This window comes from Calliphora vicina, chromosome 1 (assembly GCF_958450345.1).
Source record: "Calliphora vicina chromosome 1, idCalVici1.1, whole genome shotgun sequence".
NCBI classification, from domain to species: domain Eukaryota; kingdom Metazoa; phylum Arthropoda; class Insecta; order Diptera; family Calliphoridae; genus Calliphora; species Calliphora vicina.
The window spans coordinates 166,822,220-166,881,777 of record NC_088780.1 but is presented as its reverse complement, the minus strand read 5'-3'; the positions used below and the strand labels follow the sequence as shown (position 1 = coordinate 166,881,777).

The window sequence follows — 59,558 nt, the reverse complement described above, 5'->3', positions numbered from 1 at the left end:
AAATCGTCTTTATTTTTGAAAACTTCCTTCGAAAGCCTTATCTTTAATTCACTCCACAAGTTTTCTATTGGGTTTAAATCAGGGGATTGGCTGGGCCAGCTTAAAACAGGTACGTTATTCTCCAAGAACCAGTTTTTAACTAATCTTGAACTATGTTTTGGGTCGTTGTCCTGCTGGAATGTCCATATTAATGGCATATTTTCCGATGCATATGGAAGCATTACGTTTTCCAATATGTCTCTATACCCACTAGCATTCATGGTATCTTCTATTCGGAATATCGGACCAACACCATTCCATGAAAAGCAACCCCAAACCATTATGTTTCCCCCGCCATGTTTTACCGTCTTTTTTGTAAATTTAACGTGGAATTCTTTTCCTTTTGGTCGGCGTACATTTCTTTGGCAGTCGTTTCCAAACAAATTTATTTTTTTTTCGTCGCTCCATAAAATATTTCTCCATTTTTTTTCGCCTTCACACCCGGACCATTGTAAGTGCTCTTTAGCAAATTCTAATCTTGTCTTGATATTTTTTTGGCGCATTAGTGGCACTTTTCTGGCAATTCTTCCCGGCAATTTAGCTTGTAAAAGACGACGACGAACTGTTTGTGGACTGATTTCGTTACATAGCTCCGCAGAAATAGCTTTCGATGATATGAAAGGGTCTTTTTTAACCATAAGGACGATCCGCCTATCTGTTTCTGGACTGGTTTTCTTTGGTCTACCGCGAGTTTCTCTTTTTTGTTTTTTAGATAAAGCATTTTGGACAAAATGTAAAGATCTTCCTATGCTCTTTGCTATTTCCCGTAATGATTTTCCTTGATTTCTCATCGTTTGAACAATTTTTTTCTCATCTTCGGTACAATGATGATTTCGTCCCATTTTCTTCAAAAGAGTCCTATTTTTTATAAAATTGTTGCTAAAATTTAAATTATACTTACTGTTTCACGTAAATAGGAACAAAAAATTGCACAAAAATAAAATTGTATATAAACAAATTACAAATTACTGATGTGTATCTATTTTTATGAGCAAATAATTTTTTGTAATTCAAATAAATTCGTTTTTAAAAATCAACATGAAAGCAAATAGTTGCCAGATTTTTGACTGACATGACATTGCCAGATAGAAATTTTAATAATATGATGTATTCTTAACGCTTGCGAGGAAATTTTCAATGTTACCGCCATTTAAATTTTTTCCATTTAGGTGTATCTATTATTTTGAGCAGATGTGTATATTATTTCTATCACACTACAATTAATTTGAATTAAAGCTCATCACCTAAAGCTAAACGGAGTATATAACTTCAACTTACCCTCTGTTACAACTGAAAGATCAGTATCAGATTATCCTGTATGCATTACAAATAAATCAGTAGCAGGCATTTCTTCTGGTTGTTGCTCTCTTGGTTGAAGATTCACTGATAATTCCTGATCAACACACGCTATAGACATATTTCCTTCGGTTGTATAAATAACATCGCCTTCGTTGTCCAACTCGTTTTCGTGAGTGTCGTCATCTGTGTCATTGGGAACTTCATAAACTGCTACTTTTAGGGATTCACTACCAGAATGTAATGATTGTGTGGGGTTGTTGGCAACTGGGACCGTTGTGGTTGTTTCTATTGCCAAACCACTGGTGTGCTTGACGAAATCATAATTATCTTCTAAGATCGACTGCTAACAACGTGTTGGTAGCACAACATCCGACGGATCACTTGCTACATTATCAGTTTGTATTGAAACTGATTTTACAACTATTTCTGTTTTTGTTTGAATTTGCGGTTAGGTTTGAACCTCAGGCAAATGTTCAAAAGAAACAATTTCCATGGTAACAGGATTTATAATTGGTTTTGCGTGTTTTCGTTGTTTTGTGTTTGTACTGTGTTCAGTATTTGATGAAACTCCCACTCCTAATCCAACTGCTTGCATATTTAATGGCGCGGATGAAGGTGATCCGGTTGGTATTCCTCCGCTTATGTGAGTATACGCTTGTAGAGTTGGCGGTTGTCCCATTCCATTACCTGATGGAATTGGTGTAATCAGCAGTATGGTGGGGGAACATAAGCCACACTTCTGTGTGTAGTATTTTGGAGTTGTGTAGGCTCATAACCACCGCTTACCGCTGCCACAGCATGTTGGGGACCAGCATTTGTGAGGAGACGCTGATGGGATGCGGGTGCTATCATATTTCTTATTTGAGAATGCTGCTGCGATGGATGATGCAGGTGATGTGGCGGCAAAGGAACTTCTTTTGTAAAATAGTGCAATGGGTGTTCAGCATTGTGTAATCCGACTTGCTGTTGTTTGGGATGCGGCTGTGATTGTGGTTGATGTGAATCCTGAAAGAGGACATGTCCAGCTTGTCCGCCGCCAACACTAACACCATTACCACCTGCATTGCCATGAGTTGCTGACGTAACGTTACAGATTGGATATGTAAGAAATATAACAGGTCTTTGATGATGCTCATAATGCGGCTGTGTGTGTGTAAGCGAATGAGGTATGGGTTATTATGACGAACTGATGCATTTATTTGATTTTGTAACGTCTGCTGCTGCTGTGTATTCCCACCCCCACACATATTTACGTACATAGGAGCATCTTCCGAAGACCTTTTGTTATTATTAGAAAACCGAAAATTAGACCGAGATAAAAAAAGAAATAAATTATTAATTTATTGGATAAATATGATCTCATAAAATATTAAATAAGCAACAAGTCCAATTGAATCGCAAAACAATTAATTATTTTCTGTAACAAATTTGTTATCTTTATTTGATGTTAAAGAATAGTTAGTAACCAAACATGATATGATTGTGAACACTAAATCCTTTCATAAAGATTTTCTTATATGTAGATGTAAACAAAATCATTTTTTTAGCTTACCTCTTCCATTGATGGTTTTTCTGCTCGGGAAACATTATTGTTGCCGTTTTATTTACTTATTTATTTATAAATTAAGAAATTTTCTTGAGATTTGATATTTATTTAATATTTTTCAATTTCACTTTTTTATTTGTTTGTCAGTTTCAAATATTTTTTTTTCATTTGAAAGAAAATGCAAAGCCTACCGTATGAAAATTTTTCGCTTACACTAGTTTGTTTTACTCTTTAAATTGTAACTATAACTCTTTAAGGGCCATTATTACAACTTGCCTTTAAGTTCCAAATAGTAAAAGTTAACTTTAAGCAATAGAAAAAGGTGCGTTAAAGTTAACTTTTACTATTTGGAAGTTAATGTCAAGTTGTAATAATGACCCTAACTGTAGTAATGTAATGTAAATGTAATTATTTTTAGTCCTTTCTCAATGCGTTTTTTTGCATGCGTAATATTTTTTTACTTCCTCCTTATTTTTGCACTAATATTTTTCACAAAACCACAAACTTGAAAATGTTTCTCGATTTCTTGATATTTGCACAATTTGAACATTGAACATTTATTTTATTTTTTCCATTTTCATTTGAAATATGTAAATTTTTCGCTTACACTAGTTTTTTTCTCTTTAACTTGTAACTTTTTTAACTTGTCTTTAACTGTAGTAATGTAATTATTTTATAAGACAAACTCTATAAAAAACTAAAACCGTCTGTAACTTTGTAAATACTACGTTTATTGAGAAAATAAGATTAAACCAAAACTATAACTTTGAGCTTACTGCGATTTTTGAGATAATAAGATTAATCTATATTCCAGACCAACAATTTTTATGATATTTTATAACTGAATAATTTTAAATGTTTAAAATAATAAATTTCGATTTTTTATTGAATAAAAAAATTTGATTGCAATTTTCCTAAATTATTACAAATTAAAGACGATTTTATTTTATTTTTTTTTTTGTGGGTTTTTATGATTTCTTTCACTTTTATTGTTTATCATATTCCAACTAAGTGGAGAAAGTCTGTTTTTTTCTTAGCACCTAACACTTTAAAAGTAATTTTTTGTTTATTTTATTTTGAAATTTGACTGGAGACTTATGTAAGTATAAAATAAATTTAATTATTTAAAGATTTTTACAAAAAATCTGTTTTTGTTTTTATTATGTTTAGTTTTTCTTTTTTCATTCTAAATTTATGTTTTATATATTAAAAGCCTAGATGTTTGTTTTGTTTTTCTTTTTAATATAAATATATAATACATATTTCTGTAATACTAAGTCTAAAAAAACATCGTTTTTCTAGTTATATTTCTTTCACAAGTTAAATTAAATACAAGACAAATTAATTTAATTTTTTTTAATTTTTTTTTTGCATTTTTCAACAATTATAACTAATATAAAAGCGACTGCGTTAAAATAATAGAAAATGTAGTGATTGAATGAATGAATGAATAAATCTGTATAGGTATGTGGTTTTGTACTAAAAGGTTTTAATACTAAATAATAAAAAACTTTTAATACATATTTATTTTAAATGTATATAAAAAAATAAAAAAAACAATAATCTTAAATAAATTCCAAACTGGTTGTTTAAGTGAAAAAAAAAGTTAAATTTTGTTTAAGGAACTTGGTATGTGTGTTTTGTAGGACAGAATTTCTTAAGAAAACTCTTGAAATAATGAAAATAGGTATAAAGTATGTATTTTTAAATATTTTTTATTCTATTTTTTTTTTGTAATATTAGATTTTTACGAATTTTGTTTCCATGTTTATTTTAGTTCGCTGGAATGTTTTTTTTTTGCAATTAAATTTTCTGATTTGCCAAGATCAAAGATTTTGAAATGAAAAATTAGAGTTTTATTTTTATAAATGAAATCACAGATATTTATTAATATAAATTCAATTAGAAAACCTATATTCCTATAATTGTTGAAGCTTTACAAAATAATGTTGTAAGAAGTTTTACGGAAAATATATAATATTTTTGTTAGCTCAAACATTTTCTTAAGGATTCTGAGTTTAATTTTTGTTTTATAAAATAGTTGTGTGTTGTGTGGATCCTAACAATAAAAAACAAATAAGAGAATAAACTTAAAATAAAAATAAGTTGCAGCCAATAAACAATTTGTTGGTTTGCATTTTTTGAGTTTATTGTGGATTTTTGTTAAAATCAATATCGCCGCCATCAGCATCATGTTTACTTTGTTAGAGTAGCTTCTGCATGTAGGCCTCTAAATGAGCACTTAAGGGCGGCTGTTTTATTTGATTCGTTGAATTCACTACATGTTTCTGGTGGTCTTGCTGATGCTGCTGGCGTTGTTTATACCACTTTTCAAATGATTCTTTTGCTATTACCTCACAGTCGTAAAGTATATCAAAAATGCCACAAATTAATTCATTGGCGGTGTTTGTGTCGTACTCTTCCTGTATGGCATCCAAAACCGAGTCGAGACAAGTCAGCTCATGGTCTTCGTGGCCATCGAGGCATAGTCGTAGTAGCGGTAAACAAGTTTTACGAAATGCATTGACATTCAATTGGGGTTTCTTTGTGTTGTTACTATTACTAGGTAAATCTGTGGTTTTCGTACTACTGCTGGTGCTGGTGTTGCTGCAGGTACTACTGTTTTTACTTGTGGTAGCGCTACTTGTCCGAGACGAGCCTGGCACTGCCACTATCGTCTTAGTCGTGGTGGCATAATCACAGCAAAGTAATCGTGTTAGGTTTTTTACAAAATTATTATTTATATTTACATTAGTGTTGATATAGTCTAAGGCTAAATTCGAGTCATTGGGAGAACTTAGAAGTACTTCTAAACGCTGCACATGTTGATTCACTATTGTTGAACTATTATTATTGTTATTAGTGTTGGCATTTTTGGGTGTGATTTCAGGCTTTGCCTTACAGTCGTAGAGGAATTGTAATTTGTTGTGCGCAACAAATTGCCGCCAATGTTGTTGATCACTCATGAACAGTTGGCCTCTATCGAGTTTAAATTCATTGTGCCACAAGTCTCTCATGTAGTTGGCGCCAAACTCTTTGGTAAAGTAAACCACAAAAGCGTTAACAAAGCGTTCGGTAAATAGCTGATCACTGCGCCAGTTTGTGTGCCAGATATCTCTGAAATTTATTAAGCGTTCATGTAGAATGGGCCCCAAGAATTCAAACACGTACATGCAGCCATTGGGCACATCCATTAACAAGTCGGGAAATTCTTGGGCAAATGGTTCGTAAACTTGTTTAAATGTGGTCTTATTAAATGCATTACAAGACATGAGATACACGAAAATGTTTGCGCAGGCATTTCTTTCTAAACGTTTTACGGCAGCTAAATGCAAATAGTCTAATAAAATGTGATATACTAAACATATTTGCTGCTTATTGCTAGTATTTTTCCAAGTTTTGAGTACTTCTTCGCGCCACCTGTTGTTCCGGGATGGCAGACAATCTAAATATTCTTCCATGAGGTGATTAAGTAGTTTCTGATTGTCCTTGTTAGAGCAAGATGTCAGTATTGCTTTTATGTCTGAATTTGAATTTTGGTTTTTAGCACTCCAATATTGGGCCGGCTGTTGCTGTTTTTGTTGCAATTGGTGCGTGCTGTTATTTAATTGTAAAGATGTGGGTGAAGTTCGACCGCTTTGCTGTGAATCACTGGCTTGGTATGTTTGTCGTCCAGCTGTAGTACGCCACATGTATATCGAACTATTTCCTAACTTGGTAGTTGCTTGTGAAGACTCGTCGCCCCGGGAGAAATTCAACTTTTTCAAATCAATACTATGCTGTTCTCGTTGAGCCGGATATTGTGATTTTGGTGGTTTTTGTATGAAATAGTTACCACCACCACTTCCGCTACCACCGGAGTCTTTCGTGCGTGTTTGGTTATGTCGGTTATTATTGCCAAAGGACATGCGTTGCGAAGAACCTCTATCGTAGCTATTTAAGGAAGCGGACGATAAGTTACTGTTTCTATCCTCTGGTTGTCGTCTACGCAGTGCAATATGGCTACTATGAGGATTAGTTGATTGACCCCAATTTCTAGATCTTAAATCTATCAAGTCTTGCATCATGAAACGTACGCGGCTACATATTTTGATTTTCTTGTTGCCAGGTTCCCTAGCCTCCTTGACAATAGTTTGTATTTTTGCAAAAATTTTATTCATTCTTAGATTATTACCGAAAGACTCTGCATCATTGCTCTCCAGAAGGTTGCCCACAGTCGTCAATAACTTACACATGTATTCCAATTTCTCTTCATTGCCATGTTCTAGTAATGACTCCACGCATTGCAGCACACGATCAGCAGTCAGAGAATGTAATTTATACATTTCACCAATAAAACGCACGGTGCCCCACGCACGACGTCGAAATTGATACTCCTGATGTTCCAATTCTGCTTGCAATTCATTTTTTTCCTGCTGATCCGTTGTTTCATTTAATTTATCAATAATTTGTTGCAATTTTCGCTCCTTTGCATCCGCGTTGTTTACATTTAATTCAAATTCAGTCTGCAATCTTTTTATTAAAAGGGCATTGAATACTTTTTTGCTTTCTGCTTTGACTTCTTCGAATAAAACTTTTGAAAATTTCGCATAAGTAGGAGCGAAATTTGGCTCGCTAACTGTTTTTTCGAATATTAATAGCATTACCTGAAAATAGAATAATTTGATATTTATATTTGATTAAATATAATAATGCCATGCAATTGAGAAGAGTCTTAAGAATTTTGAAAACTCGGGCATGCAGCTTTTTTTAAATAAGTGAAAATTAAGTTCTAGAGATAGGGGTCATAAAACAATTGTAGTTCTGAATAAATGATATTACTACATATATTATTCTCACATCTATTATTCTGTAAAGAGATGCTTTTAGAATATTAAATAGTAGTCACCAAAACGATAGTAGTCAAGAACTTTTGAATATTATTTAAATGATAATAAAACATTAATAAACACACGCAAAATATTGTGTATTTTAAGTCAATTATAGTTGCATTTAAAGCATATTATAAAATATTAAATTAGATGAAGCTTGTTACTTACTTTTTGCATTTTTTCTTGCGTATTAATTGTGATGCTAGTCATTTCTTTTAATAAAACGTCAAAGTTTTCTGATGTCAGTTTGTTGAGAATTCCCCGCACTTTTTTCAAGACATCTTCAATATCGTCATCATCATCTTTAACCTGTTCTGTTGTAGGTGAATTATTATTCGAATTATTGGATAAAAATTTTGGCTGCCAAGCATTTTCGCACTTCGACAGTTTTATTTCTTCATTCAAGGACAAGTTAATGCGTATAACCTGCATTTTTTTCTGCATTTGTTGCGTATTGCCACCAACACCAACTGATCCTGGGGCTACTGATAGACCGGCAACATTAATATTACCAGTAGAGGCAGCATTATTGTGATGATCATGGTGTTTTCTTGGTATGACACCACCAGTAGCAGCTACACGTCGTTTGCCTGTTACAAATTCAATGGATTCATTGAAATTCATTTGATGGTACGATTGTTGCACTTGATGTTGCAGATTAATTGTATTTAAATTTTGTCCAACTTGTTGCGTTAAATGATGATGATGATGTTGCTGGCGAGCAACAAATAGCTGCGAAATACAGTCTCCCTTTTGGCAGGGTACAACTGGCGTTTTACGCGATTCGGGTGATTTGGCAAAAGCTTTAAGCTCCTCCAAAGAGTAACGAATAAATGTATGTTGGGGTTCTTCTTCGGATTCGTCTGTAAATGTTAATAATGCAAATGTTAAAACATAAGTTTAATAATAAAATCAAATTATATTTCTTACTTTTCAATTCGCTAGTTTTATTACCAGAGCCAATAGTCTTTGAAATAGTAGTAGTGCAATTTTCATCATGCTGTGTGGATGCTACAGGAATATACGATTTGTTATTATATTTTCTTATAAATTTATTATCGAATTTAAATTCTTACTACTGATGGATTTGTTTTGCTGCTGCTTTAATTTCTTTTGGAATTTTTCTTTGCGTTTCGCTTTTTTATTTTTACGACCACCTCCTCCTCCTCCTATTGTCAAAAATACTTCTTATTACAATTATTAATACTTTGTTTAATACAAAACCCAAAAAAGCTATTTACACCAATATTTCAAATTAAAAATATAAATGTAAAATTCATTTTGTACTTACTTTTTGGCTCGCTGGCAACAAAAGAAGAAACTGAAGGCTGCAAGTCTTGTTGAATTTCTTTGGTTTGCACTTCATCTTTTCTTTCTAAGGAAGTTGGTACCGATATTGTGCAAGGTTCATCTTTTGATTTGACTAGGAAATGTAATTGTATGTTTAAAGGAACTTTAGCTTAAAAATAAATTTTAGTTTGTACTAAAATTTAAAAATGTTTTTAATTTACAAATGAAGCAATATACATATTTGTAACCTTAGATTTTAGATTAGAAATTATTTCTTTGCTAGTTTTTAACTGAAAACTAAATTCAAAGCACACACAACAATCTGTTTGAATTAAAAAATCATCACCTAAAGCTAAACTGAATATGTAACTACAACTTACCCTCTGTTTCAACTGAAAGATCAGTATCAGATTCTCCTGTATGCATTACAAATAAATCGGTAGCAGGCATTTCTTCGGGCTGTTGCTCTATTGGTTGAAGACTCACTGGTAATTCCTGATCAAAACACGCTATAGACATATTTCCATCGGTTGTATCAATAACATCGTCTTCGTTGTCCAACTCGTGTTCGTTAGTGTCGGCATCTGTGTCATTGGGATCTTCGTAAACTACTACTTTTAGGGATTCACTACCAGAATGCAATGATTGTGTGGGGGTGTTAGCTACAGGGACCGTTGTGGTTGTTTCTATTGCCAAATCACTGGTGTGCTTGACTACATCATAATTATCTTCTTCAGATTGCAATTGATGTTCGATTTTATCAGTGTCTGTTGCAGAGATCGACTGCGAACAACGTGTTGGTAGCACAACATCCGACGGATCACTTGCTACCGAGGCAGTTAAAGACTTGTCATTGTCAGTTTGTATTGAAACTGATTCTACAATTATTTCACTTTTTGTTTGAATTTGCGGTTGGGTTTGAACCTCAGCCAAATGTTCAAATGTAACAATTTCCATGGTATCAGGATTTATAATTGGTATTGCATGTTTTCGTTGTTTTGTGTTCGTACTGTGTTCAGTGTTTGATGAAACTCCCACTCCCACTCCTAATCCAACAGCTTGCATATTTAATGGTGCGGATGAAGGTGATCCGGTTGGTATTCCTCCGCTCATGTGGCCGTACGCTTGTAGAGTTGGCGGTTGTCCCATTCCATTACCTGCTGTTAACATAGGTGCTGGTTGTGGCGTAACGGGCGTTGGTGCAGCACCCAACAGTAGTGGTGGCGTGCAGTATGGTGGGGGAACATACGCCGTTGGTCCACTAGGAGCTACACTTCTGGGCGTAGTATTTTGGAGTTGTGTTGGTACAGAACCACCACTGGCCGCTGCCACAGCATGTTGAGGAGCAGCATTTGTGAGGAGAGGTGCACGCGTTTGTTGTGGCAATATAGCATGTGATAAAGTAAAATAGTTGGGGGATACCACAAATGGCTGACGCTGATGGGATGCGGCTGCTATCATATTTCTTATTTGAGAATGCTGCTGCGATGGATGATGCAGGTGATGTGGCGGCAAAGGAACACTTTTTGTAAAATAGTGCAATGGGTGTTCAGCATTGTGTAATCCGACCTGCTGTTGTGCGGGATGTGGCTGTGATTGTGGTTGATGTGAAGCCTGAAAGAGGACATGTCCAGCTTGTCCGCCGCCAACACTAACACCATTACCACCTGCATTGCCATGAGGTGCTGAAGTAACATTACAGATTGGATATGTAAGAAATGTAACAGGTCCTTGGTGATGCTCATAATGCGGCTGTTGTTGTTGTTGTGTGTGGGTAATCGAATGTTGGTATGGGTTATTATGACGAACTGATGCGTTTGTTTGATTTTGTAACGGCTGCTGCTGCTGCGTCTTCCCACCCCCACCCGTATTAACGTACATAGGAGGATCTTTCGAAGACCTTTTGCAAAAAAAAACACGTTGGGCAATTGATTTTTACGATGTTATTTTTAGATTTATTATACAAAAACCGAAAATTAGATAGAAATTTGATAAAATAAATAAATTATTGATTCAATATTCTCAATTCACATTGATCAATTATAATTCAATTACAAAACAATAAATTGTTGATATTAAAGAATAGTAAACAAGCTTGATATGTATGGAAAAACTTAATATAGTGCTTTGAAACTTTGACAAACAATGGTACAAGTTGGGGGATTCACATTTTTTTATGTTGTACATACATAAGTTTTTCGATTACTAAAAAAGTTAAATTCCTAGTTTATAAAAGTAGATTGTTTTATTTTTAATGATGTAAAGATTTTATAAATTCGACTAGGTATTATTAATTTCAAAACGTCGAAAGTTGAAAAGTGCATTTTTTAAAATCGAAAAAAGTAGAAAAGTCAACCTTTTCAAAATCGAAAGTTCGACTTTTTAATTCCACTATATAACCCTATTTATACAGTACATAATAAAATGGGAATCCCCGTTTTATAAATAAATAAACCGATCGTAATAGTTGCCATGGCCCCTACCATTCAAAGAAATTATTTATTATTGAATCGGTATCTGGAGAACTATTATAGTAAATATCTTGATATGAAGGGATCATGCACACAGTTTTAGCCCCTCTTAATTTTTGGTTTATAATTCCCTCCAATTCAAACTTAATTTGAGGGGTTAAAGGTATATACAAAACATATATTAATTACGTTGATTAAAAAATATATATTTGGGAATTTCCACGGTCCCGAACGCGACATTTAACAAATAAAGAAATCTGAAGAAAAATTGTTCACTATGTTTTCTGCAAAAATTTAATTTATCGATTAGCAATAAACATGATATCCCGAACGAAACAAAAACAAAGAATTCGTTTTCGGCTGCCTCTAGAAAAATGCAAAAATCTGCGAATGCGAACTTTCGATTAATTAGAAATTTTTTAAAATTAAAACGGAATAATATAGTTAACAATTGAATCTGTTGAAATATTAGCATTAATTTTTGATTTACAATGTTTAGTATGATTTGATACGCGACATATTTTTTTGTTAATCGGTATTAAAGCAAAGTGAGTAAAATTATATTTTAAAATTATTTTTTTGGAATTAGCTGTTCTATAGCTTATTTTATACACCTTTCTGTTAAAATGCCCTAATCTAAAAAATCGCTACAGACTGGGATATCATAAGGTTCATAAAGTTGTGAAAACGTAAGAAATTATAGCGAAGCGAACGAATCCCGGGATATTTTTTCACTATCGATTATTCATATCTATTATATTTATTAATAAATTTATTTTAATAAATACATACATAGGAAGTCAGGAAATACATTTAAATCAAATTAAAGATATTCTTATAGATGTGAAAAAAATATTTTGTTAACTTACCGCTTCCTTTGATGGTTTTTCTGCTTGGGAAACGTTATTGTTGCCGTTTTGCCAAGGATTGAATGCAGAAGATATCAACAAAGTTGAGTTGAATCAATAATTTATTTTTATAAAAATGATCCTATTAACCAACGATAAAATCCAGGATTATTTATGCCGTCAAAACAGGCGTTGTTTTTTTTGCAGACTGTATGTATGAGAAAGGACGTTTGTAAGTATAGAAATGCACTATAAAAAGAAAAAAACAAAATGTAAACAAAAATACTATGTTAAAGAAAATTTGCAAAATGTGACAATTCATTCATATTAACAAAGAAATAATAAAATGGTTACGCTTTAAGTTAAGTTAAATATTTTAAAGTTTCATGCACGCACAATAAATCATTAAAATGATTAGAAAATAAACAATTAGGTGCAATAATAAGACAAATTTTATGCATTTTATTAGAAAACGGAAAACAACAAAAAAAAAACTTAAAAATAAAATGAGAGAAGAGAAAAAAATAGATACGAGAAGTTGTAGTATTGTTTTTGTAATTTCTCTGAAAGTCAGTGGTGCAAACTTTTACAGCTCAAAAGCGCTAAATATTATCGACAAAGAATGTAATAGCTGGCTTAAATTAAAGGCCCCCAACAATACTATACTTTTGCGAAATGTCCTTCCTAAATTACCCATTCGAGAACAAATCATACATATAAATAAATTATCGTGATCAGATAGGACAATTTTCCTAAGGGTGGTCCTATTGGGGATACAAGATTATTTTAAACAAAATTAGTGGGTACTTGGTACCACCAAACATTTTTCAGTTGCGTTGATTTTAATAAGACATACTACAGTGACCATATTCATATTATCTGAAAAATATTTAATAAAAAAATTAGCGGTGGCTGATATTTTCGAAGTTACGGACACTCAAATTTGCAATAAGTTCTATGTATTATCTGAAATATTTTTACTAAATTTGGACAAGGTATGTGTCATTGAACTGCCTATAATAATGCCTTTTAATGGACATAGGTATGTATATTTATTTGGAATTTATTATATCACTGAGAGCAAAAAAAAATATTTTGATTTTATTTGTCCATTGTTGCATTTGGAATAATTTTAATTATTGTTGCCTGCTCTTTCTTAGTTTAGGAGTTATAGTAATTTAAAGTGAATATAGGTATATAATGCATACAGCCCAATTATGAAAAAAGAATTCCTCGGGAGATTTTTTCCCATTTCTTTTTTTTAACATAGAATTTGAACTGTTACTGAGATCTTGATTTGTTCATTGCATTTCAAATACAGACTTCGCTTACTGAATATTCCTAACATTGCACTCCTGTCTGGAAGGAAGGATTTTGTCATCTATTATATTTCCAACAATTGATTTTCCCATTACAGAGTTTAAAAAAATATCAGCGTATTTTGTTGCTGTTAACTGTTGCTAAAAAAAACAGTTATGTCTTTCATTATGTTTCAATTGGTATATATGTATTTATCTTCGATTTCTAAAAAAATTTTGAGTAGTGATTTATTGAACGCATGCTACACGTTCAATAAATGTCGCGATACTGGATCGCCGTCAATATATTGAACGTGTAGCCAGTAGTGTCCAAAAATCGGGCAAATTTAAAAAACCGGTTTCCGGTTTAACCGAAAAAGTGTGTTATTGAAAAAACCGGTTTTGATTTTTATCTTTTAAAAAAACCCATTATCCGGTTTCGGTTTTTGTCTTCAAAACTCAGTTTATGCTAAAGCATTGGTTAAAAATATACCACTACCAATTTTCTACAAAATTTTAAACGATGTGTTACGAGATGCAGTGGAAAAAAATGTCCAAACAATTCATAAGAATTTTGGTTTGAAGGAACCTTCTTAATATTTTAACAACTAATTTGATCAGGTATTGGCCAATTAGTTTAATATGAAGTTTCGTGTTTGTGAATATTTCAAGAAAAATTATATTTGGGGATATTTTTAATTTTGGTTGGGGACAGCCATAAAAAGTACCTGGCAACCCTGTGTGTAGCAGTGACCTAAAGTAAAATTCTATTGCTTTTTCATCAATTGGGGGAATCCCAAAATTAAAAAAAAATGATTTGGTATAGGTAATTTGTTTGGTGTTGACAGCTCTCTTAAGCGCACCATACACTATCAAAATACTCATCAAGCACTATGGTAGTATTAGTGAAAATGTGTTTGTATGTGTGACACCGACAACGCTTGATGGAAAATCAAAAACATTTTGATTTTTAGCATGCTTGATGTCACTTTTTGATAGTGTATGGTGTTTTTTCATCAATCACGAAGTCATTTACAAAAATATTTCAAGGCGTTAGGTTGATGAGCGTGTCGGATGAAGAGAATAATTTTTTATATTACATATTTCGCTTATTATTTTTGATTTTTTCTTTATTCTCAACATGTTCTCGTTATTGCAATTAAAGTTGCATCCGATATTGACATTTTTAAATACATTTTGTGCAAATAAAAATTAAATATAATTCCCGCTATTGGTGTTAACACCACAAAATCAAAAATAAAATGCAGATTGACGAGTCATCAATCAAGTGTACATCAAAGCATCAAATTACACGTACACGAAAGTGACATCAAGCATTTTGATAGTGTATGGTGCCCTTTATAATTAAGCACACAAAATTTTTATTTGAGCTTAGTTGAAACGGGACTGGGTTTTACAAATCCCGGGATTCGGGATTTTAGAAATGTAAATCCCGGGATTTTTCGGGATTTTAGTTAAACGTCAAAAATATCAAATTCAACAATAAAAACTATTGATTTCATTAATATATTTAAGTAAAAATATAACAAATCAAAAACTAATGCATTAAATTAAAATAAATGGTCCATGATTTCCCCTAGCTCCATACAATTGTCCCCCGGAGTACTGTTTGAGCAGTCATAAATATCTTGATTATACGGCAATCCTTACAAAATTTTGCACAAAATAAGTTGTAAGTACTCTGAAATTATACTGTAAAGTACTGCGGAAATCGGACTACATTTGCCCCTTCAATGGAAGGGAGACGTGCTGCTTCCTGATTCAAATGAAAAAATCTGGCAGCGTTTGGATTTGAAGCGAGATTATTATAAATATGCTGAAATTTAGCTTTCTAAGTATTTTGGGTGCTTCAAAAATCTTCCTAAATTATCAAAAATCTCATAATATTTCGGGATTTCTTAATCCCGAAAAATCCCGGGATTCTTTTTCACAAATCCCGGGATTCGGGAAATCCCGATCCCGAAAAATCCCGGGATTTTCGGGATCGGGATTGGCATCCCTAGTTGAAACAGACAATGATTATCTTTAACCCAAAACTGACTCTTAAAATAAAATTATATTCTGTTTTTTTATAAATTGGGAATTCCCAAAATTGCAAAAATAAGTTGTTTACTATTTAAACTGAGTTTTCACATTAAAAGATAGGGTGGATTCCAAAATGTATGTAAGTAATGCAGTCATATCTTTATCAAGACAAAGCATGCAAACGCGTAGTTGAAATTTAAAAAATCTTATCATACTGCCTGTTTTTCTACATTTTCATACATTTTGCGATATGAAACATCAAAATTTACATGGTTGCGTTGGTTGCGCTCGACTTTTTAAGGTTGCATTGCATATATATTTTGGAATTCACCCATAATTGTTCACTTTTCACATAGACTACATAAAGCTGGTTAAAATTACACATTATTGGCAACACTGGTCTTAACATCCCTAAAAGCTCCTAATTAAGTTTTTCATCACTAAAAACTTACAAAAAAAAAAAAAAACCATTCCGAATATGTCGACAGAAAAAAAGAAAAGCATTTTTAAATATAAAAACCTAATATTTTCAAACTAAAGCATAAAGCACCAAACTAGCATTACATTTTTAAATCGTTTTTCTTTTATGTCAAATTCTTCTATTATGGCTTACAACTTTTATTCAAGTATATGGATTTTATTTTTTGAGGAAATGATCACTTTTCTCAATTATTTTTTTTTTATTATTGGAAAACTTAACATTCATTAACTTGTTTCCGATATAAATTCACACCTTTTATTATTTCAGTATGTTAATTTTTCGTTTACACTAGTTTTCTTTTCTCTTTAACTTTTTTAACTCTTTAACTGTAGTAATGTAATGTAAATGTAATTATTTTTAGTCCTTTATCGATGCGTTTTTTTTTTTTGCATGCGTAATATTCTTGTACTTCCTTCCTCCTTATTTTTGCACTAATATTTTTCACAAAGTCACAAACTTGAGAAAGTTTCTCGATTTCTTGATATTTGCACAATTGCCTTGAATATAATAAATGTATTTGTTTATTTAATATTTTTTAGTTTTAAATATTTTACTCGGATTGAAAAATTATTTTATTTTTTTCCATTTTCATTAGAAAGAAATGCAAAGCCTACCAGTGATGGTAATTTAGCAATTGCTAGTCAAAGCGATTTTGATACCAATTTAGCGCAGAAAATAGTAATTAAGCTTTGGCGATTTCTTGTTGCTATTTTAAAGCAATGCAGCGGATTTTATTAAAAGCTTTATGAAACATTATTAATTTATTGTATTTCAACAAATAATTTTATAGATTTGAAAATGATTTAAAATTTTAATAATAAACATTTGTTTTAATTGTCAATTGCATAAAATTACTACACAGGTTTCGGAACGCTTTATACAGAGGATCACTCTCCGCCCAAAAATGGACCTATAGACGTAAACTAGAAAAAACGAAAAATTTTAAAAATTTCCTCATAAAAGTGAAAATATTTAATTTCCTGTCGATTCTTCGAATATAATTTGCCGATATGTATATAAATTTGCAATAAAAACCAAGTTTAACTACTTTTTTAGCTTTAGTTGGCACACATTTAGCGGACATTGCTTAAAATAAGTTATCACCACTGAAGTTTACTAGACTACAGAAACAGCAACAAAAGAGAACTGGCAACAAAAAGCTTTTTTTGACATGTAACAGTGCTGCCATTTGAAGCTTATGTTATCGTATAGTTATCGTTTTTGGGGCAAACAAACAATTGGTGCTGCCATTTGATGAGCACGATGTTTTGTTATTGTTACTGTGGTGCAACTGCAATAATTTTTTTGTTTAAACGACATTTTATTATGCGATATATTTTGAATACATAAATACATTTTAATATATTTGTACATGTAAATTAATATTTATTTTGGCAGTTAGTAATTAAATCCGTCTTTTTTTCACAGAGATACATTTAGTACATATTTGTTGTTTTGACCTAGTAATAAGAGTGGGCTCGCTGTAAACGTGATAGTACAAATTTGATAATCCGGAAATACGGACCATAACTCCATGTGTATAATCCGGAAGCAATTTTTATTTACATATTTTATTTCCTAAAAAAATACAGTTAGATTCCGAGTTGCACATTTAGCGATTTTTTTGTTACTTGTAGGAACATTTTCCTTTACTTTTATCCAAAACAAAATTCAGGTGATAAATCAATATATCTGTCGGACTCTAAATGTACATCCAGCTAAAGCTGCCCATACACGAGTGATTTGTTAATGTGATTTGTTCGTGTTCGACTTGTGCGCGCTGTGCGCGCACAAAATCACAATTATCACAAATCAGGCGAACAAATTATTCCGTGTCTACTTGGCGTATTTGCTTATTATCAAAATTTGTAGTTCATACAAATTTAGCTCACAGCACTCCGTTAACACTAGGGATGCCAAACGGGACTGGGTTTTACAAATCCCGGGATTCGGGATTTTAGAAATGTAAATCCCGGGATCCCGGGATTTTTCGGGACCCCGGGATTTTAGTTAAACGTCAAAAACATCAAATTCAACAATAAAAACTATTGATTCATTAATATATTTACGTAAAAATATAACAAATCAAAAACTAATGCATTAAATTAAAATAAATGGTCCATGATTTCCCCTAGCTCCATACAATTGTCCCCCGGAGTACTGTTTGAGCAGTCATAAATATCATGATTATGCGGCAATCCTTATAAAATTTTGCACAAAATAAGTTGTAAGTACTCTGAAATTATACTGTTGGGTACTGCGGAAATCGGACTACATTTGCCCCTTCAGAAAATAACTTGAACATAAATTTCGTAAAAGTGTAAATTGTGTAAAAGCCTGTCAAAGCAAGGGAGACGTGCTGCTCCCTGATTCAAATGAAAAAATCTGGCTGCGTTTGGATTTGAAGAAGAGATTAGTATTATAAATATGCTGAAATTTAGCTTTCTAAGTATTTTAGGATTTGTTAATTCCGAAAAATCCCAGGATTCTTTTTCACAAATCCCGGGATTCGGGAAATCCCGATCCCGAAAAATCCCGGGATTGGGATTTCGGCATTGGCATCCCTAGTTAACACAGTTTCTCCATTCACAATATTTACGACAAAAATAAAAATTATGGTCGACCAAAGTAGATGAAATTCCGAAAGCTTAAATAATGTCTTCAAACACTGTACGAAGCGCAAATTGGGTTTAAATGCGTCAAAATTACAGATATTAAAGCACACTATATTAACTAAATTAATTGCATTATTACAATGTATAGTTATGTTTTAACCTAAAGTTAATCTGACAGTTTTCATGCAAAAATTATTTTAACCTAAAGTTTAACTATAAGTTAACACAGAACCAAAAAAATGTGTTAATGGGGGTTAATCAATGAAAATATAAATCATGCGATGAAACAATCGCCTGCACGTTCAACAAACCTTAATGCTATGGAGAACATAAGGGGAAAGGATTCTTATCTGAACAAGTGTTTTCCACAATAGTAACAATCTATACTATTTGTATTTTTGGATAAACAGAACGAAAAGTAGGTGTATATAAGAATCAGGATCAAAATGCCATAATCTCAAATAAGAAAATTAATCACCCCTATCGCGAATAAATATTTCACATGAAATATTTTCCCTTTTCCTTTTTTCGTTCATCAACTTTGTTCACGTGAAAAAATTCCCCTTGTTGTGAAATTTTTAGATGGAATTTTGTAAACAATAAACAGCTGTTACAAACAAAATCAACTATTGTGAATGTAAAGTTCATCGTGATATTCCCGATAGCAATTTTCCCTTCGAGGGAAATGAATATTTCATGGGAACAAAATTTCACATGTTATTGCCGATAGGGGTGAATATCAATTTAAATCGATATCGAATACGGTAGACATGAGTCTCGACACTTTTCTGGAAAGGCCATGTTTTTCGTTGGTACTGCTTACCTGTTATTGACTAGCAAATTTTTTTTTTTTTTATTTTATTAGAATTATATAATACAATAAATATTATTATATAACAAGATAAATAAAAGAGTATGAGCAACTGAGGCCTTCGACTCTGAGACTAGCAAATTTATAAGGACTGTATTGAGCAAATTAAAAACAATGATTTGAAACAAAATGTAAAAAAATATTTATTAATAATAGAAAAATAATCATTTTAAATACTTCCTTAGTTGTTACAAAATAGTTATACTTCTTCATATATCATATACATATATAATTATTCAAGTACATTAATTCCCGCTTAAATGTTCCCTTAAGATATTTTTAAACCAAATTATTTAATCAGGTATTTGAATTTTGAAATGTTTTGGTTGGTAATAGCCACAACTTTGTTTGTCTATCAGTTGCTTTAATTAATTTAATTTGCAATATTTTCAATACTGAGAGCAACTATTTTTATTCCCAATGAAAAGAACATATTTAAGCGGTTATATACCTATTTGTATATACAAAATATTAACATATAATTAAATATTGGCAAAGGCCTATGTTTGAGCTTTTTTTTATAAAAAAATATTACACAAATACTTAAATAAATACACAATATTTTGATTCTTTTTAGAAAATTAAGGCAGTTTAGTTTCTTAATTTAGAATTTCTTAAATTTTTTGATTGATTAATGTGGTGATGTTGTTACTAAGTAGTTAGTAGTTGCTATTGCTGTGTTTTTTTTTTTTGTTTGTTTAAATATTTAAAAATTCATGTCCACACAAATTTTTGAATTGCGATTCTGTTTTTGACTAATTTCCAATACTTGGAACATTTCCTGCAAAGCATCGTTGGTTTGAGTCTTACGACGATTACGTCTCAGCGTAACACGACCAGATTTCAATTCACGTACTAAAGCGTCAAGACCTAAACAAAGAAAAGAGAAAATAATTAGTAATACAATTAATTAAACTGAATTCAAATTAACGTATATTAACACAACACAACAGGAACATAATAAAACCATGCATTGTTTAAAGAAAAAACATTTTGGAGTAGTACACAATTTGTTTCTTAAACACTAAAATATAACAGAATTATTTAATATAATTATAAAATAATATAAAATACAAACAAAGACAAAGACAAAAACATAGATTTTAATTAAAAAATTTTAATGCATTTCAGAATCAGAGTTAATATTTTTAGACCCAATAACAATTAATAAAAATATTAATCTTGTTAATTAATTTATTTTGCTAAACCTTTGATTTCGGCATTTTTATTTCAAATTATGTTGCCACAACTAAAAAATTGTATTGCCATAACCAAACATCTTTCATTTATTAAATAGTAAGTCAAATTAGATTGTTAATTATTAATTATTAATTAATGTTATTAGTTTGCAAATAAATTAAATTCAATCTATAAAATAATGACAAGTAAGTGTCAAATTAAAGCTGAAAGCAACTATGAATAATGCAATATATTCATATTGACTTGTGTCAATTTTCATTGTCACCCCAACATTTTTGTAAAAAGGATTAGGAATACAATTTATTGATATATACATATTTATGTCAACTGTTTTATGTCATCACACGTGATCTTAAAGAAAAACAAATTGTATGGAGAAATAATCAACCCGTATGTAATACCAAATACAGACACACTACTAAATAGGGTGTGCTGAAATAAATGCCCCAGAGTTAATCTATTTTGTTGAAGCAAATTGAATTGCAAAATTAATTAAAATAATGAGTACGTAAATACGTAGGTTCATTACGGTCCATTATACGAGTTTTATTTTAATTGAATAAGTTTATATTTTTTTTATTATTCGAGTAATTCATTAATTTTTACAATTTCCTTGATTATTCGATTCGATTTATACGATTAACGAATAAAAAATATTATTCTAATAATAAATAAAATATATGTATTTAAAACCAGAAAATTTTTCTAATAAAAGTTTCGATTATTCTTGTATCATTCGAGTTTTGTTTTATATTTTAACTTGAAAATAAATTTATTCCACTGTTCGATTAATCGACAATTATAGACCGAAGGTGAAGAGTGCCTCAGGGCATTGTTGCTGGTTTAGGTGTAAAAACAATAATTATGACACGATTTTATTGAAAAACTAATGAAAATTATATTTCGAATAGATCGTTTTACTAAAAGTTAGTAAAACTTTGATTTTTTAAAAAAAGACACAAAATTTCACGTGCTAAAATTATGACATCACTCACAAAACAAAATTATTTGAATAATCGAATAATTTTTATTCGATTATTCAAATAAAACCTTAATATATACATCAATACAAATAACAGTTAGTAGCTTTAAATTCTATCTCGATGTCAATAATTATACGATATTTATTTTCGGAAGTGGGCCTTATATGGGTGGGAGCTATACACAATTATTTACCGATATACACAAAATCCAATAGTATGATTTTTGCATTTCTATAACTGATCTACGTTAAATTTGTGTACGATGTCGATATTTATAAGATAATGTGTTTTTCGGAAATGGTTCTTTTAATTTGTTACGGCGATTTTATAATACTTTATATATGAGCATAATTTATGTCGATTTTCAACCTGATAACGATATTTATGATTTTCGGAATAGGACTTTAAATGTAGGCTATGCTGAAATATGGAGCGATCCTCAAAAAATATGTCATTCCGTTTGTAATTTTCACAATATAATTTTCCGACCCTATAAAGTATATATATTCTGGATCATTATAAATAGCGAAGTCGATTAAGCCATTTCCGTCCGTCTGTCTGTCTGTTGAAATCAACTTTCCGAAGCCCCCAAATAATTTATATACACGATTCATACATCAACATCTCCGGAATTCTTCCGGGCGGTTGCTATTTAAAATCGAGAAAATCGTTCCACAAATGGCTGAGATATAAGGATCTGGATTACTAAGTCAATAATATAGACAATATGGATATCTAATGATAGATATTTCAAATTGGAAAAAATAATTTTTAAACCGATTTTTTTTAACAAGTTATTTTTAGCTAAATATTAAAAAAAAATTCAAAAAACTAAAAAAAATTAAAATTAAAACATTTTAAAAAACAATTCCAAAAATTTTTTTTCAAAAAAATTAAAAAAAACTTGAAAAAAATTAATTTTATTTACCTAAAAATATTTAAAAATTTTTATTTTGAAGTATAATTTGGTGAAGGTTATATAAGATTCGGCACAGCCGAATATAGCACTCTTACTTGTTTTTAATATAAAACTAATTTTTGCTGAATTTTGAATAAATACAGATAATATATAGGCACTAGGATCGACCGGTGGCCGAAATTCGACCACTTTTAAAACGCTTTGTGGAAAGAATTTTGAAAGTTTTTTATATTGTGCATATCTAGAGAAAATAAGCTTTTAAACCATATATATTTCGTCAATATTGGTGAACAATAACATACTTAAAAGTGTACCACAAAAAAACGTGTAGCCGATTTATATATAAGATCATATTTCGGACAGAAATTTGTATGAAAGCTAGCAGAAATTATAGAACGATTCTTACAATTTTCACAAGAGTTTGTCTTTTTATTGTAGGAATTATGCATGTACATTTACAAAAAAGGTTTTCTCATTTTTTGGATCATAATTCTGTTTTTAATGGACCGATTTTACTGATTTTCAATACCAAACTGCTATGGAAAACGATAACATTTTTGGCCAGTATAGAAAATGGCTGAAATATCATTTCGTTGTCTAAACAAACCCAAACACAAAAGAGAAAAACAAAGAATGTTGTCAGATGTAACAAATATTTTGAACTTTTTCAGAATACCTTGATGTAATCGTTTCTCCTACTAGTACGTATGAGTGATGTAACAAACATTCATATAACGTATACGCCGCATTAACCTAAGACGACTTGTATTTGATTTTACTTCAAGTACATAAATAGATAGAAACTATATTTAAATAAATAAATCTATATTATATTATAGGCAATGACAATTACACCCTGTATATGTTCGTGTCACATCAAAACGTCAGAGTAGAGTAAATGAAAACATCAACATTAAGTACAAATAAGTCATGATTAATCGCTCAAAGAAATCACCACCATCAAATTGAAATCCAAAACTATGTTAATGTCTACTAGACAGACGACTACATATATTTATTCGTACACGACTGCTTCGTTAAATAAACTGCCACTGTTTTATTACATTCTAAGAAGCTGGGAAGTAAAAAAAAATTGAAGCAAGGAAATTACCAAGAATAAAACCCAAAACAAAATGTGTACAGCAAAATAATAAAAAAAAAACACCAAGAAACTCGAGGCATTGAAAACATAGACAAAATAAGAAATACCCAATGAGGAATTTAGTGCAGAATACAATATTGAAAATTAAACTGAACCATTTATTACAGCTAATAAAGTGGTTCATTAAGTACTTTTTCAATAACCATAAACCAAATTTGATAGGAAATTGTTTAAATAAAAAATATATAGAAATATAATCAGTTGCTTGCAGTTAAGAATGACACAAATTGTTAAATACTTTTAACAAAATGTTAAAATTTATTTTAGAAAAGAACGCATTTCGATTTGAACTTAAAAATACGTTTCAGAGAACTACTACATTTGATTTTTCTATTATTCTCTTTTTTTGCTCATTTTGTTCTCCTAAAATAATAGTTTCTATTTATTTGTATCATTTGATGTTAGGTGTAAAAAGGAAAGGATGTCACCAGTTTATTGCCAGATTATTTTCATTAAATCGCTTAAAATGAATAAAAAAAAAAACAAAATAGTAGACTTACTTCTTTCATATGAAAATTGCATTTACGGAATGCTTAGTGTGCAAAGGTGCTAAGTCCACTTTTAATGAAAATATAGATTTTAACCCTCTAACCCGCAAACTTTAAAAAGCTTAAAAAAAAGTTGTCGAATAATTTGTTTTTGTGTAATTATGACCCAATAAACTCAGAACAGCCATCAGAAACTAATTTGCAAATTATGTTTAGGAAACAGGTGCAAAAAGGTGAAGAGTGCCTCAGGGCATTGTTGCCGGTTTAGGTGTAAAAAACAATAATTATGATCAGAGATCGAAAATAACTCGTCCATATACGAAAAAACCCAAATTGTAATTTATATTTTTGTGATAAAAATAAATCACTGAAAATAACAGTTATAAAATGATTTCTATTTAAATGGTTTGGTATGACCATTATTCGTTTTTATTGTTTTTAATGGTTTGGTGTGAGATAAACGATTCATTTGTTCTTGTTCTTAATAACTGTTACTTTCTCTTTTATTTACATAGAATAACATATTATTATTAATTGTTAACCAATTATTGAAATAATATGATAAATATGAAGTATTGAAGTCTGAGTAACAGAAATGAGAATTTTTTAAATTGTTATTAATCTTTTGATAAATTTTGTATATTTAAGCGTTGATTTGCATCACATGCATTTTTGCTATTTTTTTTTCATGTTGGCAAATAAAAGTCACAAGCTACCTTTAAAAATAAATTATAAATCACTCATCCAGATTATTTGTGTTTGTTTCTTTTCTGTTTCTCTCAACCCCAAACCTAAAATTTTCTCGAATAAATCACTCTCTCAGTGATATATCACAAAAAAATATTTTTTAAATGGCTGCGAATGAGAATTACCATTGAAATGAAAATGAACCCTTTATTTTCGGTCTCTGATTATGACACGATTTTATTGAAAAACTAATGAAAAAGAACTAGTAAAAACTATTTCGCATAGATCGGGCGACTAAAAGTTAGTAAAACTTTGATTTAAAAAAAGATGACACACAAAATTTCACGTGCTAAAACTATGACATCACTCAAGCAACCAAACTTTTGTTACCCCTTCTAAAATTTTGTAGCCAGAACTGTAAAATTCGGTCACTAAGCTAGAATCATTCGATTGGCAACAAATTCAGTTGCTATCACGAATCTGTTATCTCTGTGCAAGAAAAGTAATGAGAATGAAGTGGTTGGGAAGTTTTGTCTCACACACTATGCAGAAACAAACTACAATTTGTTTCGATCGATGCCGAACGCTCTCACTGGGATACGCTTCACTTTGAAACAGAATATTGGCTTGATTCGTTCTTGGACTCAAAAGATGAGCAGTTCTTTTGGGTCTTAATCCATATATTGCCAGAAAGATGGGAAAAGGTCATAGCTAGCAATGAACAATACTCCGAATAAATTAAAGGGACACGTTTGCACACTAAGCTAACGATTTGTATTCTAAAATATGGAATAAAATTTAAACATTTGCTTAAAGAACATTTACAAAAATTAAATCTTAAACAAATTTTAGATTTTTGTTTTGCTATGAAAAGTTAATTCAATGAAAGTCTCTGGCTTACCATTAAGTAATCACTTAAGATGTCCATATCAATTTGGTAGTTTATCATCAAAAAAAAAACTATAAAAAGTATATAAAATTGTCTACGAATAGATACAAATCTACAAAATGTCGATAAAACGGCACATCTGGCAATAGTGTTTTAAAAAACAACAACAAGTACAAACGAGTGTTGAGCTGGGAAAACAATGAATGAAACTTGATGTGGGTGTTTTGTTGTTGTTATTGTTGCTCTTGCTACTGTCGTCGTTTTTTATTGTTGCTCTTGATGCTGGCCAATAATGTAGTTTGTTGTTGTATTTTTTTTGTTGTTTTTATTTGTTTCTTCTATTTGATGTTTGACAATGAAAATACGAGAGTTTAAGTGAGAATTTTTCTACGGTTCTTAGGTTGTTGTTATTATCGTTTTCATGCTCGTAAACAGCTTTTGTTTACAAGTGTGAGTGTCGTTCGTGTTTTGTTGTTGTGGTTGTGTATATACATATGTTGATGTATTTGTATGTGTTTCCTTCCATCGAGTAAATAGTATTTTTGTTTTGATGAGTTAAAGGAGGCTGGCGTAAAAGTCCTTTTAAAACACATGAAGTGCTAATTATGTATTGGGTGTATGACTTAAATATGCGGGATTTACAATAGATGGCGTATCTTTCGAAACCGGTTATTGTTTTTAAAAACTTATATGTCATTTTGAAGGGTACATAGCTACCATTTATTCTTACTTATTGAACATTATAGTGTAAACAACAAAGCGTCATATGCGGGAAGTTTTGCATTACTTCTTTAATTAAAAAAAGTTGGCCTGATTGGTGCTTGGCCTCAAAGGATGAGCATTTATTTTGGCTCGTAATCCATATGTTGTTAGAAAGATGGGAAAAGTTCATGGCCAATACTTTGAATAAATTTATATTGTACAAATGTTTCAAAATAAAAGCTAAAAATTTAAAAAAATCCCGCAAAATTTGAAAATAAGCAGAAATAGGTACATTTTAAATTCACTATTTTATCAACAAGTCTGAAGTTTTGCTAAAAATGTGTTAATGCCATCTTAAACTTTGGAAGGACTGTAAAGATAGCCCTCGTCTATATATATATATCGTTGTATTTATATGATTTTATTTAGTCGTTGTTGTTGTTGATGTTTTTATTTTTATTTTTTGTTCATTGTGTAGACAACTACCAGGCTTCTGGTTACAACAAGTTGAAAGCATAAACGAATGAACGTACTATAAACATTCAACACTTTGTTTGTGTAAATACAGAAGAACATGGCACTGAGTGCGAATACTGTTGACTTCCTTGCCTGCCAGGCAGCCAGCCTGCCTCACTGGATTGCTGGCTGGCTGGGTGTTGTAAAAACGATTGTTGTTGTTGCCGCGTCATCTGAACTTTGTTTAGCTTTTTAAAGTATTTCGCTTCATTTATTGCGCGCCTTTCGAACGTAAAGCACATGTAATTTTCAAGTCGTTTGATTTGTTTGATTTTCATTTTATTTAAAAAAACGTAACGTATAAAAAGTGAAAAGAAATACAATATATATGCCTCACTGGATTGCTGGCTGGCTGGGTGTTGTAAAAACGATTGTTGTTGTTGCCGCGTCATCTGAACTTTGTTTAGCTTTTTAAAGTATTTCGCTTCATTTATTGCGCGCCTTTCGAACGTAAAGCACATGTAATTTTCAAGTCGTTTGATTTGTTTGATTTTCATTTTATTTAAAAAAACGTAACGTATAAAAAGTGAAAAGAAATACAATATATAGTGGAAAAAATATGAAAAAATAATACATACATAAAGTAAAGTTAATAAATGTTTGTAAAAAAAAAAAATTATTTAAAAAAAAGAAAATCATAGGAAATAAAATGAAACAAAACAAATAATTCATACATGTGAAAAAAATGTGAAACTAACAGAATAAAAATAAAAAAAAAAATTGGTTTAAAAAAAGTCATATAAATTAAGGTTTTTTATAAAAATAATTAAATTAATTAATTTAAAAAAAAATATATATATAAATTGACGTATTTTTGAAAATAAAAATGTTGCATTTGTTTAACTAATAAAAAACAAAAAATTAAAAAACACGGTAAGTTGTTTTTCGCTTTCAAGCTAAAAAATTTAACATTTGAATACCTGCATTACTGACCTACAAAAACACATACATCCAGCCATACATATATATTTAAATAAACAACAACAACAAAATTCCCTCAGTGACATCGCCATTATCATTATTATCAAAATGGAAGAGTGTATGAAAGTATATATCGTCACCTAAAATGCAAAACAACGTATCATCAAAAAATTCGAAATTGATTTTATTATTGATTACGATTCACTACATCATATTACCTATGTGTATAAAATTTTAAACTGTTGCTATCAAAGATAACCAAGTTATAAACAAAATTTAAAACAAAGTGTCTTCACGTGCATAATTTTTTTTAAACAAAATAACGTATACGTTATAGGGCCCATACACAACACCATTTAATTGTGCAATCAAGTGATTGTGCCAGCTGATTGACCGTGTATGAGCTTGTGGTGTGATTGTACCAGCTGCTGATGCTTTATCAAAAATATTTTGATATTTTTTTGATTGTATCTGCATGATTGAATCGTGTGTTGTAAAATTAGCTCATAAAATTTAAATCCTCATGGCATAAACATCAAAAAAATAAAAAATTTAAATATGAATGCAAAAGAAAAAATATTTTGGGGAGCATTTCTCAAACGAAAACAATGTCTTGCCTATGGAAAGTTAAAAGTACGGAATGGTAGAACAATTAAAAGAGGTGGACCAAGAAGCAAATAGAGAAAAAGTGTCAAAAAGAACAAATTTCGAACAAATTTCAAGTTTTTCGATAAAAAAAGTGAAAAATCTGCTGCAGGATCAGTAATGTTCCAGAGAAGGAAAATGTACCATCATCATCTTCTGCGTTGATTGTCAATTCTTTTAGAAGTTTAGTATGTTCTAGTTCCCCTTTGTTTTCTATTCATTTCTTCATCCAAACACGATTTTTTTTGCTCATTTTTCGTTTTAGGTTAATAGCAATAATAAGTGCACCACAAATTTTATCATTATTGATAATAACCGTACCAGCATGCTGGTGTATTGTGTGCTTCAAGCTTAATTGCACAATCACTTGATTGCTCAATAACGATGGTGTTGTGTATGGGCCCTATTATTTAAAAAAATTATTTTTTTTTATAAAATATATTTCTAGTTTCATTGTAAGTCAGATTTGAAATTTTGTTGCAATATCTGAAATAGTTTTCATTTTATATCGTTTTTTGCTTCTCCTATAAACATATGAAAAGCGATGTTGTTACGTTATTTTGCATTTTAGGTAACGATATGTGAGTGTATAATGTATGTAGTGTAGGCATGTGTTTAACATTGATTTAATTGACTGTTAAGAGACAGAGAACCTACAAAAGAGATACTTGATGGATGTTTGTATTGTTTTATTTTATTCTTCTTTTCATCATCACACATGCACATGCAGTGGGATGAGAGAACGATAATAATTTTGTTTAAAGGACATAATATCTTGTACGAAATAATTATAAACAAAGAAAACTGGCTGGATAGTTGGTTATTCTTATAAGTGTGTGGCATTTAAACTTACAAAAGTAGGTTCAAAATTTATTTTCTAAATAATATGAGCTAATTAAAACCAGGCCAGTTCACTGATTGTTCATATTTGCGAATGCATCTAATTCCCATATACAGCTAGGGAAATCCCCAAATTATTATGCAGTTGAATTAGAATTTAACCACTACCCTGTAGATTTAGATTTGAACTCTGTGTAGATACACAGAAAAAATTATATTTCAATTCAAACATTTATCCCATATTGAACTGGTTTCAATTATTTCATAAATATATCAAGTATTCATTTGCTCAAAAACAAAATTTCTTGATATTTTCTATTGAATTTTGAGTTTTGAATTTGATAATTTTGACAATTGAATATACAATTTTTGTTATTGATTGAACCATAGGGTAACATAGAGACGAGACGTAATTGTCAAAAACCTAAGTCTGTTGTCAAAAACCTATCTCTGGCAACAACAAAATACATGCTAGTCAATGTATTTTGTTGTTGCATCAGACATATGATTCGTTGTATTTTTGTTTGACAAGTCGGAGTGTCTCGTCTCTATTTATTATTCTCTATGGGTTGAACTTTAAATACAAAAATTATTGAATAGATAATTTTCGTATTTGAAACACACAAAAAATAACAAAAATGTGTTTTCAATTACGAAAATTATATATTCAATAATTTTTGTATTTAAAGTTCAACCAATAACGAAAATTGTATATTCAATTGTCAAAATAATCAAATTCAAAACTCAAAATTCAATAGAAAATATCAAGAAATTTAGATTTTGAGCAAATGAATACTTGATTTAATTATGAAATAATTGAAACCAGTTCAATATGTGACAAATATTTGAATTGAAACGGTTTAAGAAATAGTTTTTTCTGTGTAGATAAAATACTTAAAAAAAACAAAAAATAAGCTGTTCATATTTTAAAGCTTTTGCACACTAAGTTCATATTTTAGAGTAGCCAATGGTAGTAAAAAGTGTTCATATTTTGGGGTATTCATATTATCGCGAGTGCACTGTATTTTGATTTAATCTACTTAATAAAAGTGCATATAGGTATTTGAGAAAAAATCTTGCAGTTTTTGAAGATAATTTAAACATTTATTAAAGACTTTTCGCATTTTCCTCGCATAAACATTTCATTTGTTAGCCAGTCTCACAAACATGTGAAAATACACCATGCAGGAGTATTTGTAGCTCAATTCGACATGAAACTAGTATAAATCATTTATTTACTCTTACTCTCATACAAGTGAGTATATAACACAGTGGATCGATTGCATTTTAAATGATAATAAATATAAATCTTGTGAATTATTGCTCTTAAAGCATACACAACTCTAACTCTAATAAATAAAATAATGTGGTGGGTAACGACCACTCATTATAAAATAATGTATGTGGTAACTAGTTGTCATTCACAAAATTTTTGCTGGGTCAGTGTGATCAAATATTGCTTTCAGAATATGCAGAGAAGTAACATGTTAAGTAAAGAGTGACAAGCTATTGATATTTATTACAGATCGTAGAAAACTACTTCATTACTAATAACCTTTTCTACAGTCCTACAGTGCATGAGAATGAACTAGAGACCGCATTAGAAGGAAATTGTTTATACATACATACGTTTGTAGTTTGTATTAGGGGGGCCCAACAAAATAGTTAATAAAAAATTCAGCCAAGTTTGCAATTAATTATATAAAGTTGTTGTTATAGCAAATATGACATTTCGAATATTTTTTTTTAAATTATTTTTGTTTCCAATTTTCTATGAAAAACTGAGAGATTTTCATATAAATTTTTAAAATAAATTTGTTGTATGTGTTTCTGAATCAAGCCTCTTTAGTTTTTCTGAATAAGTTAATAATCGATTCCAATTTCTATGACATGGTATATAATTTTATTATACACTAAATTTTATCTGTCAAAAAATATTAGTAATAAATAAAAACAAGTAAGAGAGCTATATTCGGCTGTGCCGAATCTTATATACCCTTCACCAAATTATACTTTAAAATAAATTTTTTTAAATATTTTTAGGTAAACAAAATTTAATTTTTTTTTAATTGTTTTTCAAAATTGTTTTTTAAAAAAAAGTTTTTTTTTTCAAATTTTTTTAAAACAAAAAAATTTTTTTGATGAAAAAAAAATTCGGGTCAAAAAATATTTCTACATCGTTGCAATGGACTTTGAAATATCTATCATTAGATATCCATATTGTCTATATTAATGACTTAGTAATCCATATACATATATGTAGATCTAAAATAGGTCAAAAATCGAGGTTGTCCCGGTTTTTTGCTCATATCTCCGTTATTTATGGACGGATTTTGCTGATTTTAAATAGCAAACTTCTCGAAAGCATGTCTGACAGAAGATTTGGATCCGGAAGATATCTGGGGTCTTCAGAAAATTGATTTCAACTAACAGCCGGACAGACAGCAGACAGACAGACGGACATGGCTTAATCGACTCCGCTATCTATAAGGATCCAGAATATATACACTTTATAGGGTCGGAAATGAAAAATGTAGAAATTACAAACGGAATGACAAGCTTATAATATACCCTTCTCACGAAGTCGAAGGGTATAAAAACTGAGTTTTACTATAGTACGTTCGACCTCTTGTTTCAAGTATAGGTTAGTGAATCACCTAACTGTTTTAATATTTCACAATACCGTTGTGCCGTTTCCTTACTCTTGCCAGATGAAGTTACTTGACAAAGCTTGAAATTTAATAATAATTATTTATATTTTATGGGGGCATTTACATTATGACTTTAAGTCATGACTAAAAATCATGTTTTATTTTTTGTACTAACAAATTGTGACGTCTAAACAAAAGGCAAGTTTTCTGTTTTTCAAGACTTTTTTTGATATTCTGCTTTGAGCTGTTTTCTGATTGGTTGTTGATACGATTATATGCCAAAATAAGGCAAACGTGGTTGACAAAAAAGGCATCGTATAAATGCAAGGGGATTTTCGTAGGAGTTTTAAAAGAAAAACAAAAAAAAACGACATGACTTTAAATCAAAGTGTAAATGCCACCTATATCTCCGCTTTTTATACCCTTCACCTTAGTGAGAAGTTTGTCATTCCGTTTGTAATTTCTACATTTTTCATTTCCGACCCTATAAAGTATATACATATATTGTGGATTCTTATAGATAGCAGAGTCGATTAAGCCATGTCCGTCTGTCTGTCTGTTGAAATCAATTTTCTGAAGACCCCAGATATCTTCGGGATCCAAATCTTCAATAATTCTGTCAGACATGTTTTTGAGAAGTTTGCTATTTAAAATCAACAAAATCGGTCCACAAATTGCTGAGATATGAGGAAAAAACCAGTACAACCTCGATTTTTTACCTATTTTTGACCTATATCCGGATTAATATAGACAATATGGATATCTAATGATAGATATTTCAAAGACGTTTGCTATGACGCATATAAAACAATAGTAAGTTGGACCTACAATTTTGGAATCAGAAAAATTAGAAAAATATTTTTAACCCGTTTTTTTCACCAAAATTTAAAAACAAATAATTTTCAAATTTAAAAAAAATTTAAAAAAATTCCAAAATCAGACAAATATTTTTTAACCCGTTTTTTTCACCAAAAGTTTTTTTTCGCTAAATATTAAAAAAAAAATTAAAAAAACAAAAAAAAAATTTTAAAATTTAAAAACAACAAATTTATCAATTATTGGGAATTCAGCACATTAATTCTTAACAAAAAAAATTAATTTTGTATTACCGTATAACAACTTCTTGATAAAAAATTTTCAAATTTAAAAAAAAAACAATTTTTTTTCCAAAAAATTAAAAAACTGCAAAAAAAAATAATTTTTTTTTACCTAAAAATATTAATATTTGTATTTTGAAGTATAATTTTTTCTCTTACTTGTTTCTTTTAAATTAATCACACTAAACTGGATTTAAATTAAATTTTTTTTTTAAATTAGCTACTGGAAACGCAAATAAAATTATAATAAATGATGTTTTGCCATCACGAACGTGACATTAGAATGACATTGAAAGCAAATCACAAAATTAACGTTTACTGATCTTTATTTACTACTTCTGTATTGTTTTAGATGATGGAAACAGCAGGCTGCTTCCATCATCGTCCAAACATTTATTTAATTTTTCATTAAAAGGTATAAACATTGTCAATGGGCTGCTCCAAACGCTGGAAGTGCGTATTGCAGGATGAGTTTATGGCATTCACTTTACTTATTTGATGTTGAATTTTAAGATAGCTTTAGTAGCATGAGAAGCAAAGACTTGGATCTAAGACTGCATGCTAGAGAAGCGGTGGAATAGAAGACATACGTAATCTAACCTACTAACCTTTCATGCAGACCCTAACACAGCATAGGCAAACTCCTACATACATATTGATGGGTTTGTTTTGTGAGCCTCCATGAAGTATATGCTGTAATTATCTTTTTGGGGATTCCTTGGCATCTTAGGGCTTCAAGCCCACTGGGTAAGCGCTATTCAACCACAATTATTCTCAAGATGATGATGTGATAATGACTTGTTTGGTCTAAAAACCGCATGTTTCGATAATTTTCACGATGCGATCCTGTTCATCCTGTTGAAAAGATTATATCCCTCCAATTAGAGCGATCCTTTTTTAAGAGGAAAAGATTATGCTATGAATTATTATACCTTTCGATTTAACATCTTCTCTTTGGAACAATAATATAAACAAAATCTGAAAAAGAACCGTCTTGACCTTAAACCAGCTCATCAACTCTTTAAGCTTGAACAAAGGTTATTAGAAATGTCATCTCAAAACTAAGTAAGCGTTTCATTGTGTTGGCTTCATACAAGTGGGTGCATCCTATTGTGCTTATGTTCGAATGTATGTTCATCTTATACCTTTAAGTTTGTGTTATGACATGTTTATTCAATTATTATGTATTGGTAGTTGTAGTGTTGTAGTTGTAATAGTGAAGTAAAGAGTAGAGTGACTGACTGACAGACAGAAGCAACACATATAGACTCAATACAACAGGGACAAAATAAAGTGTTGCTAATTTGAAATAAGTTTAGTTTAGATGCTAAAAAATTACTTTTGGATTTGAAGTAATTTATTGAATTACTGGTTCGTATGCCTGTCCTTGGTAGGGATGCTTTACGCTTTATTATAGAAATTTACAAATATTAAAATTATATTTTTCTAGAACTTCCGAAAGCTGGGAAAAGAAGCTAATATACGCAAAAGTAATTAAAAAGTTATATAGAGTGGGACAGAAAAAACATATATACTTATATTAAGTTAAATAAAACTTAAACTGTTCAATATAAAAATTATCAAAAAAATACGTAAATTCAGTCAAATTCATTAAACATTAAAATATTGGCATATTACACGATATTTATAAATGAATCCACTTTTTCCGGAAATTCTCCCATAAACGATTTTATAGTTGCTTTCGTTACCCTTTTGGACGAGGTGGTGCACTTACGATTAATATCGGACATGTCCTGGGATAAATTCCTGTGTTTTTTAAATATTTTTTTACAAGAGCCCAATACTTTCCACAGGCCAAAGTTCTGAAGAGTTGGGTGGATTTGCCTCCTGTGGTACAAAATTGACATTATTGTTTGAAAACAACTTAAAGGTCTTTTTTCCATAGATGCCAAATCGTGCCAGAAATATGAAGGCACTCTGTGCTGTTTTAAGAAAGGTAAAATACGTTTTTGTAGACACTATGTAATATATGTATATTATCGAGTCTGCATTACCAATATCTGTTAGACCTTTATACAGTTTAATGGCTTATGAAAAAAAGGGTAACGATGTATCTTCCGATTCGAAAAAAATTTTTTTCCAAAAAATTAAAAAAAATACTTTAAAAAAAATAAATTTTGTTTAGCTAAAAATATTTTAAATTTTTATTTCAAAGTGTAATTTGGTGAATGGTATATAAGACTCGAAACAGCCGAATACAGCTCTCTTACTTGTTAAATATCCATATTGTCTATATATAGATATACAGTATTGTCCATAACTAAAGCAACCCCTTAATGGATTTTTTCAAATCTTAATTTTTTGATAAAAACGGCTTTTTTGGGATGTATTTTATTAACTAATATTGTTAATGTTCATTTAGTAAAAGATAATTTTATTAAAAATTAGTTTAAAATGATAAATCATATAAAAACTCAAAACGCAACGGACAAAACAAAAGCACCCTCTTTAAAAATTTGACTCGCTACTGCATATTTGCAATGTGAATTATCGGGAATCACAATGAATGGACTTAAAAATTCCGAAAGATAAAAATAAAGGAAGACAAAATTTAAGTTTTATACAGTTTATTGTGAAAAAAAAAACAATGACAAGGAACAAGTACTCCAGTGAATTTAAAATTAAAGTTATTGAAGACTGGAAGACGGGCTTATCACTACATGAATTGAGTAAAAAATATTCAATTAACAGATCAGTTATTTTCAGGCTCGTTTAAAAATTGTTTAAGACTGGCCGCATATCACCGGTGCATTCTGCAGGTCGTTCGCATAAAACCACACGATATGATGATTCCTTGATCAAAAGAGCAATACAAAAAGATTGTAGAGCATCCGCTAGTCAAGTGAGAACAAGTTTAAGATTATTAGTAGAAGCCCGATTATTCAGCTGACGAGCAACAAAAAAAAAACATTTCTATCAGCTAAGAACAAGAAAGCTAGACTGAAATTTGCCAAAGCCCACATCGACTGGAGTGTCCAAAAATGAAAGACAGTACTGTTCCCTGACGAATCCAAATACAACATAAAAAGTTCCGTTGGAACTTAAAAAGTTCCGCAGATCAAAAGGATAAATACTGAATCCTAAGTATTGCAAAGGAACAATTAAACATGGAGGTGGCAATGTAATGGTCTGGGGTTGCTTTTCTGTTATGGATCGGTTCATGCACCGTGATGTATTGAAAGCTGTAATGTTGCCTTATGCCAGTGAAGAGATGCTAATTATAAGGAGCTTCCAACAGGATAACGATCCTAAGCACCCCTCCAAAGTTTGTAAGACTTGGCTACAGAGCAATAAGATTCAAGTTCTTCATTGTCCTGGTCAATCTCCCGATCACAATCCTATTGAGAACTTGTGGCACATTGTTAATATGAAAATAAATCGTGAAAATTGCTGAAATAAGAATCGGAAATTTTCACGATTTATTTCATGCCGTTAAAATAGCCTGGAAAGGAATATCGAAAAACGCCATAAAAACATAATATCTTCTATGCCAAGAGATGTTCTTGTGCCATCCAAAACAAAGGATTTGCAACAAAAAATTAATTAAATTTGTTTTATGGTATATCATTGAAGGGGTGCTTTAGTTTTGTCCGTTTCATTTTCTACCTTAAACTATTTTTTTAATTTTAAGTTACCTCTTATAGAAAGGTTAACTTTGAAAGTATTTGTTTATCAATACAAAACATATTAACAAATGAAAATAATACATAATAGATATTTAATACTTTGATTTTATACAAAAAAATACCATATGAAAAAAATTCATTGAGGTGGTGCTTTAGTTATGGCCAATACTGTAGATAAAAAATAGGCCCCGTTTTTTGCTTATATCTCATCTATTTGTTGGCTGATTTTCTCGATTTTAAATAGCAACCAAGCCGGGAGAATTCCCGATATATTGATGTATCAATCATGTTTATATGTTATTTAGGGTCTACGGAAAGTTGATTTCAACATGCAGACGGACATGTCTATATCGACTCTGCTATCTATAACTATCCAGAATTAATATACTTTGTGGGGTCGCAAATGAAAAATGTAGAAATTACGGAATGACAAAACATAAACTTGTATTTTTGCTTTGTTCTTTGGTGGAATTCATGATATAGATCTTTGTTGATTCTCATCTAATGACAGAATCAAAGTTGAGCCAACTGAAAAGCATAAAAATCGCTTAGATCACACTGTTTGTTAATCTTTGATAATCTATAGAGGTCTATACGCACAAGTTTTCTGGCTAAAGTCATTACAAATAGCACTTAATAAACTTAAATAGGCGACAAAATTGTTTTATTGACAACACTTTTTTCGGAATCTCCTTCGCCTAAGTATGCTGTAGAAGAGTTTATTATGATGTTGGTACATACATACATACATACAAATGTATTGTATATTGTATTTCTTATACATATACATAGCTATACATATAAATGTATACGACAGTTAACATGTGTGTTGACATGTGTATTGCCAGGTGACTGTTAGTATTTTTTCTTTTTTTATTATTTATTTATTGTTTTCTTTCTACGGCTTTTTTCACTTTTAAATCATACGTATGAAATTATGAAGGGAAATAAAATAAAGTGACATTTATACATACATACATATATACGAACATACATATATAAATATCACTGTATGTGTTTATATAAAACTATATATATACATGTGTATTTATGATTTATAATACATACAATATTTATTTATTTATTTTGTATGACATTATGAGAGTAATAATATGAAAAGTATTATAAAATATATCAACATTCATACATCCTAATGTATTTTGTTGTTCCTTTTATTTGATTTGATAAATCGGTAAAGATTTTATTTAATTTTTTACAATCTAAAAAATAATTCCACAAGTCGAATTTAAAGGTGATAAAAATAATAAAAAAAAACATGTATTTTGGACAAATATTCAAGGTTAGTGAACTTTAAATTGTAGTTGTTTAAAAAAATATTGTTTTCTTTGGCATCGAAAAAAATGTAGTAAAATATATGAAGATTATAATGCGTATACGCATTATTGAATTCAACATTGCTCATACGCCCCAAAACCTTGGTGAAATTGTTAACTTTACTTAAATACAAGGTGGGTTTGTTTTCTGATATTGCACAGTGGAACGGAATCAAATATTTTTGAAAATAAATCTGGCATTTCTAAACGGCTGCTCAGATCGGTATAAAATTTGACGTGAGCGTAGCCAAGGAGTATACCAAGGAGTTATTACAAATGCTCCAGTGTCGCCGCTATGGGCGCTCAAAGTAACGTTTGCTATTTATCTCTTATAGAAATGCCAGATTTATTTCCAAAAAAATTTGATTATGCCCTACTGTGTATAGGGTGTATGACTTAAAAATGCGAGATTTACAATAGATGGCGTATCTTTTGAACGCAGTTATATATTATACAAGGTGGCGCAAAAGTAAACTTCCGATGTTTTTGGCTGTAATTAAAAAAAAAATTAAAAACTTTGATTCTTCTTGTAGATTATTTTTATTTGGTCTTTTAATTCTTTTTACATCAAGTCGAGAATATGATGTCATGTAAATGGCTGCCGCCACAGTTGATTGTCATTTGAGCCCTTTTTATGCATTTTCCATCACTTTGGCCAAAACTTCCGGCGATAGGTCCTCACATTCTTGACGGATATTGTCTTTAAGAGCTGCAAGAGTCTGAGGCTTGTTGACATAAACCCGCGACTTCAAAAAGCCCCACAAAAAGAAGTCTGGAGCGGTCAAATCAGGCGATCTTGCTGGCCAAATCGCCAAAACGGGAGATTAGGCGCCCGGGAAATGCATCCGTCAGCATATCGGTAGTGGCACGTGCAGTGTGAGCCGTTGCACCGTCCTGTTGGAACCACATGATTTCCAATCCCAACCATACCATACAGCATACAGTGACTTTGAGCGGGTGTAATGGCTCTTCGTGGGTTACACGCGGATTTTCAGTGCCCCAGAAGCGTAAATTTTGCTTATTTACGTACGCGTTGGACGGCCAGGAAATCTGCGACGAAATTCACGTTGTGCCATAGTCACCGACCGATTATTGGTCAAATAAATAGTCAGCAATATTCCGCGTTCTGGAGCAGTGTAGCGTAACATTGTTTATTAACGTGTATTTCGCATGTGTTTACTACACAAATGTCAAAACAGAACTGACATTAGGGGCCAATCGCAAAATTTATAGTATTTTCTGATAGGAGGATTACTTTTGCGCCACCTTGTATATGCGTCATATGCGGGAAGTACACAGATTGCTCACCGAAGCTTTTGCTAAATGTGTTCCATTGGTTTCAACGTGCGAGAAATGGTTTATTAGGTTCACAAGTGATAATTTTGACACGGAAGGTAAAGATCGCCAGACAAACAAGTTTGAAGACCAAGAATTGGTGGCATTACTCCATGAAGATTGTTGTAAAACTCAACAAGAGCTTGCTAAATCATTGCCCTGCCAAAAGCAGTGAAATTGGGTACCATACACCCAATTTCCCTGCTTTTGGATGAATCCTGCTGATCACAAACGCTTTTAAATTGCTGCTTGACCAATGATTTAGCAAAAGTTGAAGCTGAGAGGGCTTGAAAGACGATTTTGTATGCCTGAAATTCAGCTTTAACCATTATCAACGAATCATTACTTGCGATGAAAAATGGATCCATTAATATAACCCAAAGCATAAGAGATCATATGTGAATCCCGGCCTACCAGACGAATCGGCACCAAAGCCAAATGTTCATGGCGCTTAGGTAATGTTCTATTTTTGGTGAGAGCAAAAGGATCCTATCTACTATGAGCTGCTGAAATCATACCAGACCTTCACAGGGAACCTGTACCAAATGCAACTGATTCGTTTGAAGCGAGCATTGACCGAACAAAATCCAGAATATGCGGCTTCACCCGCTTTATAGTCCAGACTGTGCCCCGTCCAACTACCAGTTGTTTCGATCGTTGCAGAACGCTTTGAGTTGAATTTACTTGTACGCGACAGATTTTCCGCGACCGGATAATCTGTCGCGTTACAAATCATACTTAAATGTGCAAAGCAAAAACCAATGCAAACATTTAAACAAGACAACTCTCAATTGATAGCTACATTATTAAATTTTAATAGAAAACAAGAGAGCTATATTCGGCTGTGCCGAATTTTTTTATAGTAAACCCTTCACCAAATTATACTTCAAAATAAAATTTTTAAATATTTTTAGGTAAACAAAATTTATTTATTTTTCCCAATTTGTTTTCTTCATTTTTTGGAAAAAAAAAAGATTTTTCGAAATGGTTTTTTTAAATTTTTTTTTGTTTTTTAAATTTTTTTTTTTTTTTTTATATTTAGCGAAAAAAAAACTTTTGGTGAAAAAAAAAAATATTTTTCCCGATTTTGACCCATTGTAGGTCCAACTTACTGTGGTCGTTGCAAAGGTCTTTGAAATATCTATCATTAGATATCCATATTGTCTATATTAATGACTTAGTAATCCAGATATACATACATAGGTCAAAAATCGAGGTTGTCCTGGTTTTTTCCTTATATCTCAGATTTCCTTATATATCTTATATATTATTTGTGGACCGATTTTCTCGATTTTAAATAGCAATCAATCCGGAGATATTGATGTATGAATCGTGTATGTAAGTTATTTGGGGGCTTCGGAAAGTTGATTTCAAGAGACAGACAGACGGACGGACATGGCTTAATCGACTCCGCTATCTATATACTTTATTAAAATTATATTACAAACGGAATGACAAACGTATATAATTATTCAATCATAAATATTCCAATTTGCATTTTTCTAGAGGCAGACAACTTGTAATATTTTTTTTCTCGTCCGTTTATCGATGGCTTAATATAAAAAGGCCCTAACTCGTGTTTTTTTGTAAGTCCAGATTCCGTTTATTTCGATAAATGGTCCGATCATATATCATAATTAGCCAAAAAAATCTCGACTTGAAAAAAACGCGAGTTAGGGCCTTTTTATATTAAGCCATCGATATATTGGAAACGATTAATCGACAAAACCTAGCATCTGCACTAAATAAGTGCTACAAATATTCTATCGAAAAATGTAAATATGAAAATAAAAGTCGTTTGGATTTCTTAATTTGTTTTACTTCAAAGGCGTATGGCGAATGTCGCGTTCGGGAACCTGGTATTTGTTCTAAAACAACCACATATTGTATGTTGATATCATTAATGAATTCGGAAAAATATAGCTATTGGATATATAGAAATTCCATAGATATCTCTAGCTTTTTGATAGTTCCATGTTTTGTAAATAATATATTTTGAAACTTTAACACTTATCACAATTACATTAATTTTATATAAACATATAAGCATTTTCCATTAAATTTCTTTATTAAGAAACAAATCTATAATATAATAGTAGAATCCAAACACTACTTAGTACATTACGAATACAATTAGCTGTCAATCATAAAGAACATGAACAGTTTTCTTTGTTCCTTTGCACAAGAAAAAAAAGAAAAGAGAAAATAATACTTATTCGAAAAAGGAAATTAAAAAAGCAAATAAACAAGTATCTACTAAATAGATATTGAGCGTGAATACGCACACAAAAATCAAATAATTTCCAAGTTATAGTGAACTAACTAAACAGGGTATAACAAAATGTATGTCCTTAAATTCAATTTCTGAATTACTGATGAACGTAATTCAAGATAATTTTAAAAAAATTACATCTCTTTTAACCAAATCATGTATTATTTATTGATTGTCACAAAATCTTTTGCTTTTAAACTTTATTTAAAGTTACAGATTTTCTTTTATTTATTTTTTATATTCTACTTTGTTTCTGCTATTATTTTACTAATTATATTTTAGCAGAGCTGTGTCTTTGTGTCTTTGAGTGTTTGTATCTGTATACAATATATAAATAGATATATTACTAGTATCTATTACTTTGTGTAACTTGTTGAGAGTAGGTGGTTGGCTGGTTGGCTGGTTGTTCGGCTGTGTCGTGTAACTAGTGTTAACAATGCGTTAAAGTTTTTCCATTTTTATATATTTTTTTTGTTTGTTTTGGATTTGTTTGTGCTCTTAATTTGTATGGAAACTAAATAATTTGTTTAAAAGTTGTTGAATAGTACAAACAAACACACTTTCAGTGTACAGCAAACAATGTTTAATAGAGTTAATTAAATTGGGTTAAGTCTACTACTAAAATCAAATAAAAGCAAATAATAGTGCAGAGAATACATTTTTTTTTGTTTTACCACAAATAAAAGTTTTAAACAAAATATAAAGATTAATAAATTTTATAGTGAATAGAGGAAATTTTTTACTCTTAATAGATGTAGTATGCTTGAGAATACAGTGGGTAGTTTGGTAAAAGTATGCTAAGTTATCAGTCCAATTATGAATACAAAATCCACGGGAGTTGTTTCCCCGGGAGTTTTTTCCTATGGAATTTGAATAGGAAAAATAGGAATGTTAATATAAAGTTTGTTGATCGGTTTTTGGTTTTCATTATCTTAACTACAGGATAACTTATGTGCGTATACGCAATATTGAATTCAACATTGTTGATACGCATCTTAAATGTTGTTCCTAACATAAATAAGAGCTTGTTTTGTGTTAAATATTAAGACTAGAGGGATGGGAAATCCCGTTAATTTCGCAAATTTTCAATACCGAAAGTCCGGGAAATTGTGCGAGAATTCCCGAGTATTATTTTCCTTAGTTTTATGTGATGTTTTTTGAACTTGACTTTCTCTTAAAGATACTTAAAGCTCCAAAACAAATGCAGAAGATTCATACAACATAAAAAATTAACCCAAATAGACCAATAACAAGTTCATTATTCAAATTATTCCAAAAACTCGTGAATGCCACTAAATTCTATTCCGATCGAAAGTGGAATTATTTTAGTATTTTGCTTTTTCACAAAGAGTAAAACGAAAATTTTTGGAATAAAACCACCTTCCGTGGAATTGAATTTTCTTTAATATTATTGGGTTTTCTTTAAGTTCCAATTAACATCTTTACTTAATTTTTGATTTAATAAGCAAAACATTGCCAATTCAAAATTAAAAAAAAATAAATTTATTTATTTTTTCCGAATTAACAGAATTAATTGGAATCTAATGAATGTAGAACAATATCTAATGGCAATTGAAGCCATTACGATACAAATGACAAATGGTGACAGGTTTGTATATAACAAAAATTAGAAATCGAGTCAGTTTATCTCTTTATATTAAATTTGTATTGGATTTTTATACCCTACACCACCATAGTGGGGAGGGTATAATGCGTTTGTGCAGATGTTTTTAACGCCCAAAAATATTAGTAAATATTAACACCCACCTTAATGTTACCGATCGAGTTCGAATCACTTTCTGAATCGATTAAACGATGTCTGTCCGTCTGGCTGGTTGGCTGACTGTCCATGTATACCTTGTGCGCAGAGTACAGATCGCAATTTTGAAGATATTTCGATCAAATTTGGTACATATTATTTTTTCGGCCCAAGGACCAAGCCTATTGAAACTGGCTGAAATCGGTCAATTATTTCACCTAGCCCCCATACAAATGTCCTTCCGAAATTGGACTTTATCGGTCATAAATGTTTAATTTATAAAAGTATCTCCACAAATTCTGCTCCAAATAAGTTTTATATATACAAAATTCATGTTACCAAATTTTGTTACGATCGGTCCATAATTAGTCATAGCTCCCATATAGACCCGCTTCCGAAAATCAGTTTAACGTGCATAAATCGCTTAAAAATGTTGGTATAGACACACAATTCAACATAGTTAAATTTAATATAGACATAAATCACATGATCTAATTTCATGATGATCGGTCCATAAATGGTCATAGCTCCCATATAAGGCCCAATTCCGAAAATCACTCAAAAATATAGGGGGCTATTCCTGTTCTCACTTTCAACATTCACCGTATTTTTGGAAGCATAATTACAACAATATTATGTAATTTTCTCAGTATTTCTAATTATAAATGTTTACATGAGATTTTTTTAAATTTAATTATATAATTTTCGAAACTTTATTTAAATAAATATTGTTGTAATTATGCTTCCAAAAATAGGGTGAATGGTGAAACTGAGAACAGGAATTGCCATGATAAATTATTGAAATTTTAAAAGAAAAATGTTTTTACTCTTTTACTTAGTGTAAAACTTGTTTTTAATTGTATCTAATTGCATTTTACAACCAAAGAAATTTTTTAGCTTTTTAAAATTGAACAATTTGTTCTAGGCGGGAATTCCACCCGTTTATTATTTAACTGACCTAGGTGTTACAGTTAAACGACCATAGACAACGACGCGTTTTCATAAAAAAAATTGGATGAACAAAACAAAATTGTCGAATTTGGGACAATATCCACAAGAGATCCAATATAGTCCAATGCATCCAGAAAAAGTCTCCGTTTGGTGTGGATTTTGACGCTACGTGCCACACAGCCATTCCACATTGGAGTTATGTAAGGGCATGGTCATCACAATATCGAAATACTAAATTTCTTGCTCGATATCAAATACCATAATGTCAATGAAAATTGCGATAAATTTTAATAAAAATCTAATGCGGTAATTTGACCTCTGAAGTAATCTAGGCTAGGCAACATTCTTTAGATGTTCGATAGGTTTGCAATTTTAATTATCCCAACATAGCTTCTGTTGCTGCAACTAAGACTGCAGATATAACATATTCGTTTCGCAATGCAACTGTTACAAACTGTATGACAAAATCAATATGCCCCTTTATTTGTTTACATCTTTAAGTGGGTATACGAAATAAATAAATTATAATAAAGAAATACTACCAATACGTATGTATATTCCAGGAGTATGTGTATGTGTGTGTGTGTATGAATGGTTATATTACTAGAATATTGAAATTTATTGTGTATTTGTTGCATGAAAAAGGTTTCATAGAAACCCATGGTTGCTGCAATGGCTGTTTTAGTTTCGTTGTATGTGTGTGTGTGTCGGTACGTAAGTGTATGTACAATATGTGTATTTATGTGTTGAGGAGAACTTGAAATCACAGCATTCACAAAAACTAAATTTAAACATTAACAGTTGGAAAACAACAAAACGAAAATTTAAAAAAAAATATTTTTGGCTTTAAATTTTTGAGTTTAAAAATTAAACTTTAATAAGTCTTATACACTAACCCCCATATTCTTAAACAATTTTCAAATTTATCAAATGTTTATAAAACAAAATTTCAATACAAAATTTATTTAAAAATTGTTTGTGAATAAGAACTTAAGACTCCGAAGCAAATCGAAGCACTTTTTGTTCATATATTTCCACTGTTTTCCACTTACAAAGGAAAAATCACGCAAATCGAAATCATAATGACACAAGTCAAATCGAGCTAAATTTAAAATAGCTATCGCTAATTCATTATATTGACTTATTTGTCAGAGTATCTACTGAATTTTTCATTTGTTTTATACAAAGAAATTGAGAATACCAGAATAAAAAATAAAGTATTTGGTAAAAAGTACTGAAAAAAATTCAGAAATTTATCAATTTTGTCAGATTCGTTTTAACTCTACATCTGAGAAAGCTTTCAGAATCATCTGATAATGATATGTAGTATCGCAATGCGTCTGAAGAGAACTTAGATAATGTGAATTAGTCTTCAGGACACCAGCTATATCAGGACGAAATACTGAAATTTAATAAAAAAATAACTTAAATTTCGAAACGAAATGATTAATAATTAACTTTCTTTGATTTGTTGTCTTTTTATCCACCGCACTTGTGAGCCTAAAGGTTAATACACTCCATTTATTAAACAAGAGAGAACTCAATTTGAAAAAGGTGCAGTTAAAAAAAATAAACTTTTAAAGTAACTACACTTTAGGTTATTTAGAGACAGTTGATTTCATGCTAGGTTAGATGGGATGTCACTACATTTAAGCAAAAAGAAAATAAACTGTATGCGAATTATATCAACACAAATTCTAGATATAAAACCAGTACTCAAGTCAAGATTACTTAAGATACACTTAAGTGACAATTAACTTAACGCTAGATTACCAGGGATGTAAATAGTAAAACCAATTGACTTTTCTCTGCACTACAAATAGCACATACGTGTCAAAAATATATCAATTGAAGTTAGCCGATTGATCAGACATTAGTGACAATTACTGTCTATAAGGAATACATTGACTAATTGCTTAACTGCTGGGTATTAACATAATATCTATACGGATGCACTCAAATTTCTAAACAAAAGCAGCATTCAATTTTAAAGATACCGGAAATTTAGTTGATTGTTGATTAAGTTATATGTTCAGGGTCACGTACATCATATCACAACTCAGTGCATTTTGCTTCAATGTCTTATTATAATCGATTATTAAAATAATCGATTTTTTCAATTAAAATCATCTGGTTAAATATTAACAACTTGTTAGGACCGTTTGTTTATCTCACAACTATCGCATACATTTACATACATTCCATATTAACCAGGGATGGAAAATGATACTTGTATTCGGTCTCAAAAGAAATATTCAAATAGTACTTTTTCACCCTCAGAGTACTAATTGTATTATACACAAAATTTTCTATAGAAAATACTGTTGCACACAAGATTTTCTAAAAAAAAATAATGTTATACACACGATTTTCTATAGAAAATACTGTTATACACAAGATTTTCTATAGAAAACAGGGTTATGCACAAGATTTTCTATAGAAAATAGTGTTATACACAATATTTACTATAGAAAATACTGTTATACACAAGGTTTTCTATAGAAAACACCGTTATACAAAAGAATTTCTATAAGAAATACTGTTATACACAAGAATGCAAAAGAATTTCTATAAGAAATACTGGTATACACAAGAATTTGTATAGAAAACACTGTTATACACCAGATTTTCTATAATAATACTGTTATACAGAAGATTTTCTGTATAAAACAGGGTTATACACAAGATTTTCTATAGAAAATAGTGTTATACACAAGATTTTCTATAGAAAATAGTGTTATACACAAGATTTTCTATAGAAAATAGTGTTATACACAAGATTTTCTATAGAAAATAGTGTTATACACAAGATTTTCTATAGAAAATAGTGTTATACACAAGATTTTCTATAGAAAATAGTGTTATACACAAGATTTTCTATAGAAAATAGTGTTATACAGAAGATTTTCTATAGAAAATAGTGTTATACACAAGATTTTCTATAGAAAATAGTGTTATACACAAGATATTCTATAGAAAATAGTGTTATACACAAGCTTTTCTATAGAAAATAGTGTTATACACAAGCTTTTCTATAGAAAATAGTGTTATACACAAGATTTTCTATATAAAATAGTGTTATACACAAGATTTTCTATAGAAAACACTGTTATACACAAGATTTTCTATAGAAAACACTGTTATACACAAGATTTTCCATAGAAAACACTGTTATACACAAGATTTTCTATAGAAAACACTGTTATACACAAGATTTTCTATAGAAAACACTGTTATACACAAGATTTTCTATAGAAAATACTGTTATACACAAGATTTTCTATAGAAAATAGTGTTATACACAATATTTACTATAGAAAATAGTGTTATACACAATATTTACTATAGAAAATAGTGTTATACACAATATTTACTATAGAAAATAGTGTTATACACAATATTTACTATAGAAAATACTGTTATACACAAGATTTTCTAAAGAAAATACTGTTATACACAAGATTTTCTAAAGAAAATACTGTTATACACAAGATTTTCTATAGAAAACACTGTTATATACAAGATTTTCTATAGAAAATACTTTTATACACAAGATTTTCTATAGAAAATACTGTTATACACAAAAATTTTTACAGAAATACCGTGATTGGCCGATTGTCATAGCATTGTATCTTTGTAATACTCAAATGAATTTAGATTCTTTCCAACGTTTTCATGGATCTTCTTTTTAGCAACATGACGAAATTTAAAGAAAACAAGATTAAAATGACATGTTTACAGCGAACAACAAATAGTTTTGAGAAAAATTTGTGTTTTTTACATAAAATAGTGAAAATTATTTGAAAGTATAAAATTAGTCTCGTGAGTACTTCAGTACATTTGAATAAGAAATAGTATCAAAAAAAGTACGATCCTATTAAGTTTTCCATCGCTGATATTAACCCTTTTGCACTCTCTCATGTGCTATATCTGACCCTTACTCTTCGTTTTTTATACAAAACCAATAACGTAATGTAATTTCTTGTTGTTTTCTCATTTCCATGAGTGCGGGAATGAGTATTTTTGTGCATAAAATCATAATAATACAAAAATGCTCTCTCGACACGAGTTCCATTTGTTTTTCTTTTCAAGTAGCAGAGTATTTCAGTGACTGTGTCTGTTGTCTATGGGTGTGTATGGGTGCGTGTGTGTCAGTGTGTGAGTTTACGTATATGTACGTGTTTTTCCGACTATGGTGCAGGAAAATAACGTAGCACCTACCTGTTGCTGCTTCTGGCTGTACTTGTTGCTTAACAGTCTCAATAAGTTTCTGACCACCGCCAATATTATTCGATTTATGTAAATTATGCTGCGCTATGCGGTCTGTAAAAGTGGAGTCTTGTAATGACGAGATGCCTGTGGCGCTAGTAGTGGCAGTATTAGCATTAGAAGCGCTAGGGGCCTTATAAAGCAAATTAGCGGGCATTGGTGGTGGTGGCGGCGGTGGTAGTAATGGTAGTACAGGCAGTGTTAGGGGTTCTGTTTTAGACGTCTCCTGACTTTTGTATTTTTCTAATTCCTTTTCAGCCATTTCGGCTCGTGCTATAGCCTGGCGTAATTCTTCTTCCAATATGGATAGTTTTAATTGAAATTTTTTTAGTTCATCGTTAGTATTTTTTTCTATAGCCGCCTCCATTAGGATTTGCTACAAAAGTTGTAAAGTTGTAAAACAAAGAACAAAAGAGGGGGGGTTAGGAAAACAAAAATTAGTAGAGTTTGTTTCTGTTTGTTTTTTTTTTAAGGAACTACACTAAAATTAAAATCAATTGAAATACAATTGTAATTAAACCCAGGAAACCAATTTTTATATACAATTTGGTAGTAAATAGTAGAGGGGTAGTAAATACATATGTATGTATGTAATAAACGAGTATAAAACAACAATAATAAAATAATAAGAAAGAAAGAAAGCGTTTTTAAAATAAATGTTAGTATATTAATTTTTGGTAGCTAAATTAAGGTTTATTTTACTTTTCTTTTCTTTTTGCCTTGTAAAATGACCGACCTTCACCATAATTATTTCATTACATATTTTCTTTTTTCTATGAACGCTAAAGAAGAGTGCTTTGTTTTTTGTTTTGTTTGCTCTTTTAGTTGCCAACTAAGGAAGGAATAGAAGTAAGAAGTAGTAGAAGTTGAAGCATTTTTCTAATGATTTTCTTTTAATAAAGTTGTTGTGGTTGTTGTTGTTGGTGGTGGTGGTTGTTGTGTTGATAGTACTGGTTGTGGTGATGGTGGTTGAGGTGGCTGTTGTGCGGATTGTTCATCGGCGGTTTGTGGAGTTGGGTTACTTTTAAATATGTTTATATTTCTAAAGAAACCCGATACACGTTTTAAGCCCTAATATTTTTTGTTCGTACATACAACAACACATGTATTTTAATTTTTGCAAAGAAAATTTTCAAATCATAATCACGATAATAAGAATGATGTAATGATAATAATAATGATCATAAATACGAGATATGCATGAGAATGTATGAAAACATGTAGGTAGGTGTACACTTATTTTCTAAATAATAAATAATAATTTCAATATTTTTATAGGAAATTTATATAGTATAGTGCTATTCATTTTAATTTGCTGTCAATTTACCGGCACAATGATTTATTTCGAGGAACATGTATGTTTACTTATTTTATTTTTATGGCTAAAATTTCGAAAGAAAAATGAGTCGAAAAAATTTGTATGAAAAACACTCAGTTTTTAAAACTCTATCGAATAGTTTTCATACAAATCTGTTCGAATCATTTTTCTTTCGACATTGTGAAACAGGCCTTAAGTCACCATGATTTGAACATAAGGACTGAGATCGAAGAAACTGTTTTTTTTATTTGATTGAAATTATTATTACAATTTACAAAAAATATTATTTTTATAGTCCTAATCAATAGTGATAAATTTATGAACCTTTTCCGGAAACCCTTCCATTAAGGTTTTTATTGAGCTTGCTGTCACTTTGTTCGAAAAATTCTCTTTTAACAAGAGCCCAATATCTCTCCACTGGCCTTAGCTCCAGGCAGTTTGCAGGATTTGCCTCTCTTGGTACAAATACCACATTATTGTTCTTGTGCCACTCAAGACCTTGCTTACCATAGTGATAGGATGCCAAATCAGGCCAAAAATAAGTGGACACATTAAGAAGTTTTATGATGTCTTATATGTTGAGGTAAATTGCGGTATTTATAGAGTTCTTTGTAACAAATGTTTGGCTTCACATTAAGAAGTCTTATATTTTGAGGTCCTTTGTAACAAATTTTTGGCTTCAGCATATTGCTTGCCATACCAAGATCTTTTTGAGAAAACTTTCTGCTTTTCGGTCCTAAACCTTGCTTACCATAGTAACAGGTTGCCAAATCAGGCCAAAAATAAGTGAACAAATTAAGAAGTCTTATGATTGAAAGCATCCTCTTTTGTAAACATTCCTTGATGTAAATTTAGGTATTTATAGAGCCCTTTGTAACAAATGTTTGACTTCTTTTGCCGTAACTTCATATTGCTTGACATGCCAAGAACTTTTTCGGAAAATTTTCTGCTTTTGGGTCAGCAGCATATAAAAATTAACTCGAATGCTGAGAAAAATGTTCCAGAACATACGTTTCGTCATCCATTATGCAGCAGTTATATTTTTCGTATAAAATTTGACTTCAATTTCCGTGCTCTGTCAGGAACTTTTTGCGCCTTGTATGTTTTTAAGCCTGCATTGGCTTTTTCGTACTTAATAGTCCGAGTATTGAGCTAACCGGTCTGCTTTACTACCGGATGTGTTGGAAGCTTTTTTGAAAATGCTTTCTATTTATTGGTTTTAGAAACATCATGTGGACCATTCCTTCTACAAGAACAAGGTTTTCTATCAACGGACAAGTTCTCCCGATACTTTTTCATAACATTGGAATCAGTTTGACGACAGACCTTTGATTGTTTGGCCAACTTTTTGTAGGACCATGTTGGGTTTTGTTGAAAATATTTAATAATTTTAGTACGAACTTCTTCTCGTCCCTCATTTTAATCAGATTAACCACAATTAAACATAATTGACATGCATTACAAAGATAACTTGATCAAAAACAAAAAATCAAATAATATTTGGGTTAAAAGTTTTAATGAAAAACGTGTGTTAAGGTTTTTTCGATCTCAGTCCTTAAAACGTATGCTGAATATTACTTACTGAGTAAATAAAAATCCTAAAGATTTATGAAGTTTAAACTAATTATGGGGATAGGCCTTGTAAGGGATCTAGGTTGTATATACCCTTTATCAAAGTATACTTTAAGATAAATATTAATAAATAATCACCCCTATCGCGAATCCATATTTCACATGAAATATTTTCCTTTTTTCGTTCATAAACTTTGTTCACGTGAAAATATTGCCCTTGTTGTGAAATTTTTAGATGGAATTTTTAAACAATAAACAGCCGTTACGATCAAAGTCAACTATTGTGAATGTAAAGTTCATCGTGAGATTCCCGATAGCAATTTTCCCTTCGAGGTAAATGGATATTTCATTGGAACAAAATTTCACATGTTATTTCCGATAGGGGTGAATATTAATTGTGGTTTTTTCATTATATCTTAGCCATTTGGGGCCGATTTTAAATAGCAACCTAAGCTGGACTATAGCGGATATATTGAACTATAAATAATGTATAAAATTATTTATACCCTTCACCGGACAGACTCATGGTGAAGGGTATAAAATCTCTTAGTCTCTAAAGGCTTGAGGATTAATTGACTCGCAGAAGCACCAATATTTTCTAATATTGTTATACAGTTATATTTACATCTGAGAAAGTAAAATATTTCTATTGATTCCGTCCCTAAAAATAAATCTTAAAAACTCTTACGCCCCAATAAATCATTGTGCATTGACAGTAAAAACATATGCAGAGTGATGATAATAACTTTACTTTTAACGAATAAATAAACATATGAAAGTAAACAAAAAAATAATAATAATAATAGCAAACAAAACAATCTTTAACTTACCATCTCAACAATACGTTCGTTATGATCACGATTTTGTGTTTCAACTTCATCTTTAATTTGCTCAAATTCTTCATTTGTTTTGATGGTGGTGGGTGAGGGTGAGGGTATTGGTGTAGTTGTCGTTGTCGATGTGGGAGATGAGGGACCATCGGTTAGATCGCGTGTTTTAGCTGTCAGTTCGTCATTACGTTGTTTCAACTTAATTAAAGCAGACTCCATTCTAAGAAAATAAATAAATGTAAAATTGTATACACAGTTGGTTATCGAAACGACTACTACTACTTACTTTCTACTAGTCTCTACACTTTCTTTCATATTTTCGGTTAAAAGTTTAGCCACTTTAGTGAGATTTGTATTCTCAGTACGCAAGGTTTCATTTTCTTCTTCTAAATGATGTTGCTAAATGGAAAGAGTATAGAAAATGTTTAAATTATTAAACATTATTAAACAAATAAATACACAAGATGTAGAGATACAAATTTTTGTTTATTATTTACTCTTCTTATTTTGCTTGTTTTTTTTTTCTTTTTTACTTACATTTTCAATTAGTTCGGATATTTTTTCATTGGCTTCATATAATTGCAGCTCAACTGAATTCATAGAATTTTTCAACACTAAAAATTCATCAACAATTTTCTCCACCAAATCACTGGTCAAGGGAGTTGCCATTGTGGTATCAACATCTATAATGCTTTCCATATCATTGTTGCCACTGAGCAATGGCAACATTTTCACTATTTTCGATTTTAAACTGTGAGAGCAATGCAGGTTGGTGGAGAAATTCTGTTGGCGGTCTTGCAATAATTGCAATTCTTGTTGTAAACTATTAAAGAAGTTAAAATAAAATTAGTATATGAAATATGAATACATATGTTGATCCATTTACCCATTAATATTTTCCACTTTCATTTTATGCAATTTATCCAAGGCATTACGCTCATTTTGCACTTTATTAAATTTAGTTGTCAAGCCCTTGATTTCCACATCTAATTCCAAATGTTGTTTCTTTAGTAGATCCATTTCATCGGAAAGTTTTGTATTATCTTCTAGCAATTCATTTTGTATTTTTTTATCTGTTAAAGAAAAATATATGTATGAGTTAAATTAAAGTATTTATTAAATAAGAAATTAAACTTACGATCTTCCAATTGTAATTTAAGAGCTTTATTTTCCTCTTTTAAGGCTATATTATCCTCTAGCAGAGTAAATAAATCGGTTTCGGGATCTTGCTCATTATAGTCCGGTTCTCGTACCCTACTGCGACTGCGGGTTTTACCTTCCTGTGTGCGAAATTTCGCCACAGGTATGCGTCCTCTACGTTCCATGTTTTTTGTTTACTTTAAAGGAGAATTGCAATTAGTTTTGCTTCTATATTGAGCACAAAAATGCGATTGTTTTCTGGGAATCATTTGACATGTTGTGTAAAAAATATTGGGAATGGTTTTATGTATATATTTTAATTGATTTGATTTATTTTTAATTAAACTATTTTAAATGTTTAACTTTGCAATTTAATTACAAGATCTGTTTAATGATATTACTCTGGATGTTTAATAATATTATTCGTCTGTTGGTTGCTATGAACTTTCCAAAAAGTCTTCGGTTAACGCAGATCTATATATCGGAGTTAACCTAAAAATGCGGGATTCAGATATCGTATCTTTTGAACGTGGTTTTTGTCTTTAATAACTTATATGTCCTTTTGACCGATTGCTTACCAAAGCTTATGGAAAATGAGTGCAATAGGTTTCAATGTTCGATTTCTCGCACTCGTTTGTGCGGTACATAAGTTTGAAGACCAAGAATTGCACGCATTACTCTTGTCAAACTCAACAAGAGCTTGCAAAATCATTGGGAGCTACTCAAGCAGCAAATTTTAAAATGTTTGCGAAACATCTGAAATTAACCGATGCCACAAATTAAATCCAATTTAAAATGTATTACACTGAAAACCCCTCTATTAGTTTTAATATTAATTAGTTGTCATCTATGAATAATAGCCCCTCGATATACATCCTATTAGTTCAGTGACATATGTTTCAAATGTCATGACTTATTACTTTGATATATACTGTCATTTGTTAGTTCAGTGACATACATTTTATTCACTTTTGACCTGATCTTATAAATCGTTGCATTCCACTAGATTTAATGATTCCATAAAAATAAATAAAGCAGTATAGAAATAGTTTAATTGCTTTCATCAGCTTTTTACAGGATTAGTATCCATCATCATTCTTTTGTATCTTTAATAAAATCTCTAAAATCTTAGCTCCAAAACGAAGGTTTTAGCAACATTAAAGAGCGAAGGTTTTAGCAACATTAAAAATTAGAAGCCCTTGTTATCCTTTAATCTTCGTTTTTAATTACGATTTTTGGATTTGCCAGCAAAAATGAGAAAGAAATTTAAGAATGCAAAAATCTGTTAGTAATTGTTTGATAAATATGAATGAATTATGAACACAAACAGAAGAACATACGCAAGCAATAGTATTAATAAAGATAACAAAAATTTATTAAAATAATTAACATCATGCTGTCTAAATAATAAAAACAAAATATGAAATAAGATTAACATTTACAACAAAACGTAAACAATCTAGTAATATCACCTAAAATTTGTCAAAAATTTACACAAGGAAGTCTTTAATTGCTGCTACGACAATACAAATATGGTGCAAAAGGTCAAATATTTACAAATATGTAAATTTCCAAAATCAAATACTACCTATCATACAATAAATAACATAAAACATCCATCATATATGGAAAAAGGTCATGAATTTTAATTAATATTCTTACAAATCTAAATACATAATAAAAGACTAATCTGTTTGTATAAAGTAAAATGTTGAAAAAGAAATAAAGTTATTAACACACAGAACTACTTGTTGCTGCTTCACACACAGACCAAACTGACTGACAAAGAATTTACAATGAAAACTAAAAAAATAAAAAAAAAATTGTGTTAAACAATAAACAAAAAGTACGTGACTCATATTGAAATTATAAAGACAAATGTACGTTCATACATTTATAAAACTACAATGTTTTGAAGAAAATTTATACGCAAAAAAAAACACACACAACCAATGTTTATTTGCTGTTTTAAGAAATAACTTTATTCAATTTGATTTTTATTTTAATTGTCGTTCACACAACAACAAAACTGTCCAATTCTAATTTGTAATAATTTAATAAACAAAACAATTTCCTAAGAATGTACTGAATATATATGTATATACTGAATATTGAAGCACATAAGTACAAACAGGAATGATATCATTTTATATATAAATTGACCACAATTTCAAAATTTTCTCATTATTGGGTTAAGGGGGTGTGTGTGTACATTTTTAAATATATGTATGAATATTGTATATTTCTTATCTTGAAACATTTAAGCAGTTTTATTGTAAGCAAATGTCAAAGAAAATATATGGAAATATGCCAACTAGAGAATAGAATCTTCAAACAAACATTTATGGATGATACATGCTAAGCAGCTGGTTTTATATTAATTAATCTATGGAAAATAGTACATTTTTGTTAAAATTGATTCATTCAGTAAACAATTTAAACAATGCTAAATTAGTGTGCGAAAAGTAAACTTATTGTTTTAAATACTATTTTTAGTTTAAGCATTTATATAAGAATGAGATGACACTCCCCTTTAAAACTCTTGACCTACATAGCGTAATGAAACATTTGACTTGGAGATCTCAAGAAATTGTATTTCAAAACAATGGGTTTTAAAAAAATTCTGCGCTTAATTTTCACACTATTGGTGTGCAATTCACAGCCTATCGTATGAGTTGTATGTTGTATGACTTTATACGACATTCGTTAAATATGTACATATTATCAAAAATGTTGTTGAGATTGTTTTGTGCAGTTGAGAAGTGTTGACATCGAAGGCAAAGATCGCCCTGACCAGCCAAACAAGATTGAAGAAAAATAATTGCAGGCATTACTCCATGCAATTATTTCTCAAACATAACAAGAGCTTGAGAAAATCATTGGGAGCTACTCAAGCAGCAATTTTAAAACGTATAGGATTCATCCAAAAGCAGGAGAATTGGGTACCAAACGAATTGAATATGAGAGACTAGGAACTACGATTTTGCATGTCCGAAATGATGCTTGAACGCTCTAAAAGAAAATCATTTTTGCACCGAATCGTCATTTGGATCCATTAAGATAACACGAAGGTAAGAGATCATATATGAAGCCCGGCCGAATCGACAACAAAGCCAAACAACCATGGCGCTAACGTAATTCTCTGCGTGTAGTTCGAGCAAAAGGATCCTATCTATTATGAGCTGCTGAAATCTAGCCAAACAATCAAAGGGAACCTGTACCAAACACAACTGATTCGTTTGAAGCGAGCATTAGCCGAAAAACGCTTAGAATATGCTGTCAGATATGAAACTGTAATATTCCATCAGCAGTTCTTTTCGCTCGAAATCCATATGTTGTCTGAAAGATAGGAAAATGTCATAGCTAACAATGGCCAATACTTTAAATAAATTTATATTGTACAAATGTTTCAAAATTAAAAATAATCCCGCATTTTTAAGTCATACCCAATATTTTCAATATTTAATAAAAACAATTATTTAAAGGTGAATTTTGCAGTTGTACAAATAATGTTATATGCCACAAATAAATTGTAAATGTCTATTTTTAGAAACAAAAAAAAAATTTGCGCAAGTTTTTGCCATTATTTTTGTTGATTTTTTTAATCAGACTGTTTTAATCTGTAAAAAAGTTTTTTTATGCATATCAAAAAGGATAACGTTTTTAAAGATCAGACAGATTTAAAATGTCTATTTTTAGAAACCTCGTATGGGTATTAGTTTTAATATTAAAAAAAGTAGCATTTAAATTTAATTTGTCTTGTTGAAATTATCGCAGAAAAAACCTACCGATTTTAATTTCCTGAAATTTTAAAATTTCCATAAAGTAATAAGTACAAAATTTAAGTATTTCCAATCAATTTGAAGAAAAATAGAAAAAAATCTCTAATAAATTCTCTTAAACCCCGGGATTCAGTATTTCTTAATACGAAAATACGCTGTATTGGATATACCAAAAACTATTGTAAAATCAGACGACATACAACTTATACAACAGGTTGTGAATTGTACAAGTATGTTTTTTATTAGCTTCTTTTTGACGTAAAACATAAAAAAGAAGATAGATATAATGGAAACAAATAAATAAACTGAATGTGCGTGTGAATGGCGCAACATTTTGGGGCAGTCATGTATTTAATAAACAACTAAGAGAAATAATGGTTAAGAAAACTTTCTAAAATCTATAAAAGAAAAAAAAAAGAAAAGAAAAAATAACGAAAATCTTTGAAAATCAATTTAAACAATTGTTAATCTAACAATAAATGTTTTTAGTACAGACTTTACGAAATTTAAATAAATAGTGAAGCTTTTGTTTAATAATATTGGAGAAAATTGTAAAATGTATGGAATTATCTTATTTTATTGTTCGGAACATTTTGGATAAAAATATAAAAGTTTGTGCTGCATCTCCGTACAACTTACTCAATATTTTATATTTATAATAATGGAAATTAGATTCATACCTAACTAAACTTAATGAAACTGACCCATTTTAGTAAAACAATATTTGCGTTTAATTTTATTGTATGACTAAACAATTGAAATATTGAATGCATGGCAGACAGACGGCAGCTTTCATGAAAGAAATAAGTGAATGAATGAATAAATAAATAAGCAACTATTTTGTTTGTTGTGGTTGTTTTGGTTTTGTGTAAAGTGTGGGATGTACATTTGTACTTGACTAACTGGTTCTTTGTGGTTAATTGGTTGGTGGGATAAATATTACGAGACATTGCTAATGGCGTTAATGAAACCTAGACCTATTTTTGTGGCTCAAAACTAAAAATGTACATAAAATAATAAAAAACAATAGGAAAGTAGCTACAGTTTTACTTATAGTTATATGCATACGAATTTACAAATAAAACAATATAATTCTACAAAAATCAAAAGTAAATTCAACCAACAAATTATGCATATTTTCACATAGGGATTTCAAAAATGCAAAAAAAAACACAATATTTATTTCTAGACGTGATCAAACCATAACAAAATTAACAAATATTTTTCAGTATAGAAAAATAATAATAAAAAATTTACATTTCTACACAACATGTCAAAAGATTTTGGAGTAAAATAATAGAATAGACTACCAACCGTTAAATTAATTGCATGGAGAACGTTCTAGCGAACGTTTTAATTGTAAACAAAGACCTCTTTCTTCCTTGTTAATCAATAAATAAAGTTTTGCTCAAATAATGAAAAATATCAGCAATATTATTTATTAAATGTTCCAAATGCCAACAACTCAAAAGACGTTGTACTTTTTTTCTTATTTTGTTTTTGTCTTCTAAAGAAATGCACGCACTTTTGTTATCTTTTTATTAAATTCTTTCACAAAATATAAACAAACACTTCGTCTTCTTTTACGAATTTCACGTCTACACTCGACTACAATTCGCACGAAACTATCAGTAACCGATAACCAGGCTTGCCTGTCTTGGGGATTTGTCCCCAAACATGGGGACAAGGCGAATTTACAGAAGGTGACGATAAAACTACAGCAAATACAACATGTACAAAAATAGCAGGTACTTTGTTTTTGTTAAAAGATAATTGAACTGTCAAAGTTACCTGTTTGTTGTATTTTTCTCCATAATAAACACAAGTGAATTGACAGTTCAATTATCTAAACAATTGGAGAAAAAATAATCAGCTGTTTTACTGAGGTCACCTTCTATTAATTCGCCTTGGATGGGGAATTTTTGGTCGTCTATACAGAATATTTATTTTTTATTTATTCACAGTAATTATAAT

The 59,558-nt window shown here is 30.4% G+C and overlaps 2 protein-coding genes across 4 annotated transcripts; both read right to left on the bottom strand.

Moving 5' to 3' along the window:
- Positions 1-4,881: 4,881 nt before the first annotated feature.
- eIF4G2 (eukaryotic translation initiation factor 4G2) lies at positions 4,882-16,777 on the bottom strand. Its single transcript, XM_065498088.1, has 8 exons — positions 16,442-16,777; positions 12,386-12,613; positions 9,426-10,945; positions 9,047-9,178; positions 8,832-8,924; positions 8,686-8,766; positions 7,924-8,618; positions 4,882-7,530 (listed from the first exon to the last, which is right to left on the bottom strand). Exons 3-8 carry the CDS (start codon positions 10,924-10,926, stop codon positions 5,089-5,091), a joined length of 4,944 nt encoding a protein of 1,647 aa, XP_065354160.1. The 5' UTR covers positions 10,927-10,945; positions 12,386-12,613; positions 16,442-16,777; the 3' UTR covers positions 4,882-5,088.
- Positions 16,778-19,793: 3,016 nt separating this feature from the next.
- Positions 19,794-59,186, bottom strand: LOC135948685 (shootin-1). 3 transcript variants are annotated; one of them, XM_065498086.1, is made up of 8 exons: positions 58,899-59,179; positions 53,801-53,999; positions 53,549-53,735; positions 53,200-53,485; positions 52,949-53,061; positions 52,663-52,882; positions 48,895-49,318; positions 19,794-20,545 (listed from the first exon to the last, which is right to left on the bottom strand). In XM_065498086.1, exons 2-8 carry the CDS (start codon positions 53,985-53,987, stop codon positions 20,382-20,384), a joined length of 1,581 nt encoding a protein of 526 aa, XP_065354158.1. In that variant the 5' UTR covers positions 53,988-53,999; positions 58,899-59,179; the 3' UTR covers positions 19,794-20,381. The 3 variants fall into 3 exon arrangements, 2 of the variants coding, with proteins under 2 accessions (XP_065354158.1, XP_065354159.1); XR_010575840.1 differs by lacking the exon at positions 48,895-49,318 and adding an exon at positions 49,645-50,013 and having other exon boundaries at positions 20,406-20,545; positions 58,899-59,186; XM_065498087.1 differs by lacking the exon at positions 48,895-49,318.
- Between the last annotated feature and the right edge of the window lie 372 nt (positions 59,187-59,558).

Coding starts and splice junctions, on each gene's coding strand:
- eIF4G2 (XM_065498088.1), bottom strand. CDS start 10,926: ATGTACGTTAATACGGGTGGGGGTGGGAAGACGCAGCAGCAGCAGCCG. Junction 9,179..9,425: donor TCTTTCAGTTGAAACAGAGG/GTAAGTTGTAGT, acceptor TACATTTCCTAG/TCAAATCAAAAGATGAACCT. Junction 8,619..8,685: donor TAAAACTAGCGAATTGAAAA/GTAAGAAATATA, acceptor TAACATTTACAG/ACGAATCCGAAGAAGAACCC.
- LOC135948685 (XM_065498086.1), bottom strand. CDS start 53,987: ATGGAACGTAGAGGACGCATACCTGTGGCGAAATTTCGCACACAGGAA. Junction 53,736..53,800: donor TAAATTACAATTGGAAGATC/GTAAGTTTAATT, acceptor TTTCTTTAACAG/ATAAAAAAATACAAAATGAA. Junction 53,486..53,548: donor AAAGTGGAAAATATTAATGG/GTAAATGGATCA, acceptor CTTCTTTAATAG/TTTACAACAAGAATTGCAAT.